Genomic DNA, 72,089 nt, shown 5'->3' with positions numbered 1-72,089 from the left:
ATCAGAAATTCAGCGTTATCAGCTTGTATAGTTTACCTGTGAACTGCTGCTGTTCTTCCGACAACCTGTATTCTCCCAAAAAAGGTCAAATTTCCAGGTCACGTACGCGAGGTCAAACCGTTATGTGATTTCAGGGCCACGGTAAGAAAAATAACTGACGCGAAAAATCACTTTTCAGATAAATGGCCAGTTATAATTTGGGAAATTTAGAACACGATTCAAGTTTAATATTAAATTCTGACAAAATGATAGCGTTAGGTTGGGCAATTTAAATTAGATTTCAAGGCAATTGAATGTTGTCAATATTTGGGCTTACCTCAAAAACGAGGTTGTCAACCTTTTTGCGTCAGAGCGGATAAAAGTATTGCGATTTGTATACTATAACTACTCTAAAATACACTTTGAATGCAGCGAATCCACTGTTTGTGTTACTATCTCTACTATGGTGTATAATTAAGGCTATGAACCCGAGCAAGGACAAAGGGAAAGCCGGGTATTTCTCTTTACTTCGCCTTGCCTTGACTGAGTAAACGTACGGACTTATATTTGCCTGCTAGCAAAATGTTGCAACTCAAAATCGTCCTTTAGGAGTTTAAAAATGGACTTTTAGAGCAGTAAAGTAAGTAAGTGCACGCGTGCGTGTTAATGTGTCAATGGCCGCTTGCCTACAAGGAGACCAAGACCGCGGAAGCGGAATAGAATCTGGAATACATTTACTATAGATAGATTGAAGGACCTGCCTGGGAAAGAAATGGCGGCCAGAGGCTCAAATCAACCTTCTATATATTCTCGCTCGCACTGTCAATAAGCACAATGTACAAACGGCAAAATTACGTAATACTACTACACTGGTTATGTAATATTACTACGTGCGACCATTAGATTACGTAACATTAGTGCATGCTGTATGCTGTACATATGCTCATTGCCAATAGCAACAAGGTCATGAATCATTGCTTAATTATGTGCAAGTTCTGTGCAACTAAAGCGGCCTTGGTTATATTAGGTGGCAGCTGTGCTTAAGCGTATTACGTAAGATTGGCTGAAATATGAGTCACAATCAACTAAATTATGTAATTGTATATGCCAATCGGTCATTAAATTGTACGATAATGTCTTTGCTATTTGCCTGACATCGGCCACATGCGCTGCAAACTTAAACATGAGGCCTAATTTTCCTGAACAAATTATTTTTTTCACGCTTCCATTGCTTCACGTGTATTTACCATATGGAAAGGAGGAGGGATTTTTTAAATATCGGACCAAGTTAACATCCTCTTCCTCAGAGCCGTTTGAGTGGGGGGGGGAGGGTGGTGGCAGGATGTTAATTTGCTTATAAGTGGGGAATTTTCAGCCAATCAATCGAGCATTGTACATGTAGACGTTGGGGTGGATGATCTTAACTTGGTCTATTCTTGGGGGGGGGGGGGGGGGGGATAATGTTAACTTGATCCGGATCTACATAACAATCGCCCTCCCTTTGGTATCTACTTAAGAATTACCACCCCTATTAATAAAAGAATAAAAGCAGTAAATTAGCGCTAGAGCTTTGTATTGATAATCTAATTTTGCTGCAATCTGATTGATCGACAATGCGTTATTTTAATCTACTTGACAATTGCCCACCTTTCTTAAAAGGGGGGGGGGGGCAATTGTTAAGTAGATCCCTTGATCCTAAATATCCTGTACTTACAGTTGGATATCAATTTGACATTCGAATATCATCCCTGCACTTTCCCTCCCTTCCCGAAATAAGCATATGGAGATTCGGGGCGATAAATGTCATGTATTCAAATATCCCCGATTAAAAATTGGGGAAAAATGAAAATAAAATGCTCGAATCTAATTGGTTGAAATTAACACGTTGACAAAACATAGTTTGAAATGCGTTATTCTTGTTGGAGTGCGGTCAAAAAGTAGACAACCTGGATCAAGTTCTCCGCAATGAGGTTCCATGGATAATAATGGTATGTCTCCATAAAATTCCACAAAAATCGATTATAATGGATTAATAAGCGATTATAGAGAAAATAAAGTACAAATCAATTTAATCCATTATAATCGATTATAATGGATTATAATGAATTATAATCGATTTTAATAATGGTAAAAATAATGGTTTAGAATGGATTATAATCGATTGCTTGGTCTCAAAGTGTAATTATAAACTATTATCATGCCAACTTTTTTCGATTATAATCGATTATTATCGATGAAACCTCACTGCGGGTAAGAGCATCCACCATGGAGTGAGGTGTGTATTTTAACGACTGCGTATTTATACTCGTCAGTAAGCAGACAAATGCTATACCCGTACCGGAGTTCCATGGATAATAATCTATTATAATGGAAAATTGCTGTCTAAAATTTTGTCATTATAATCCATTATTGTTGCAAATTTAGACCACGAAATCGATTATATTGTCATTATAATCGATTACTTTCGTAAAAACACAATCCATTAAAATCCATTATAATCTAAAAAAAACGGATCATACTCTATACATTTTTTTTTGCAAAATCATTTGCAAAACTTGCAACATTTCTGTGTTACTCACGGCCTACTCGCAATCTAAACCTACTCCAAACAATCCCCCCCCCCACTTTGCCCCCCATCCGTCCGCATTTTCCCAAACCCCCTCCCCCAGTTAAACTAAGATGTGGGGTAAATTAAGGAGGGGTAAACTGTGGGAACGGGGGGATAAACAGGGGGTGTAAATACGGAGGAAAACTGGGGGGTAAATAACGGGGCGGGGGGTGTAAACAGGGAGGAAAACCGGTGGTAAGGGGGGATAAACAGGGAGGGGATACACCGGATATATAAGACAAAAATTATAAAAAATGAAAAGATAAATGTAACATTTTATGAAACCTAATACGTAGCAACTGCACTAAACAGGAAATGCGATAACTTCATGACTAACCTCTCGAAAAAATCCATTATAATTGATGATAACCAATTATAAGGGATTATATTGGCATAAAAAATATAAGAAATATAATCCATTTTTAATGGATTATAATCGATTATAATCGATTACAATGGATTATATTGATATAAAAAAAATAATGGGTTATAACCCATTTTTGATGGATTATTATCCATTATTTTTGTAATTTTATAGATTCTGACTACAAAATGACAATATAATTAATTATTATCCATGGAGTTCCAGTGCGGGTATTAATCAATCAGAATCGATATGAGAAAGCAAATTTACGAAATTAATTATTATAATTTATTAATTTCTTCCTTGTCTCGATTCTGATTGCTTAATATAGTGTTTGTCTGTTTACTGACGAGTATGAATACGCGGTCGTCTAAATGTTGCTACGGGGGCAGTACAACAGTGCCGAAGTACAACAGTGCCGAAAATTAAAATATTGTTGAACATTGGCGAAAATAATTTTTACTTTTGTTTTTACTCATCCTTAATCTCTGACATGAAATTCAATTCAAATAGAGGGAAGTCAAAAAGACACAATTAGCCATTTTGATTGCTGCCGGTTGTTAAACAAACAGAAGTTCCCCTGCTAGGTGTCATAACTTTTTCTGAACAAACAATTAACTCAGCAAATTGTCAAATTTTTTTCTCGGTTTCAAGCCAAAACAAAACAGCATTCACGCAAAATTGCCTAAAATTCTAAATCAGAACTCACAATTTTAAAATATCATCAGTTTTCGGCACTGCTAAACGCCAGTCTTGTACTTTGGTACTGTTGAACGCCCCCACTGCTACGTAACACTCCAGCATTTAATTCGTATTAAATCTGCTACGCTGCATGCACAATGCTCAATCTTGATTGTCTGAAAACTTCCAACTGAAAAATACTGTTTTCCTGAGCTTAATTTTAAAATGATTTTTCTCTTGAGATTACTTTTCCAAAAATTGTGAGGGTTTGAAAATTGTCAATTCGACGAATTTGAGATAATTGAAGCCCGATATATTTCGTTCGTATAACACGCGTAAGCGGCGGATTAATTCGTTTCAAATGGAATTGAGGTAGATGTTCGCATTATAAGGATATAAGACGCTAAATATACATCCCTTTGTAGTTTACGTTAGCGTTTGGGACGATATGTGAAAAGAAAATTATTTTTGAAAACTATTTAATCAAAAAACTTTTAAATTGGCCTTGAAGGGCAGTCGGAACATTCAATGTTTCACCCTGGTATAAAAGCAGTCTTGTTGCTTGCCTTTTGTTTGTGTGGTAGTAAACAAAACTTACAGAATAATATGAATTTTGGCACTTTTTCGCAAGCATTTTTCTGCATACTCTCATTGGCAAACAGGCTCTTCTTGACATCTCAGGAGTTATCGAAAACTCAATTTGGTCTACCTAAAAAACTTCATAAAATAAAATTTTAAAATATAAATCTGTCTACCTCCATAGCATTGTTAACCGAACCATTGACTGTCCATTTTGACGGAAGTTTTCTATGCCATCAAAAAAGAATTAATCACTTGAGCTGAAGTGATCATTTTGTGATTATTTTTTTGAAGTTATGGGTGTTTGAAGGATGCCAGTTTGGGAAAAACAAATTCATTCAAACTTTTTACCAATGTTAGTTCCGATTTTCGGAAAAGTTAAGTATGAATATGCTTGATGTTATTTTATTCTCTGCAATTTCATTCTCTGCTTTTTTATATTTCAATATGGATAGCGAATTCCTGAGCTCATGTTTAAAAATTGGTTTTTTCATTTAAAAATGGTTTCAAACAATTTGTTTTGTGATTAAATCATCGTTTGTATTTTCTGGGATGAGAAAACTGCCAATTTTGCCATGTTTTGGACTATTTTATGAGCTTTTTTAAGTGTAGCAATAAACTACGGTTAGCAACAAACTAAGCCTGCTCCGAAATCATTCCAAACTAAAGCTAACTGTTTTGTCTAATTACTTTTTTCATACTTTCAAAGTGAGCTACTTTGAAAGTATGAAAAAAATTGTCGAAAACGGTTTGTTCAAAACCGAAATTTGGTTGAGCTAGAAAATCATCCCAAATTTAAGTTTCCAGCAGTCGTCAATTGGTGAAGTCGGCAAACTAACGAGTCTTTTTGGCGACGCATAAAGTAATAAAGTATTTATTGATCTGTAACAAGCAGCCAGCTAATTTTTCATATGATTAAGTTTTTAGCCCTATTTGATGTGGTCAATTTTTTTAACGCCAAGTTATTGGCTAGATCCAGATACTGAGTTTTTTCAAAATTCTTTCCAAAGCTATATTTTAATTATGAAACTCACAGTTTTCTATTTTTCTATTCTTATTTTTCTATTTCTTATCGCACAGTTTTCTATTTTTTTTGCCAAAAATTTTTGCTAAGCTTACTTCATTAGTTATGAAGGTTTAAAATTTTGACAGTTTTCATATTATAAGCAGTATTAGATGCTTTTTATTATTTGTAACGAGCTGATACGGAAAAAAAAACTTTTGTCAGACTCATTTTTGTAAGTTTTTGGGCCGTAAAATATACTAATTTAGCCAATTTAGAATACTTAACGCGCAATATCTTGCGTCCTTAAGACAATAGTTTAAAAGTTAATCAGGAGAGCTACACATAACCGATTCATTTAGGATTTTTTATCCCTGTGCATTAAAAAAAATATTGGAAAACAGCAAAGCTTATTTTAATAGACAGTAGTAAAAGCGTTTATCAGCAAACCATATATTATCAATTTGCTTAGATTTTTTCTATCTCGGCACGTGAAAAAACCATATTCAAAAATGATTTTACCTGAAAACCCGATAATGAAATATACATAATCAATCCTCGAAACGACGGATCCTCTTAGGATACATTTCGTGCATGTGTTTGTTATGCATTATTTCCACAAAAGTCCATTGCGCGTCATTGTGCAAATTTAGAGTGAAAATTTGCCTGAATGGTTTTTAACTTGCTGTCTCATTTCAGTTGGTTTATAAAAGCAAACAAAACAATTTGCACTTGATGATCTAAGAAAAAATCCAATCTGTATTCCATCGCTTCTATGCTTTGGATTTGTCTATAAAAAATTTTTAAAAAAATCTTTCGGTCTGCCGGACAAAAAAAAACAGAAACCAGAATTTGATTGAAATTGGATCAAATAGAAAATTTTTTCAACGCAAAACCCAAAATTTTTTAAAAAAATCATTATTGTCACTGAGCTCCTGGGGAAAAAAACGCTGAACGAATAATGACACCTTGAACTAATTAGTATCGATGAACATTGATGAACATTTGTTCCACAATATTTGTTCAATAACATGAAAGAAGCGTCAAAACAAGGATAAATATGAACATTTTGACATTTTGATCAATTTTATGTTGATATTGCGATTAAAAATGGTGTTGCAATCGGGGACCAGGATTTTCCCAGTATATCAATTTGTTCACAAATGACTGAAATTTTTTCATCTCCAAGTCGCTACTTTTTGAGCATGTCTGCATTTTAAAAGACCGTTTTAATCGAAATTTGTTTTTGAGTTGGTTGTTTGTTTAACCACCTTCAGCTTCAATGTAGAGTTTTTTTGGTCTTTTTTCTCTTTGTTCCGGTCAAAAAACTTACACTAAATGGACTAACTTGTGTCATTTTGAAAAAAGCAAAAAGCAAAACATGTTTTGATTTAAGTTTTTTGAGAAGGGGTTTGAAACTTTTTGTTGTTAAAATAAAAAAGAAGTCATTTCATAGAAACCTTTTTGTTCCAGATCAACGAAGGTCTGCTCAAAAAATGTCGGCTATGTAACAGTTTGTAAGATTTGTATCGACGCTATTTTTAGAATTAATTGTTTTAATTGCTCATTTTCTGAATGATCTTTTGTACTAGACAAAAATGTTTATGGCAGTTTCTTGCATTTTTTTCAAATATTTATATTCATTTTTGTGAACTCAGTCTCTATTTCTGTATTTCGAGTATTTTGCAATGCATTAATTGTGTTGTATCGCAAGATGTACGTCGCCTCTTTCTTTCAAGTGCTCTTGATTGATTCCTGTTGTTTGTAAATATACTAGCCCCTGATTTTCTGCGATTTTCGTTTTGTTTTAGCTCAAAAGCTTCGTTCAATCTTTAGGGTTTTGGCTTCTCTTTTATCGGCTGCGTCACCTAATTTTGAGCCGTGTGTAAGTAAAAACAGCTTTTTTGTTCTCACGGAAGAGAGCGCAAGGGTTTAGAGTGTCCGAACTTCAAAGCTCAAAGTTTTGATGGCAAAAACTTTGTCTTCAAATCAATTAGCGTTTGCCCTGTTTGCTTTTTGGTAAATTGCCACTCAATATAAGGTTTTCAATATAATTTAAAAGCCGGCGTTTCTGATATTCATTGTGTTTTCTTCGAATAGATAATTCGCCAGCAAACATTTGAAATCTTTTCGATGCTTTTCAAAACAAAATTCGACTTCGTGGCTTCGCTTTTGCTTTGTGTCTGCTAGCTTACAGTTCTAATTTTGCGTCGCGTCGAAGAAATTTTGCATCAAAATGACGGGAACTTCTTCTTCGTCTCTATAAAAACTGACTTTCGGGTTTGTTTCAGATGTTTTTTTTTTCATTTTCAAGTAACGCTATTTAAGTCTAACAATAGAAATCAAATAGTGCAAAACAACATACAAATTTTTCAAAAATCTCCAATTCTGTTTTTTCGCCATTTTGTTTTTTCATTAGCAGACAAATTTTGAGCATCCCTGCGTTTTAAATCCGGTTGTATGTGAAATTTGCTTGTTTTTATTTTAAATTTACGAGTTTTGGTTTCAGTATATCGTTTTTTTTCTATATCGGCTTAGCAACCACAATTTAAGAAAACTTTTTTTGAAACTTTTTTCGTCTCTACGTGTGTCTGCTCAGTTTCTGTCGGCTATGATACCGCTTTGAAAATTTCTCTTGTTTTTCAGTTAGCATTCAATTGTCTTACATGGTATGTTTTTCAAAGAATGAAATTAATTGAAGACCGAATCCAAACAAAGATGAAAAAATTTGGCAGAACAATGATTTATCGATATTTTCCAGTATTTCGTTTTTGTTTGGTTTTTGTTTCGTTTTCTGTCAGTTAGTTTCCCGTGCTGTGCTTTTGTGGTATTGCGAGTGATGCTCCTTAATTCTCTCATTTTAGTAAAAATTGCAGTGAATCATAATGCTAACAGTGTTTTCAAGTAACTCTCCAACATCAACAGATCAACCATTTAGAACGTGACCGAGAATTTTTATCTTTAGATTTTAGGCTATTGCTGACAATTATTGATTTGGCATTGATGAAATGCCATTAAAAAAAGTTCACAACTGAAATTTCCTGGCCTTCAGATGCAAAATTGCTCTCCAATAACAAAAATGCATTGGATGCTGCGAAACGTGATTGAATGTTTGTTTCATAAGAAGATTTAGTCTCCAGCATTTTCCAGCAAAAAAAAACAACCTTGTTATCCAGTTTTCTCAATAAGAATAATTGTATGAAAAAAAGGCTAGTCTTTAAATATGTTTAAAATTCAAAGATTTTCAAGCTCAAGTGTTCTTGTTTCAACTTTCGAATAAAAAGCGAAATACTTATGCTCAAGTTTGATTTTGCAATTCAATTTTGACTTTTTAACACAGAATTGTTGACAAATTTTTCTCAACGCACAATAAAGATATTGTTAAACATTTTTGTTTAAAAAATTTTAGGAAAAAAAATTGTTCACTCACAAAAGTTCTGTTTTTGCGGATTGACTTTCAAATTAATGTAAATTTTAGTTCATCTCTATGGAGAAAATGAAGGCAAACTCAACTATCGAAAAACGTGATCAAAGGTCACGAAAAACGTGAGCGACATCTGGTTTCGAAATAGGATTTTAGTTTTCAGTTTTCCCTGCCGAACAAAAATTTATTGATTCAGTTTTTTAAAATAGACTTAACTTTATCAAAAATTATCAATCATAAAAGGTTATTAAAATTCAAAAAAAACATCATTGCCCTATGTTTTTGACTTTGAAGTTTGAAACTTAATAAATCATAATAATTTCTTTTACGAATCAGGCACATTACAGAAAATATTTATTACAAATGCACAATTTTGGTAGCGCCGATTCGAATGGTCACTATAAGGCTGCAAGCCTGTTTGCAGGTGCCAATTCTGGCACATCTCAGGGAACACGAAGATTTCTAAATGGTTGGCCAAATAATGGATACATCATAATTTTTTTTGCTGTATTGTTTGTGGAATTGTCGTTGAATTGCTAAACAACTGGTTTATCAACATCAACAGCTACAAACTGCTACAACTGCTATAAAGGCATCTGCTCTGTCCGTACTGCCATAATACCTAGAAATAGTCATTTTCTTTTAAATATCAAAAAATAAAATATGATAAGGTTTGTGTAATGTCTTCTGGCTGAACTGTTCGACCGAACTAAATTATTCAATACTGGATCAGATTGGATGAACAATTTGACTGGACAAATTGAATTGACGCCACAGAAGTGAATGTTGAAAATGTTAAGCTTTTTTAGAATAATTTTGAATGTAGAACAATGGAAGGCTACGAAGAATTGAAAAATGATGTTCTCGCACTCGCTGACCTTTTTGAAAATATCATAAGAGTTTTTATTAAAATGTATTTAATTTCTGGATTCTTTTTCAGTATTATCAAGACTCTAACATTTCTAAGGAGGCATTGCATAGGATAACGAGAATTGAGGTTAAACTTTTGTCTGATATAGATATGCTTCTTTTCTTGAAAAAGCCATTCGGAGAGAGCACAACGGTGTCAAAATGAGAAATACCAAGTAATTTAAACAATGTTTTCCAAATTGTTTCTAGATGTATTCAATCTTTACGCTGTTACAATGATTCTTCGGCTCTTCAATTGTGTTGAAAAGACACTTCAGAAAAATTAGGGCACATGAAATGATGCCTTTCAGTTTTTTTTAATCGGGTCGAAAGACATTTCAAGAAAATTTGAATACATCAGATTAGATGGATGAGGTGTTTTTTTTGTAATGGTTCACTTAGCATATCCAAATTCAATTACATTACGACTTTCCTTTAGTCGCTGAAAAATTCATGTTAAGGCCGACGTGCTTGCAAGTTATCAAAAAAGATTTATGCAAACAGATACAAAAACAATCAAGCTCATGGAAACTGTTATATAGATAAGGGTGTAAAAGTATTATTGTTTGATCATTTAACCTCTATACTGATCGTGACCTTTACGTTGTTAATTCATACGGTGTTAATTTATATACACCTGCCAAAAGCGCAACGGCTTTTGGTAGACTTGGAATTTGCGCACTAGCTGTTATGATATGCAACAAATTAACCGAAACAAATTCAATCTTTTAAACATCTCTTACTTTAGTTAGCATCACCGTCTTTTATTTAGTCTTAAATAAAGGCCTACAATTATCGTAGGAATCTTAACCAATCTTAGTCTTAATCTAGTCTTAGTTTAAGTTGCACTCTTAATCATCAACGAGTGTTATCCTAACTTTTTAACATGGCGCAGTCTAACGAATCGAACCTACGAGGACTAGAGTTTTTTTGGAACAACTCATCAAACGAAAATCAACACGACTGGGAAAGGTGGTCGGAAAAGTTTCAATTGACAATTATTGCGAAAGATTCCGTAGAAATCGAAGATGTAATTAACCCACCGATAAGAAACGAACTAACTTACCCTACGGCAGAACCACCGGAACCGTCCGATGACCAAGCCCGTCGGGCCAAAAAAGAAGAACACCACAGAATAGCAGTACAAAATTATAACGAAGAAGTGAGAAGGAGAAGGGCGGAAGATAACGCAAAATTTAACGGACTCCAAATCGGAGATATTGACAAGAAGCTAAAATCACAGTTATACCTAGCACTCGGAAAAGAAGGACAGAAATGCTTCTCTCATAAAAACCCTGGCAAAAGAATTCTGGATATCAATTTCGCAGAATTTTGGGAACTACTAAAAACTACCTTCACGATCACTACAAACTTAACATACGAAAGATTTAAATTTTTTGGCCGAAGACAGAAAGAACATGAGTCCTTAGAAAAATTCCACGAAATACTGTCTGAACTAGCAAAAAATTGTAAACTGGGGGAACTCGAGTCAGAATTAGTAAGAGACATTTTCATCACAAACATGAGAAATGTCGAGATCCAAAAGAAACTATGCATAGAAAACTTGACCCCAGAAAACGAACTATCTTACGTATTAGTTCACGAAAAAGGTACTAAAATCCATCAACAGTACTTAAAATTCCCAACTTATAATGCAGTACCAAGACCACAATACGTAAAGAATGAACCAACCCTAAACATCGTTGAAAATAACAAATGCCGCAACTGTGGTCAGCAATTCAAAAAAGGACATTTAACCACATGCCCTGCCAGAGATAGAAACTGCAATACGTGCGGACGCAAAGGACATTTTGCTAAACATTGTAGGAGTTCAGCAAGAACACAAACGAACATCGTCGAACAAAATCGAGTACCCCAAGAAAACGAAAACACCCGGGCCAACCCGCAGGAAAATCCCGAGTTTGAGGTCAACTTAGACGATTTCTTAGTTCTAGCTGTAGACACAGATAGCCAAATAAATGCTGTAGAAGACAAAATAGAGCGCGGAGTGAGAACAGTATTCAACCATGAAGGACTAGAATTGAAAAAGACACTAAAGGTATCTCTGGGAAATTTCAGTCCTTACTATACCGAAATTCAAATCGACTCAGCAAGTCCAGTTTCTTTCATGAAAAAAGATCTACTACACGAATTGAAGATACGAGATAGATTTTTAAAACTAGAATCTGTGGACGAAATAACAAAGAAAGCGTACCAGGGCTTCGGGAGTACAATCAACATTATTGGAAGAGTTCGAGTGAAAATCCGATCGAAGGGATGGGAGGCTAACGACCAAAAACTTTTCATCACCGAAGGGGCTGAAAGAAATCTACTGGGAAACGACATTTTACCGAATCTGGGAATCGTAGTATTTCAGAAACAAATCCCACCCAGTGGGCCAAAGTCATGGAAAGATCAGAAAGCATCACCCATTGGGACAAACGTCAACCAAATAAAATTCGCATCGGATAACAAACAGGATCAAAGCCAAGAGACATCATCTCAAAGTGAGTTTAAAACATACATATCAAAACACTTTTCAGACCTCATAAAAAGAACGGGTAGATCAAAGAACTACGTAGTTAATACTTATTTTAACGAACCGTTAAAACCGATACAGGTGAAAGGGAAACGTATCCCGATCCATCTTCTCCCTAAAGTCAAAATATGTATTGATCAATTACTAAGAGACGGACACATCGAAAAATTATCTACATGCTCTGAAGATTGTTTTATCTCCCCCATCGTGATTACAGCAAAAAGGGACGGATCAATCAAACTTGCATTGAACTCAAAACTACTAAATAAACAGATATTTCGTATTAGATATCAAATGCCGAACCTATTTGAACTAATTGACAACGTAGCAGTTACGATTAGCGGCCACGACGAAAGAAACATCTGGTTTTCATCGATTGATCTAAAATACGCCTACAGTCAAATACTGCTTTCTAAAAAGGCAAGTAATCAGTGTAATTTTAACATCGTGGGGGGAGAAGTAACGGGCTCCTACCGTTTTAAAACCGGATTTTACGGACTAGGCGATATGCCTAATGAATTTCAACGCATAATGGACCGTTTGACGGAAAAATTACCAAATACCCATTGTTACCTCGACAACATCCTAATCGCCACCGTGGGTAGCGAGGAGGAACATAAAAAGCTAGTCATTAACGTGTTAAAAACACTAGATGACGAGGTACTAGCCATAAAATGGGAAAAATGCACGTCTTAACTCACAACATAGCATGGTTGGGATTTAAAATCGACGCAAAAGGGACGACACCACTAATACATAAGTCTGACGCAATCAGAAACCTGAAGGAACCAAACTGTATCAAAGATATCAGATCATTAATGGGATCGATTAATCAATTTATTAAGTTCATACCAAACTTAGCCCTATCTACACCGTTCAGAGAACTTATGCAAAAAAATAAACCATTTAAGTGGTCTACAGTACACACGGAAGCGTTCGAAAAAATCAAGAAAGAAATTTGTAATACGGTGACGAACCATCATTTCGATGTAAAACTGGACACTCGAGTAAAATGCGATGCCTCACACTTAGGATTGGGCGCGTCCATCGAACAGGACCATCGGGGGAACTGGAAGACCGTAGCGTTCGCTAGCAGATTTTTGAATATTGCCGAACCAAAATACAGCACTAATGAACTCGAGCTACTGGGATTAGTGTGGGCACTAGACCATTTCAAAAATTACCTATTGGGCAAACAATTCTCAATTTTAACAGACCACAAAGCCTTAATAGGAGCACTGAAAGACGATAAATATACTAAAACGGCCCAATCACGTCTCACCCGTTGGGCGGACAAACTACTACCGTTCGACTTTACCGTCGAACATTTACCCGGTAAAGACCTGGACGACGAAAACTTTGTTATCGCTTCAGTAAATCAGATTAGTACGCTTCTAGGTTTTGATCAACTAATGCCGAGAAACTCGCGGTCGCAAATAAGAAATAAATTCTCTCAACATTTCTTAGCACATGACGTCACTTCCTGCAACACGATTGGCCAGTCAACAGATCATATGACCAGTCAAGAAATAGAACGTGAGAACCGAATTGCTAATGCCGCTGAAACGTTCCAAGCGATAGCTAACTATTCCAATATTTCAGTGTGTCAAAATTCTCACTCGCGGACAGAACAGTGTGACTCATCTTGCAAAATAAACGACTTTTTTACGAATTTTAACATCCTGAAAGAAATGGCAGAACAAAATGAATTTAACCAACAGAAAGAACTTATTGCTAATGAAAACATGGACTCTTTAACACCAAGCACTAGTAACCCGTCGGATAATCCCGTGAAAAGATCACCTAGTAAAAAGAAAACAATCAGTATATTCCCTTTTTCTTGGCCAGAAATATTTGATTCAAAATTTATGTCCCTCTTATCAAAACAAGATCTAGTTATGAAAAAGATAATTAAAGCAATTGAAGAAGACCGCAAACAAGATATTCTACAACTGGGAAACTATTATAAATCGTACTTAAATAATTTACATGTCAGCGGAGGATGTCTTTATCTGGACAGTCGGTTAGTTATCCCAGCATGCCTAAGATCGACAATGCTCAACCGACTACACGAAGCTCACCCTGGCTAGTTCGCAATGAAAAGTCTGGCAACTCAATACATCTGGTGGCCGAAAATTTACCGCGAAATCCAAGTCCACGGCGAAAACTGTATTGAGTGCGTGAAAGCAGGTAAAAACTTAAAACCTCTTATAAAACACAATACCCTAGGGAAACTCCCAACGGTCGAAGAGCCAAACCAAAAAATGGAATTAGATTTCGCCGGTCCGCTACCTTTAGTATGGGGAACAAAAAAATACATATTAGTGTGCGTGGACAGATTTTCAAAATTCCCATCAGCTCAAATAACATCCAGCACATCGGCAAAATCTATCATAAACTTCCTTAGTAAATACATTGCTTTACACGGGATACCTAGAACCATTAGAACAGATCAAGGATCTGGTTTTATCTCCAAGGAAGTCAGAGAATTCTGCCACAATCGCAATATAAAAGTGATATTTAGCCCAGTGGGTGATCATAGAGCTACCGGACTAGTGGAACGCCTAATCAGAACCATTAAGGAAAGACTCTTGGTTATGGCACAAGAACGTCCAAAACCTTCGCTAGAATCTGGACTTTTGAAGATCATAAAATGTTTAAGAACGGTAACTCAACAGTCGCTTAACTGCTCCCCCTTTGAAGCACATTTTGGTAGATCCCCAAACACCATCTGGCATAATTTGGTCAAATCACCCTCTTCGAACAACCTTGATTGGAATAAAACTTTGTTATGCATAGATAAAGGCAAAAAACTAATGAGCCGAGAGCGAAGACACGACTGGGACGCCCCCGATGATATAGAAGATGGAGATGTTGATGAAAACTCATCGTCCTCGGAGGATATCTCAAATGCAGTGCTGGATCTCCAGTAAAAGTGCTTTCTCGGGCAGAAAAGAGAGATGCCTTGGGCATAAAGGACTCAATACTGAATAACCTGCCGGGTAAGACCATTATTTATCGAAAAGTCCAAGATATAACGAAAAGTGAACCATTCTATAGAGTACTCAAGGATGAAATTGTAAGGGAGTCAGACCACACAGTTACCTTAAAAAATGGTAAAATAATACGTAAATCTGATTTAGCCATTAAAAGACATTGTACCCAGAAGAAACCCAGCCCGAGAAAACGAGATCAACTAGTTAGATTCTATGCGACTAAAGGACTGAGGAAAACTTCAAAACCGCCGAGAAATGTCGGATTTAAAAGCTTAAAATCGACGCAAAAGAAAAGAAATCTCCAGTGGAAATTCGAAGAGCTTGATATTGCGAGGCGAAACGCGGCCGTGAACAGCTCTAGAGAAACTCTTCTCAGAGAGGAAGAAGAACAAAGGAAGAGATTGAGAACCCCAATAGTCCTTGAAAGTGACCAAGAATCAAGCCCGTCGGGTAAACTCGACCTTCGAAAAAGTTGCGTAAATGAACCTGGATTGATGACCAAACCACATGAAGAGATTTCGGACGATAATGCTAGCGACCTAATTTCGCTAAAAGATCTCAAGGATAAAACATTACTCGAAGCCACAAAATCGGATGAAAACCCATCCTCCGACCGAACAGATCGTAAGCCAGAAATACCGGACCATGTCGAACAGAAGGTCGAGTCGTATAAGACTCCCCTGATCGACCTGGATTCTGGTGACAATGAAAGGGACCTACATGTGACCCCACAGTTGGTTCTCTTGGACACTATGGAGGAGACCAATCAACCCAATCAAGAAAAGCCGCGTTTTCCGGAGAATCCTGGACGGGAATCTACTGAGATTAGTGTAGAACCAAGCACCATGGCGGAGGCGGAATCTAAGCAACCATACTCTGACCTTGCCACTAAAAAACCGAAACTGTCCGGTACCGCGAAGAGGAAAGCGTCATCTCCAACGAAATCACCACCTTCAAAAAAATTGTCAGAAATCTTTACACGGCAGAACACCAGACCTATGCGAACTAGACAGCCTCCCAAGATGCTAGGCGAGAGAGTGTTTACCAGTGTAGTCGATTTAACAAATGAAGATCAAGACGGCCTATCATGTAATTCATCTAGTCCTGCCCCAGCTTACACAACGATAGAAGCAACTACCGTAGAAATGGAAAGCCACCAAGTCGACTTAGTAGACCTGACAACCTTAACACCACCCTCATCTTCGCGTCCCACGATAATTCATTTGCGGGAAGAAAGCCCTGCCTACACAAGTACTCCTCGAAAGAAGGTCAAATTTAGTCCAGAGGTCTGTACCACTCAATTTGACCCCTCGGGCCTACCATCCGAAACCCCATCTTCAACATCTGCTCATACTGTACCTGACCCAGACTGGCTGAACACTTCCTCTATCATTTCGGCGATAGAACTCCTAGGTCGGCCAATGACGCTGGAGGAGTTAAGGAGATGGACAATCAACAAAGCGGCAAATCGGGAAACGATTGAGAAGTAGGAGTTTCAGTCTAGACGCTATCATAATATTTCATAAACTATTAAAAACTCTTAGTACTCTAGTATCCTGTCTAGTGTTGAATGTTACTTAACATCCCATCGCCTTTAGAGTCTTATAAACTTCCAGTGCTCGCATAATACGCCAAAAACTTAGATTTCTTTGATTATATTAAAGCGTTATTTGAGCTTCATAACCTAGCTTGAATGTCGCTAAAGTTCTTTTTCACCCATTGCGTGTTACCACTGCATAACCATTAGATCTACCCAACTTAGTACCGCCTCTTATTTTGGCCTGCCTTCAGGGACCCTTCCCTGCTTACCTTACTGCCTCATTCACCCCAGTGCTATTCCAGTTCATTGCTCGTCCATAGTAACTGGCCTATATATAATTTTACCTGACGAAAACATGCTATTTGATATAAGGTGCTTTGTTTTTTTTTCTTTTGTGTTATTGACTAAAGAATACGTCTTCCGGCCCATCGGGCCTGTCATCACGGTCCTTCCCGAACCGTACACCCGTTCCTTCGACCTAGTAACCGTGTATTAAACTTTTTGTTAGTATGATATACGCTCTTTTGGCCCTCGGTGCTTTACCAAGATTATGTCTCTAGCAACTCAGATCCACTTTGGGGGTCTTGGCCAACGAGCCAATTTGTTCATTCACCCGAGCGCTTAATTACTTCCTTTCTTTTCTTGCGAGGCGAAAGTAATAGCTTTTACATAAATTTTCGCGGGGAATGTAAAAGTATTATTGTTTGATCATTTAACCTCTATACTGATCGTGACCTTTACGTTGTTAATTCATACGGTGTTAATTTATATACACCTGCCAAAAGCGCAACGGCTTTTGGTAGACTTGGAATTTGCGCACTAGCTGTTATGATATGCAACAAATTAACCGAAACAAATTCAATCTTTTAAACATCTCTTACTTTAGTTAGCATCACCGTCTTTTATTTAGTCTTAAATAAAAGCCTACAATTATCGTAGGAATCTTAACCAATCTTAGTCTTAATCTAGTCTTAGTTTAAGTTGCACTCTTAATCATCAACGAGTGTTATCCTAACTTTTTAACAAAGGGTTAGAGAAAATCTTCTCTCCGCAAAATACTTCAATTACGCCAATCCAATTTTTGAAAACCGAAAATGATCGGAACAACAAAAAAAGTCAAAATACTTGCAATTAAGAATTTAATGAGAATTTTATTCCGAATTGTTGATTAACCCTTGTTTTGATAAAACGAGGAAGATGAAGAGTTGTCGCAACAACTTATTTGTGATCACAAATTAATAAAAGTGAGCCAAATTTTAGTGTAACCACTTGAATTTTGATCAAATCAAAAAATCAAGGTTTTCAAAGAAGACATGATAATTTTTAGCTTGCTTTAAAAAATGCAATGGTATATACTTATGTACCTTGGTGCAGCAATTCTAATTACTTCAAATTACCTGTTGTACAACGTTCGCTTTTGTACAACTGAAGTTTTGAAGTATCTAGCACAGTTATGGAAAAATTGCTTAATTGATCTACAGGGACACCAAACGTCTATTTTACCAAATTCAAACAAAAGACAACCACAAAGGTTTTGAAGGATTTAATCATTCTTTAGACTTTAGTGCCTACCCAATAGATTATTGCTTTCTTAGTCGAAAAATCTCTGAAGCTGAAGAACGAACTAATAAAAATAGTGTGAGAAGCCGTTTTTCTGAAACCTAAATCTTTTTCCACTGTAAAAATAACTGTTAAAAATACCCTTCATCATGATAAAAATAAAGCAATGTTGTTGAAAAGTACCGCTATTCGAAAGTAGAAAAAAGAAATGTGAGTAACAAGCTTCTACTGTCTGTAGTTGAAGTGAACAAAATAGCTCGGTCTGCATTCGACATCAAACGTTCGATTCTTTTGTTGTTGGTTTCTCAAAACAGAAAAATCGGAAAAAGCTGTATCACTTCTTGTACACCAGAAAACTTCTCCATAGAACCAGCAAACGGGAAGACATGGAAAAATTGATTTTTTCCACAAATAAAAGAAACGAACGTTTGATATCGAATGCAGACCAAGCTATCTTGTTCACTTCAACTACAGACAGCAAAAGCTTGTTACTCACATTTCTTTTTTTACTTTCGAATAGCGGTACCTTTCAACAACATTGCTTTGTTTTTATCACGATGAAGGGTATTTTTAACAGTTAGGTTTACAGTGGAAAAAGATTTAGGTTTCAGAAAAACGGCTTCTCTCACTATTTTTATTAGTTCGTTCTTGAGCTTCAGAGATTCTAAGTCGATTGCGAACATTTTTTGGGACAAACAGTTCACTTACAACCTAGTTTAAATCCCATCTGATATAGAGGGTGAATCATATTTTCACCCCTAGATCCTTGCGTAGTGAGCATTGATTAAGATGACATCGGATATTGGGATAACCTGTTTTCAAAAATTGATTTCTCAAACTATCAATTCAGTCAGTTTGAGTTTTAAGCCCTGAATGTTCCGAGAGCCTTCTAAGGTCTATGGAGCAGAAATAAGATGGAAAATTTAAATGTAATAAAATAAAATTAATTTTTTTTTAAAAAGCCTTGAACGTTCCGACTGTCTTTCAAGCTCTATGAAGCAGTATTTGCTTTTAAGAAAATGATGAATATTTCAAAAAAAAAGAAAAAAAAATACCCAAATTTTTAGTTTTTCTTAAATCATCACCCCACTCGCCATATTAAGTACGAAGTGGCAAATTTAGCTCCTAGTAACGTAGAAAGTTTGACAAATTGCCTGTTTCAACCAATTTGGAACGATTTCTATAAGAGATTAAATCTCCGCTTACGCATTAATAGCGCGAAACATATCGCGCCTTAATTGTCTCATATTGGCTAAAATGGCAATCATTTAACCCTTGTAACTTTATGAAATATCTTTTAAATTTGAGCTCAAGACAACAATACCTTTGGGCTGATGTACAGAAATTCCGTCAAAAATGCTTAGTTAAAAAGTCAAAATTTGTGTGAAAAAAACCCACCCGAGCAGAAATAATTCGTCACTTTCGTTACGAAAGTTTGAACAATAAGGCAAGCTCACTTAAGAGCTAGGGGGAGAATGAAAGAAAGAGTGATCAGTCTGCGTTGGATAACGAAATTATTAACTACTGTATGAGTTTTAAGATTGTGTTTTTTGTGTGTTTGTGTGAAATTAATATAGCTGTAATTTCTTAACAAAATAAAAGGATTCATTTTTTGACCTTAAATTTGTTTTGACAGATGTTTGATAAAAAATCTATTCGATATCGCACTTAATCATAATAACTTTGTCCTATCGAAAACATGTACTGCGCCCGTTGCGGAGAAACTAAGCTTGATGATTTTATACAGAGTATTTCACCTTGACATTTCTTACAGTTTCAGCCAATCATAAAGAAGTAGTTTGCCCCTTCCACGCATAGTTTGACATCGGTATTTTTTCAGTTATTTACTGAGATAAAAAAAAAAGATGATGAAAATGTCTTCTATTCCAACCGCCTAGATAAGAAAACTCTTAATGAATCGGTTATTGGGGCTCTCCTGATATTTTTATACTACTATAGACACTAAAAAGCAGTTTCAACGTTCCAAGAAAGTGACTGATTGTTTGTAACCGGCAGTTTTTCCTTGAATATTTTAATATTTTTTTCGTTCGAAGCCATATTTTGAAGTGTCCAAAAAGTTCCTGACCATATCGAAAAAAATTTGGCGCCTGTTTTTTTATGACCAATCAAAAGTATAATGATTCGAACTTCGGCGACACTATGCGACAACTTAAATTTAAAAACTTTTGTGCAACATTGCGCTCTCATTAGGCATTACCCCACGCAAAAGTTATCAAATTTTATTTTCAATTTTTGGAGCATTTTTTTGGTCAGATAGTTTTTGAGAAACATTAAAGGGCAGTAAGAACGTTTAAAGCCACATCATGATATGAGCAGTCTTGCCGTTGTAAAATTTGAAAAAAAAATTGCCGTTGTAAAATTTGAAAACCGTTGTGTTTGTGGTTGGGTCGGCTTCTAGTTCAACCAAATTTTGGCAACTGAAATCATAAATTTTAATAAAAGTTTAAAAATTTGGTTCTGGGCTATTTTATTTGAAGATTTCAAATAATGATGTTGAAAAAGTGTTGCGAATTGTTCATAGGTGCCCAATTATCTGCAGGAAAAACAGTTCCAAATTGAATCCAGGCATTGTAATTGGTCGTTTGCAGTTCGTATCACTCAAATTTTAACGCTTGATGTCTGATGCTGACTGCAATTCACGGTTTTGGTTTTTACTTTGTTAAAAAATAAGAGCTATCAAATAGGGAGCAGTCGGGACGCTCAGGGCTTCATCTTGATAGACAAGAAGTCTTGTTTTTTCAAAAGGGTTTTTAAAAGTGCTTTTTAAATATTTTAAATACAAAAAATGAAAACTATTGACTCCAAATAATAAATTTGGAATATTTTTCGTTTTATCAAATTATTATCAACTATACTCAATGAAATTAGATTTATTGTTAATGGGGAGGAATTTTGTTATCAGGTATGTTTTAGTTTTGTTTTTTTGTTTTTCCACGCAACTTCGGTTGCCACAAATATTAATCAAAATGATTGTAAGGAATATCATATTAATATACTGGAAATTCTTCCTTGAAATACATTTTGAATTTGACGTAAAAAAAATCCATTGATCATAGAAGCAGTGTTAATTTTTTCATAAAGAGTTTTTTCGAGCAACTAAAACGAATATAATACTTAAAGTACGCTTATAAAAACATTTTAAAAGTAGTCCTTGAAATCAAGTTGAATCCTCGAAACTTTTCTTTAACCCAGTAACAAACTTTTTTAGTTTTCGCTAAGCACTTTTTTTGAACAAAAGTTTAAAAACGAAAAAAATTTTGCAAAAATTTTGAAATAATTTTAAGTTTCTATGAACTTTTTAAAGTTTTTCGTTTTGACTTGTTTTATTCTTTCTTATACCAGCATTGCTGTTATATGTACCTAAAAATATTGCTATTGAACTTTTAGACTCAATTTCAGATCCTGACAATGCACCACGAACAAAAAACGAACAAAAAAAGTTTTCGGAAATTTTCATGATTTTTTTGATTTTTCTTTAAAGTTGCTAATTGTTTTTTGAAAGAAATTAATGCAAAATGTACTTTAAAACCCATGGCTATCAAAATTACTTTAGAGCAGATCTTGTCATCACTTTAAAAGCAAAAATCATTTTCTTTCAATTTAGTTGTTTTTTAATTATGTTTTTTTCTTGTTTTTTGTTTTGCTTTTGGTTTTTTCTGTTTTTTTGTTGGTGTTTTAAAAAAATGTTTGAAACCAGTTGTTAATGTAATCATTATGACTTTTCATCAATAGGATGTTAAAATGTACCCTTTCGGAGGCAAGTTGGAGGAATCTAAGTTTGAAGGAAAAAATTGATTGTAGTGCTTGTTTAAGCTACAATTATGAGAATGAAAATAGTAAAAATTTTGATAGATTTTAATAAAATTGAGTCAAGGTCAGGGGCCGATCTAAAATTTTCTCAAGGAAGGAAAATTTTCAAAAATTTTCCTAACTTTTTGTTGTTATTTTCTAAGATTAAACTATTTGATTTACATGCTCAAACTTTTGAATCATTTTAAAAAACGCTTAATCTGAGGAATCATCATGAAAAGAAATCACATTATGCTGATATGGTAGTTTTTTTAATTCATATCGTATTCATCTATTTTTCTGCTTTTTGGTTTTTACTTGCCTTTTTCGTTTAATCTACTTGCCAATGCCTTGTTACAATTAGTCACTTTTTACGAACTGTTTCGTACTGTTGATTACCAAACTACTATTCCTAATTAATTTTTCATTGATTCCTTTTATTGAACAGATCAATATATTTTTCCCATAAAGTTAATTCTGAAAAATCCATGGATATCCCCCTAGACTGACATAGGAATTATACGATCGATCAATACTGTGTACACTAGTATTTGACAAGTTACAATATGTGACAATTGTAAATAAAAGCTTTCAAAAAAATGGTGCCTCTTAGGAATAGCTAAAGAATCACTTAATGCAAAAATATATATAAAAGTTTAGATCTTAAAAATATTTTTGGATTTGATCTTGCAGTGAAAATCAGTACTGTTGCAGTATAAAAACAAAAAAGCACTGCAGCAGTACTACATGTAAGCAAAACATCACAAAACTTAACTAATTCTTAATTTCAGAGGTTAAACTACCTAAGTTCGTCTGAACTCAGAGAAAACGGATTTTAAAATTCGAAAAAACTGTCAAATTTGTGAAAAAAGACAGCTGAATTTTTCCAAAGAATGTGTATAAGACTTTGAAATATAGGTTAGTTAACTCCACCTACACTCCAATTAAATAGTTTTTTTTGAAAAAGAAGTTGTTAAAATGTTTTTCAAGTTCGTAGATTCGAAAAAAAAAATTGTAAGCTAAACGTGGTATCGGAAAAATCAGTTCAACATTCCAATAATTTCTAAAAAAAAATCAAATGACATGTTAACAGGTTGGACATGAACTAGCCAACAAAACAAAACAAAAAATGCAAGGCAATATGTCTATCCAATTGGTTTCAAAACTTCAAAAAAGACCTTCTAGAAATTGAAAGTAAACACAAAAAAAGTTGTAATGTTCACCAGTAATGGTAAAATTTACAATTTTTTTTTTTTTTCACAGCCAGTAAGCGAACGTTCTGTTGCAGGGCTGTTTCAGTACTTAAACAGTACTGCAGATTTGAAAACTGTATTCTTACAGAAACAAAAAACCGAAAAAAGCAGAACATCAATCTAACGGCACTGTTGCAATTCAACAACAGTTCTACAGAGCTATTAACAGTGTTTTTACTCTGTAACTGTATAATAAAACAATTTTTTTTGGCAACCCAATACGGTTCCAATGAAAATTTAGGGTAAAAGCAGTAGCGATATGGGGGGATTGCGTTTGGCCCAAAAAACGGCAAAATGGCCAGCAAATGAAATATATTGGCCAAATAGGATGTTCATAGTGTTTATAGAGCTCAAAAATCAATTTGATCGATCTAAAAAATCGACAAAATTTCAGAAACGTTTCTGAAATATACTCTTACAAAAAAACTGCTTATTCTAAGTATCACTTTGTAGGCGGAAAATGTTTTTGATTTGTCTCAGTCTTTATTTGGTTTTATAGGCTACAAACACTAATGTTGTGTATCTGATAGATAGCATTCTCTCAATCATTTTAAAAAGTATAGGCAAAGGGCAAACCTATCATTTTTTTGAGAACCGATTTATCAAAAAAATGTTCAAATGTTAAAAATACTCTAAAGACAATATTTCGTCAAAATACCTTATTTTTGGGCCATAATTCTGGAAAATTCTGAGCAAAATATAGCTTTTTTGTTTTTATTATACCCTGCCCGTTCAAAATTAGTATATTTTGTCGTCGATTATTTTTGGGTCGAAAACCGATGTTGTAAAATAGTACCGAAGGATAATTTGTTTGGCAAGGAGTTCATCGACCGAATCATGCCAAAGGGCGTTATTCCCACGTTGCCCCTCTAAATAAGCTTGTGAGTAAAAAAAAAGAAAAGAAAAGGTTTTTATTCAAAGTTTTGTTTTGTCACAAAAATAGTATTTGCTGGTCCAGGGAAACGTTTGGAAGTAGCAAAAAATGAAATATCCTAAAATGAAATATATTTCCGTTGATAACTTGATTTTTTTTATTTTTCACGTTAAAGTCAGGTCTCTTTTTTCTTCTGATCAATGCTTTCAAGTGTTCCTTTCAAGTTCCCGTTTTTTTTATGCAACTACTTTTTTAATAACTTTTGAAGCCAATTTTGAAACCATCAGGTTGATTTTTTTAGAATGGAAAATCAGTAACATTTTATTACTCAAGGGAAACAATCGCCAGGAGTTAAACCTGACTGCGACAATTTACCTTAATTTTTTTAAGGAAATTTTCAAGATAAAAAACCATGAAATTTTTATGAATTGCAATAAAACAACGGCCGGAGTAAAACATAATGTTGAGACATTTTAAAAGAAAACAGTCTTTTGCTGTGGATGAAACTTCTTGTTGCATAATTTTTTTACTCCTCTTATTCATTCCGGCATCTAATAAATTTAATATTGAACCAGTCTCATAAAATTTTCATTTAATATATTTCTTTGCTAATCGGTTTTATCTCATTCATACCTAAAACTCCTAAATTTTCCCTTTCTTTGATGCAGTTAGTTTTAAACTTGAAAACTTTTAGAAAATCACTTTACTAGATTATATGTTTTCAACAATTTAAAGTACAATCTATTGACTCTAATTTAGCAGGCTCTTATTTTTCGATTGAATAGCTACAATTGAGAAATATTATCGAGCTTTTTTACATTGATCAAAATGATATCGAGATTTCCAAAGACACTGAAAAATTTGCTTGCTTAATTTTTCTGCCAAAAAATCAATTAATAAGTAAACATAATGCTAATTTGGGGCAGTTTTGAAAAGATAAATTTATTCTTATACTTTATACTTAACTTTTTCTAACTTGGAGTCAAATGAAACTTTATATTTAATTCTAGCATCAAACAATAAACGAGATCAATTAACTGCTGTGCAGGCATCTCCTAAGCTTACGAATACAGCTTACTAGTTAAAAAATGGGAAAAAAATCTTCGTAATATTTTTGTGAGATTGGTGGAGGAGAAAATCATTTAGAAAAACATCAACTATTCATCAAAAAGACTTTAAATTTTAACAAGATTAGCAACCGTTGCTATTTTTGGGTAAAAATCAATGATTTTTCTGGTTTATGAAGTTTTTTTTGTCCTTTTCGGAGAGGTATCACCAGTCGTATGGCAGAGAAAGAACAATGGAGATCTCAGTCTATGTGCCGACTACAAAGTTAACCTTGATGACAGTGATGGACAAAGATTACACAATACACGAAATGGAGACAATTTTCCATAAGTTGCATGGAGCCAAGTGCTTCGGAAAAGTTGACCTCTCAGACGCTTGTCATCAAATTGAATTTGATGAAGAATTGAAAAAAACTGTGTACAGTTTAAACCCAACAAAGGTTGGAGAACTGTTCTTCGATCTTTCAAAATTGCACTGAGAAAACAGTCAAACGCGTTTTTATCTTCCAAGACGACCTGGTGGTCTAGAGAGCATTACGCGAGCAATGCAGAAAGCTTTTAACGGCAATAAATGGTTAAATCAGAGAAAAAATTTCACCATAAATGAGACCAAGTCAAACTCAAATCCATTCACAAGTTTTTCATTTTTTGGCTGCTCAGTTTAATTTGATTGATGAAAACCTAAGGATAGGCTTGTTGAGAAGATTGGTAGCATCGAGATACCTGTGTACCACAAAGAAATTTAATCAAATTGTAGATTAGCAAAATTATACGGACAATTGATTTTGATGCTACCGTTAAGTGTTTTCAGTGTATTATACAAAAACTCTGCTCAAAATCATTCAACCAACCCTATTCCATTGACAAAGAGGTGAGTTTGACAACCGATGCTTCACAGCAGGCAGTGCCCTACGTTTCAAAGAAGCCATCATCAGCTAAGAACAACAACTCCAATGTAAACTCCAACGCAAATGGTTTTGGTGGTCGAACAACTGAAACAGGTCTTACTGCGGCGCAAGTTCTTTCTAGAAATATATCACAAACCCTTAGCAGTACCTCTTGGCTCCAGATGTAGATATACCAAAAACAGAATCCGCTAGAATACCCAGATGGGCTATTCCGATAATGTGATTCGAATAAAAGCTGAAGATTGGACCAGTAGAGCAGATCCCACATGCGGACAATGACGAGACATTAGAAGAAGAGAAAATCTTCTTCTTCCAGAATGACATCTTCTTTGCAGACAAACATGCAGTCAAGCTAAACAATATCAAAAGCGATCTCCAATTGAATTGATTATTTCAAGACGTGTTTAAAAGGATACAAAGCAGTGACTGGAGACAATGCTCAGAAGTTGAATCACAAATCGAAAAGGAAGCTGAAACACTGACAACACGAGAAGGCGTCATCTACGTTTGCGTTGTAACTTTTATACTGCCAAAATTCAGAAGACTTGGCATGTTACAAGATGTGAAAAGATTTGTCTCAAGATGCAAGGTCTGTCAAAAGAACAGACCAAGGCTTAGGAAAAAAAGTTTCCAAATGGGGAAGCAGACTCATGGGAAAAAAAACATGTGAACTGAGCACATATCAAAAAGCAAGGAAACATATTGATTGATGTTAACGCAGGAAGTGGCTGGACCGAAGCATTCCCGATCAATGGCAGAACTCCGATAAGTAACAAAATTGTCTTTTAGCAGTCTTTCCAAGATTTGTATTAAGCGATGATTTTAAAGCATGATGCAAGTGTCAGAGAATTCAAAAAATGCAATCACCGATCTACCAACCATTCAAACGCGATTCTATACTTATTACTGTCTCTTTGTTTTAAGTTGAATTTAACGAACTATCACAAGGGGTCAAATCTGATAGTGTCTCATGATAATAATCAATCCTATAAATGAATTCGATGCTTTTTGTTTCGTATGTATTTTTGGCAAAAAGTTACCAAAAATGAGAATACGTAAAGAAAAAAATGTTTCTCCCTAATAACATATCTTGTTCTTATCTATACTTTTTCCACTGATAGCAACCATGAAAACCACTTAAGTTTTGGTTAAATTCTCGTACACGTCGATTTCAAAAAAATCTTCATAACAAATTCTTGCTTTTCGCAACAGATAGTTAAACAAATCCATGTACACTACTCCATAGACCTTCCCAAGACTGTCGGAACAATCAAGGTTTTGCATTGATACAAAGCAGTGTGTTTTTTTTGCATCTAGTGCTAACTTACAAAAGCTAAACTCAATCAGATAAATGACACGTGGCTGCTACCTTGTGTATCAGAGCTCAGAAATTTGAGCAAAAAAATAGAATGAATGTTTCATATAAACAGAACATTCAAAAAATTTAGCATATAGTTTATTGGTGCGACAAAAACGCTGGTCACACAATATCTGCAGTGGTTTTTTTCTGCACAATTGTTCAAGTATAGAAGTTTTGCAAGCTTTTTTTATTTCCAACTAAAGAAACTTTTGAAATGATTTTCCTGTAAGTTTCAGCTTTTCTTCCAATCAGTTGTGAGTAGGATGAAATTTCGATAGAGGCCAAAATGTCAGCCACCTGAAAAGAAATATTTCAAATTAACATCCAATAAAGTCGAGTAGGAGTCAAATTAAAGATTAATGTTTAAACTCAAATATTCATTTAGATTGAATCTTTTCAAATTTTTTTTTGTCGTTTATATTAATTTCAAGGAAAGCTTCACAGTAAATCTTTATTAGGGGTCACATTTTACATAAGGTTTTTACAGGCTTATCCCATCGGAAACGGAAAACCCTTTTTTAGAATATTTGATTGTTTTTGACAAATAAGAAGATATTTACTTTTATAAAGAGGTAATAATGATCCTATTAGCCTCCTTGAGGCCATTTTGCTAATTTAAAACTGTGAAATTTCAGGTTTCAGTAAGAGCTGGTGTTCGTTTTTTCTTTTTATAAGCCATGGTCGAATTACAAAACTGATACAAAATGTTTTCCTCCAAAATTTCACATTTTTGATTTCATTTACTCGTACAGTTTCAATCTTCATCCGAAGCAATGAAAAAACGAAACTCCTATTTGCAAAGGAAAGAGACAAAAATTCTAATATTTTTCGATGGAATCAATTAATATTAGAAGGTCTTCCAAAATAACTTTCAAAATCTTTTTTTTGCAAAAAAGTAACAGTTAACTTAGAAGGGTAAAACTGAGCCCAAAACCCGCTAAAAATTAGTAGATATTGGGCCATTTGAAAAAAAATGCTTATGTTGATTTGCCAAAAGTGAGTGCCGTAAAGTGGTACGAAGGAAAGGCTCTTTACTTAGTCAGATGGTCAGTTTCTTAAGCAAAGAGGAGTTTAACTTTATTTTTTATATTTTTATATTTATAGACAGTGGCAGATTTAGGCGGGATGCTCCACCAAAGAGGTTCTCCCCCATGACCTACTGAAACGCCCCCTTTATTACTACTTTCTGCACACACTTTTAGTGACCAGGCTTTAAACGTTACCTAACTTTACTCAATATCAATGAACAATAAACTTGAGGTGAAAGCGCGCTAGAAAACGCATTTTCAAATTTATTCTTAAATTTTAAAAAATAATACTTAAACGTTGCTTAAATTTTAAAAAATAATAATTTCAAATATATTTTTACTCAGAAAATTTCAGCAAAACAGGGTATTCTCAGTGTTTTGGGATAGCTTGCCAAATCAACGTTGTCGACCTGAAAAATTAATTGAAATTCTTGAGATTTAAAAGATACAACCCATCGAGAAATTTTTCTATCCTCCCGTGCTCAGTACAACAAGAACTTTTATATAGAAAAAAAACTGTCAAAATTTGTTAGTTTAATCGCCAATTTTTGTATACACCTGTCATATAAAATTGTTGCTTTCTGTTCTTGATTGGAATTTGCGCGATGAGACTATTACAAGATCGGGAATTTTTCTCAAAAAAAGGTCTAAACTTGTGAAATAGGAGCTTTTTTATACATTTCTTTTACCAGAAAATCAGTTTTCCGCTGCTGCAGAGTACAATAACGGGGTCTCATCAACAAAACATAGCAATTCGCCAAGTGACCTACCACCGATGCGACAAAGAAATTTATTGAAAAAACTTTTACAATCATATATTTGAAAAATCAAATTTTTTAAAAACTGTTTTCCAACCGTAATCATAGAATAGAAAAAGTACTGAAAATATTTTGACGAATTTAAAAAAACTCTATTGAATTTTTGGAAAAAAAAATGGTAATATAAAAAACTCTTTTATGAAAATTGTAAAATAGTGGAAAATATCTACAAACTTCACGAGAAAGTCTAAGGACGGTGATTGTTTTGTAGGATGGATGTTCTATCCGATTTTATATTTTTTGCTGTAGTTTTTGGCGTAAAAATTTGGCAAAAGCAAAGTTTTCTTGATATTTGTTGGTAATTGATTTTTGATGTTCTTATGCAGTGCCATTTGAAGTTTTTGAAGAGCTGATTTGTGCTTGGGTTCATTTTGCTCGAACAAATTTAGACTTTTTAACAAGCTATTTTTGACGGTTTTTTCTATATCATCGCTAAGATATTTTGTCTTCAAAAATATAAGAATATTTTACCTATGATCTTTTTTAGAGATCATGAGGGTATGAAAATTGCCAGTTCGGACAGTTTATGTAAGATAGCGCGCAATATATTTCGTAACGCTAACGCCTAAGTTTCTATTTAACACGACTTAGTATTCGTTCTAGTTTGAGTTGAGGCATGCTAATTTTTCTATTCAGTTTTATTTTACATGTTAACTATATCTGTTTGTTTTTCAAGTAGATGGAGAATGGGAAATAATGGGGTATGGTGAATGTGAGTATCATACCCCACACATTAAACAATGGGGATAATTTTTGAAACTTCAACTGTTATTTAAACAAATGAACACCATTCCAAAGACGTTAAACGGCAGTCGGAACATTCAAAAAATCGCGCTGATATGAGCAGTTTTTTGTGACTTTCAATGCATGCTCGATGAGACAAAATGATGCACCGCATATAATCAACTGCATATGTTAAATAAATTGATGTACAAATCTGATTGGTTCCCTATTCAATCCAAATCCTCTTTAATAAAACAATGCCCCCATTGTGCTTTTTATAGCTTTTTAGTTGCATCGTGCTGTTAAAGCAAACCAGTTTCGAGCTTTTTCTGGTTTCGAGCTAATAAAGCCGTTACAGCAATTGTCATGGAGTCTTTTTCGGCCGTCATAACTGCCAAAAAAGTATTAAAAATAACTAATGCATCATGAATTTTTGTTTTTAATTGCACATTGCTTATTTCATGTTTAGTGATTGGATTGAGCCCTGAAAACTTTCGAATTATCTTCTTTCTCTTCAAAAAATTTGTTTTGGAGGCGAACAGCTATATCGTAAGTACAGTAAGGCCAAAAGTGACATGTTACTGACTATTTTTTTCAGTATTTTTAAAATCATGTTCGTAGAGTTATCATAAAATCAATAGTCGCTTATCAAACCAGCAAGACTGCTTGTATATCAGGGCAAAGCGCTGAATGTTCCGACTGACCCTTAATTCATATCGATTATTTTTTGGGAAAAGAAAATAATGAAAACTTATAAATTTTGGACAACATCAAAGCGTAAAGTCATAGCATTTTCAGTCATGGAAAGACCAATAAATAAAAGCTTACAAAACTTTTTCTCAGTGCTAAGTGTTGTTTTATAGGGTTTGCTTTTTGACAAGAAAGAGCCACTCTAAATATTATTCACTTGCCTCTGAAAATTCAAAGTGCCAATTTCCAAAAAAGTTTCAAAATACCAATTTCAAGACGGTTCAGCTTTGATTCGAAAGCAAGAAACTAGGAGTCTCTAGGAGTCACCAAAAACTTAAGTTTCAACTAGAATAACACTACGCTACTCTTTCATCAAATCGCTAAAAATTCTTATGCTCGATGTGGAAGCGCACTTTTATTATCACGCACAGCAAAATTGTTCCAAATATATTCGGTCGTTTTAATTTCGTACAACTCAAATTTGGTATTTGATATTGTCCAAAGCTTATAGATTTTCAATATTTTCTTTTCCCAAAAACTATTCGATATGAATTAAAAACAACCGGAACATTCAGGGCTTTGCCCTGATATACGAGCAGTCTTGTTATATTTTAAATTAAAAATTTCATTAATTAGCTTTTATTTTATAATCTCCTTTAGAGTGGCGGTGCACAATTTTTCAGTTCCTTTTCCTCTGCTAAGCCCCCCAGTTGCCTTATTAAGAAATCATCTGCCAATCGATTTCAACTCTATCCATCCAATTGAACCAGCTGTTTTGTTTTCCTCCCTTTATTCTGTTGATAACTTCATTTTCCAGATGTATTTGGTTCGTCCTTTTTTTCCATTTAATTCGACTTTTTGACGCTTCCATTTGTCAATGGCAGTTTGCTTTTTGCATCCGTCTGAAATCTTGCATATTGGATTTAAATTGGACACATTTTGGATACAATTTCCCCACTAAATTGACAGAAAGTTGAGAAGCCGTTTTCTTTGTAAAATCTGGATATTAGCTTAAAAAGAGAACAAAAATGGTACCGAAAGAAAGGAATAATTTGATTAGTATTTATTTCCCGCATAGTTTATCATCTTGCCTTTTGAAATTCTGAGCATTCATTTCCAGGTTTGCTGCAAATGGTATTTGACCTGTTAGCCCTATTTATTACCGAAACAAAATTGCCCAATTTTGATTCAATCAGTAAGCATTTGTTCCCCGTTTTTCCGACTTCCCGTCGGCTCATCAATCAATAAGTGGACCAGTTATTGAGACTCCCTCTGAGTGATCAAGGAAGGGTGGAGTTAGGGGGCTATTCTCATGACAAATATGACGAATTTTATGCCAATTTCTTTCCCTGAAACGATTTTGCAGCTCCCATTTGTTTCAAATTTTCAAATGGTGAATTCTGATTGGCTTACATAATTTTCGGCAGTCGGTCATTCTGTTCTGGCACGAGAGATCCCCCGTGGAATTACTCCTCAATTTAAGCGTGCGTTTCAACGCCGCCATTCACCGCTAATTTATTCAATCTTCATATATAATTGCACAACGGCACCGGAAGATTTTTGACTAAAGCTAACTAGTTTTCATACCATCTGCGGCAGAAGAAAAGACTTCGTTGTGATTGTTTGATCACTTGATTTTAATCATTCAGCCATATTCAAATAATTACTGCCCTTGTTCCAATTTCAAAGAAAAGAATGTCTAGCAAAATCTTTTCCAAAAATATTGCAGAAAGTTTCCAAGGAGCAGTTGTGAACCTCCCTTCAAAATTCTAAACTGAGATGTTTTTACGCTTTATCCATTCCCATTGGTATTTATGAGTAGAATTGGAACTTCTTAAGTTTCGGAAATCAAAACTTATTTTAGTTATCAATTACTAAAAAAGCAGCAATTACTAAAACAATATCAAACAACAAAACAGCTGACATTAGATGGAAAAAAGGGAGTCCTCGTCTGTTGCTGTTGATGGTAATGACGTTGGTGGCGTCTCATTAATGTCGAGACTGTCAGCAGCTGGACAACTGGATAGCGTCGTCGGAACTATGCATATAGTGTCAATAACACTCAACACCATCAGGTAAAGATGAGAAAAGTAATGGGGGAGAGGGGGGGGGGGGGGGGGGGGAGGAGGGTTGAGGGCGTACAGTTATTTGCCTCTCCGGCCAACAAAAGGGCATATTTTAATTTGTTTGGACATCAGTTTTTCAGTAAATCAATCCTACACAAAGAAGTTGTCGGAAAATGGCGTGAAGACATATTTTTCAAAAAATTTTAGCGCAGAAAAATTTTTGGAAAAAAGGATTTTTAGTATCACGTTCCAGATAGCATTAACAAAGTCAATTTGGTCCCTTCTGAGAAAATTTCAACAAAAAAATTTTACACCCGTTTCAAATCAGGTACACAATAGACAGTTCCACTACTCTTTTTTCAATTTACTTACTAAGAGATATTTCAATATAACTGAACTGAAACAAATTCGGTTTATTTTCGAAAAAATTTCATGAGGAGAGAGAAAAAAATGTCTGCATTTTTGCACGCAAATTTGTGACGCAACTCATTTCGCGAAATTTCAAACCAAAATAACACCTTTAAAAAGCATCAATTTCTTTGAATTTCAAAATTATTGAGGAAGAAAGCCCTTTCGTAATTAGTCTTACATCATTTTACCAGGTTCCTTTACTAAAATTTGAATCAACATATTTCACATTTTTCATTGATGTTATTATTGTTCAAAATTTTTTTTGCAAAATAAGTTGCTTCTTAAAATGGTTGCGCCATAAAATGTGGGTTGCACCAGAAAACAATGTTTCTGAGCATCAGTTTTTAAGCAAAATTCGAGAAGAACGAGTTTGAAAACTTTTTTAAACCGATTCGAGAGGAACGAATTTGAAAACTTTTTTTTCGTTCAGTTTATGCAATTAATTTGAAACTACTCTTCTTCACAACATGGAGTGCAAATTCGAAATACTGCAAAAATATGCGTAAAAATAACATTACAACCTCAAGACATATAATATCAGAAAGTGGGTGTTTTTCGCTGGCTATTTCTAAAAATAGCTTAAAAAACAAATCAATAGTGAAAAGAGAGAATACTTAAAAAATTTTTCAAAAATAACCTTCTTGTTATTTTTTTCTCTGACCACGACACGGGCAGTGTATTTGTATTCGAATGATAATTTTAAAAAATTTTTCTCGATTTTTTTTGCGCAAAACTAGGTACCACAGGAACTAGGTACCACAGGAAATAAATCATATCAAAGCGCATCTAAGTTTGATTTTTAATTAGGTCGGCAAAACTAGATTTCCGTTGATCCACTTTTTGGCGCGCAACTACTCTAAATTTCAGTATATTTTGCTGTTTTCTTGACAATTAACATACAACAGAAAAATTTCAGTGTCGATCGGAGGAAAATAAATGTCGTAAAAAAGCACCAAATGGGAGACCTTTTAGATGATGCGCGCCCATCCCCATGAAACCGCCACTGTCATAACATTTTCAGTCGTGGAAAGATCAATTAATAAAGGCTTACAAAAATTTTTCTCGGTGTCAAGAAAAAGTGTTGTTTTATAGGATTTGCTTTTTCACCAATTAAAAAAGAGAGACACTCTAAATATTAATCACTTGCCTGTAGAAATTCAAAGTACCAATATCCAAAAAAATCTCCAAAATACCAATTTTAAGACGGTTCAGCTTGGATTCGAAAGCAAGTGTCTTTGTTTAGAAAACCAGGTTTTATATTTTGGTTTTTCAGACAAATGTAGATCGAAGAAACTCTCATCTCTAGGAGTCATTATAAACTTTAATTTTAACATGATTAACACTCCGCTACTCTTTCAACAGTTCGCTAAAACGTCGCTAACTATCCTGACAAGTTAATGGGCACGAAAAAATTTGCATTAGGATGTTTTTTGTCAAAAACTTTTTCATGCTTTTTCACTCAAAGCTAAGCATGGGACGTACAAAATATCAAAATTTTGAGGCGGATTTAAGATTTTTTTGTGACAGGAGGGAGAAGATATTCGAGAACTTTTCCGAAATTTTGACTTATTTTTTTTCTAAGTCGACGAAACTGGTCTTCCGAGCTCTTTCAAAACCCAATAAAGACTTTTTGGACAAAATGTGCTGCACTTCCGGTTTCTATGAAATGGCGCGAAGGCCGCTGTTCGAAAATTTCTTGTGTCGGTCAGCCGATATGCACGTCGTAAAATAGTATCAAGGGGGGTTTTTGGCTACTGAACGGGTTGAATCCATGGGGGAAGTTTAACAGCCAGTGAAACTTATTTTTTACGTATGAAGATCAGGTTTTGAATTTTTCTTCATCTTGAAGTTTTCCTCATTTTCTTCATTTTGAAGCTTTCTTCATTTTGAGTTTTCTTAATTATTGGTTTATGAAAACCTAAGTTATTTTTCACTGAATTAGCTAGACCTTCACTCTAAAAATCAGAAAAATGAACAGAAATAATTTTTTTTTCTTTTAACGTTGGCAAATTATTATGTTGGAACTTTCTGTTCGACTTGCATAGCAACTGGTTATGGTTACCTCCAGAAAAAACCAATCTTTCTTCATTCTCCCCATTAGTTCAGACTAACTATATTTTTTCGTAGGTCTCGGCCTTTTCAATGTTAGCCCGCCAGCGAAGAGTGGAAGAGCTCCACGTGTTTTTCATACGAAATCTATCAGCCCAAAAAAGCCCTTAAATAACTTTTTCAAGACGGTTCAGATTTGATTCGAGTTGTGAAAAAAAATACATAAAAATTGTCTTTGGCATGATGGCTAAGTCATTGTTTTTATATTTTGCATTTGCCAGGTATTAGTTTTAGTTCTAGCTATTATTTGTTCACGCATCAACATAGTTCAGTGTAATACACAAAAATTGCGGAATCTAATTAGGTTTTGTGGAATCAGTTTACATTTGAAGAATCTGGAACAACTATCTATATTCGCTGGTTATTTTTTTGCTCAAAACTATGAACCACAGGAAGTTATTATCCGCAACAAAACTAATGTGACGACAAAACTCAGGTTGCTCGTTTTTGTACGCGAAATTTACGGAAATGTTTTAAGTGGAATCCATTTTCATTTTGAAACATCATCATCATCATCATCATCACATATGTTATTTCGACACCAATTTCTTGAATTCAAAGGTGTTTGAGTTTAATTAAAAACCAGTTTTGTCGTATAAATAATCAGTCGCTCTGCTAAAGATGAGTTCGTTTCTGTCGATAGCCGTACCCACTCTAAAATGAGCTGGGATTTAAACAGAAAATGTTCTTTGAAGATGGTTAAAAATCGGACCCGCTCTAAAATGAGCTGGGCGTTTCATCGTCGTCGCCTTCTTTGCCTTCGTTTCACAGCCATTGGATTTTCTATGCTTCTGAAGGCGTCATAAAAGTCCTTAGCAAGTTCGCGCACGCCATTTGCTGTGGGGTGAAGTCCATCTGCGCAAACATGCCTCCGATAGCTGAACTTTACAGTTTTAAAGAGCGGGATTTTATACCATGCCGTTAGATTTCTGTAGCATTTATTCACTCTCCTGATAAGAGAGCGTTCACCTTCCCGGCTAATAAGTGACATGACGCCAACTTCGAAATTGCAGTCAAGGAGTCTAAAAATAGCACTCTCCATCTCCTCGGCTACTTCAGTCGCTCCCAATGACTGGCGCCCTGAACGGTCAAACAGGTTGTTTGTTCCTCCCATTATGAGCACTGTTTGTACATCCAAGTTTTTCATATCATTGAGAACCTGATCGCTACAAAGGGTTGAGAGAGTTCCACCAGGGCACGAAACTGTCACTGAATCTGGCAGAAAAATCCCATAAACTAGCGATGATCCCAAAACAGCATATGTCACTCTCTTGATCTTATCAGAGCTCAATATTATCCGTCTTTTGGGGAGAAACCTGGTTTCAACATGAACATTTCTTAGACGCAAGGTTTCGTTTAGCTTTTGAATTCCAACCTTTCTAGTTTCAGTCATTTTAGCAACCTTTAACTGAAACAAGTCTCATAGTAATACTGGTTAAACAAATACGTTTTCAACTGTTTACGAAATTCAGTTTCATTTGGTAGTTTAAGGTTACATGGTAAACTATTCCAATGGTGTGCGGCAGCAAATCTAAACGTCCTTTTTCCATAGTTCGTGTTAACCAGTGGTTTCTTAATGACCATTGTCTCCAGTGCTCAGTTTAGCCTCGTAATGGCTCGGTTTGCATTTTCGGATTTTCAAACTAATTTAGAAAGAAGAATCACTCTTCGCTAAAAATCACCAAAAGTCATTTGTCATTACCTTACAGGTATTAGTAATTAAGTTAATGTTGCAGGAAGACATTAGCAGGGAGCGGGAAAAAGTAAAAACTTTTTGCTTGACTTGTTTTTTATTTACAATTGAGCAAAAAAAGTGAGCAAAAAAAAGTTTGACGTTTATTACCCCTAAAAACTGCAAAAATTCTGGTATAAGAACCATAAATTGAAATTTGTGATAAACAATTTTGCCAAATTAGTTCATGTTCGGATAAAATGCTGAAAAATTATAACAGTTTTCGGTATTTTGAAGCAAACCCCCCCCCCCCCCCCCAGGGATTCGACCCACTGCCGACCCAAAGGGCCCCCCTTTGTACTGTATTGAGATATCAACTTTTGGTAACAGATCTAAAATTTTTGCAAATATATACTAATTTTGAGGGGGAGCGCGCCTAAATATATAAAATATATACTAAATTTTCCAAAAAGTGCTAAAAAAAAATAAAAGTGCCAAAACAGGGTCTTTGTAGTGCTTTGGGAGAAATTGTTTTTTTTAAAATCCGCCCCCCTCCCCCCCCCCCCCCCCCCCCCTAGATCGAGAAAATCCGAGATCATCCCCTGAACCAGTCACGTGCAAGAATCTTACAAGACAGCTTAGCCTCGTCACCTGTGGTTCATTTCTCAAAAAATGACAAGAACTTGTAAATATATATAGATAGATAGCCGTGAGAAATGTTTTAGAAAACTTTTGTCAAAAATACCGTGGTCAGATCATTCTACGAGCACACAAACCGACTATTTGTGTGTTTAGTTTGTTGTTGCTGCCGCGAGTGAGTAGAGTGACCAGCAGTGAGATCGTCATCCTGATGGGCACCCTCCTGTTCCTCTGTGTGGGGGGAGACATACTTCTTGTGTTGCACTCCTTCTCTCTGCTAAGTGGCACTGAGAGTAGTAACTTCGTGGCCATGAGTTGTCTCCATGTCCCCATCTTCTACAACCTCTTCCTACCAGCCATACTTGGTAAGAAACGCCCATCCTATTCTATCAATCAATCAATCAATCAATCAATCAATCAATCAATCAATCAATCAATCAATCAATCAATCAATGAGGGCACTGAAACGCACATATCTGCTGTTCCTGGAAAATTTTTACTGGGTTTTAGACATAATTTATGTCTTAAGGTCACCTGAAATGTCAGGTTTGCATTCACAGTTTATTCAAATTGGCTGTGTTTAATTAATTCAGACCTTTCTAACTTTTTGCTTTTCATTGAAAATAAGCAACTATCAATCAGCTTGAGGTCTGTTTATGAGGACTGCTTGAGTCCAGATTTTTTGTTATTGTTTCTATTGATTGGCTGTCACAGTCTGCGTTTAATTGAACAACTTGTACTGTTTCCAATTAACTCACCTGTTTATTTCAGCCCAAACTTCACAAATGAACCAAAAAGCCACATTTGATCTAAGCCAGTTCAAAATTACCTGAAAAGTATGTCGCGCAAGCACTTGTTTATGTCGGCCTTGCTGCTTTTGATTAAGTTTAAGACCATTTTTCACAAGGAAAAGGATTAATATACGAACTGTTTGGACTGTAAGCTTTTAACGCCGCAGTCCTCTCTGGCTTCTATGATTAAAGATACATGCAATCTTTCTGGGCTGGTAAAATGTTGCCTCACCCTAACGCAGGGACCATGGCGTGGATCGAACCTTGGACCTTTCGCCTGAGAGATGGACACTTAACCATTGCTCGTCTTTTTTCTTAAATCATTGGCTTAAATCATTGGCTCTTTTTCCATCCAACACCAGTTTTTAATTTCAAAAAACTAACTTAACGGAATCATAATTCTATGAAAATTTGCGCAAAACTAATTTGGCGGCATCATATTTTAATGCAATTAGTGTTAGCACGTTTGTTAATAACATCTTATGGTGAAAACTAAGGCCCTTAGCCATAAGAGCAAGCAACTTTACTGAAAATAATATATTTGCAACGTTGCAACGTGCGGGGGGATAGGTTTACTTAAACGTCTGCGCTGCGCTGCACCCAATGAACTGAAAATTTGGTGCATATACAGATGCAAAAAATGGAACACAATTGAAAATAATTGAATATGGTTGAGAAACTACTCTTATCTGGTAAGCAGGGGCAGATCTAGGATTTTCTCGAGGGGGGCGGATTTTCAAAAAAAAATCGAAAATTTTGTCGACCTTATTTTCCGAGCTCTCCCAAAGCACCACAGAGATCCCGTGTTGGCTAAAACTTCTGCGGCGACAAGCTAAAATAACAACTTTTCGTGGTGATAACTGAAGCTTGCAGATAAAACAATTTCCACTTAATTTTAATGAGTAATGTCTGTCAAACCAGTTTTTAGAAATGCGCAAAACATTTTGAAACCTTAATTTGTTCTAACGAAACCAATCGGTGATAATTTTGGAGTTCTTTTCAAATAGTTTTTCAAATAGCTTGACAATTAAAAAGTCCTTTTACGCCCCTGCTGAAAATGTTGATGCTATCAGTTCGAAATAGGAACTTATTTGAGCTGCGATCATTTATGTAAAAACATAAAGAATCTATTTAATAATCCAGGGGCGGATCTAGGAATTTCTCGACGGGGGGGGGGCGGATTTTCAAAAATTTCAAAATTTTTTGCGACCTTTTTTTAGGTCGACCAAATTGTTTTTGAGCACTTTTTGGAAAGTGTTGACCACAAAATCGCGTTTTTTCGGCGCGCGCTACCCCTCAAATTTAAAATATATTGGCGCCCAAGGCGCCTTTAGAAAAACTTTAGGATCCGTCACCAAAAATGGATTTCTCAAAATAGTGCAATCTTTGGGTCGGCCGAGGGTCAAATCCCTGAGGGAGAAGCGTCAGCCATCCCCCCACCCCCCGTTAATCCGCTGGTGCTCGTAAGTCATGAGCAACTTGTCAAACCTCGTTTTTTCTGTGTTAGTCGATATAGTCGCCAGTATATATTTTGAATTGCTTAATCGTGGCTTGCTGAATCATTAAAACAATAGTTAAAAATGCAGCGTTGAAGTTTCAAACCATCGTTTTTTTCGAGAATAGATCAATGAGAAACGAATGCTCAAACTTCTGACATTTTTGCCTAAACTATTTTTCATTAATAGTTATTTGACCGAGCCAGAATAAAGTCCGTATATTTTCCAGCTAATCAAAACTAACAGTACAGAAAAAATAGAAGTTGCCATCATATAGTTGTTATCGCGTACCGTTAGTAATCAATTGTCTGGCAGTTTTTTGTTCGTGAAAGAACGTGACCTACTTAAAACCAATTATCAGAAAAAGTAATGTTCGAAGAAAAAAACATTAGATTACATGATCTAAAAAGTCCATTGAAGACATTTTACTTTTTTTTCTCTTTATAATACAAGGAAAACTTTTTTTTTTCTCTTTAAAAGCCAAGAAAATTTTTTTCCAGGTATTCGCATGAAAATTAAAAATTAGGAAAATATTATGAAAAGATTATAATTGTAAAAGAATATCTAACATAATATCAATGGCTAACACAATCATAATTTTTTGTGAGATAGCTACAGAGTTGCTATTTATAGAAAATAAGCTACCAAAATTTTTTTTTCATTGCATTTTATGGTGTTTTAAAAGTTTCATTATTCGATATAGTCCTGAAAAACTCTTTGGACGTAATATAATTTACACATGCGGAATGTAGTGTCTTAATACGAAGTACACTTTTTTTCTAACCCAAGTCGCAAATGTGGTACAACTTTTGGTGGCAAGATTGTTTTCAAAAAACGCTTTAAAAGACCGATAGACAGACTGTCTACTCCCCTGTGTGCCGTATATTTTGCTAGTTTCTTTTTACCGAATCACGTGGCATTCGAAACTTGCAGTGGGTGAATTTCTTGGCACAGATTTGATTATCATTTTGTCAATAATTATCCCATCAAATCTGAAATCGTCAAAGACTTCAAGCAGATAAAAATATTATTGGAATATCACCTGAACAAGCTGCTACGCCTTGTTTTTGTAGAAAATAATTATGGCCTTAGAAGACGCTCAAGTTTTGAACCATTGATCGTTTCTTCAAAAAAGTTTTTTTTCTCGAAACCTACCGTGCCAAGAAACATCTGAGACAAAACTTTCAATTGAATGAAACGGTATTAGGACTACTGCATGCATAAGCAAAAGCACTAGGCTTTTTGTGGAAATAAGTTATGAACATTACAATTTCAATTTTCTAATTTTGAACTTGTGACCCCTTTTGAAAACTTTTCATTTTACTCTAAAACTATACTGCCAAGTTTGAGATATAGGGTTCGATGGAAAAAAGTAGCAGCGTTTCTGTCGGTAACAGCAGCTACGCACTTACTATTTGTAGAGAATTAGTTTTGATTTAGAGAAAGTCTACGTTTTCAAATTTTGACCGTTTTTTTTAAATTTTTGGTTGAAAAATGCCTGGCCAAGTTCGTGAGTACGGGTTGATTTGAAAAGTTTAGGTGCGTGAATTTTTTTTCTTATCCTATTTTTTCTACGCCTGTTATTTTGTAGAAAATCAATTTGGTTCTAGAAAAATAAAATTTTTGGACTGTTTGTTAGATTTTTTGTTTTTCTGGAGAACTACGGTGCCAAATTTGAGATTAAGGGAGAAACCGAAAAAAAGTGTGGACACATGCGTTGACTTAAGTTTTGACGAACATTTTTTGCACAAAAAAATTTAGATTTTTTGAAGATCTGCTAGATTTTTTTTCGAAACCTGGGCGTGTTTTCTCTGCACAAGACGTTGTGCTTTAATTTTTGAACGAAAAATGTTTATGGCTTCTGAAAATGCAAAAGTTTTTGCCTGTTTTTTTTTGAAAACCTTTAGATTGTTCTCAAAAGTTAACCTGACAATCTGAGATTTGGAGTTCAATCAAAGGAACGTGTCTTTTCCTGTTGTCTTTTTTGTTGATAGAGAATGCCGTAGTTCTGGTACCACTGTCGCGCTAAAGAGAGATTCTTTCGATTTTAAAATTTCCGTCAAACATCTTGTTTTTACTGTTGCCGCGCTTTATTACCTCCTATTTTTTAGTGAGCTTTCTTGGCTGATATCTTTAGAGATTTTCAACACTGTATGTTCTGATTTGCTATCAGATTCAAAGAAACTGATCGACTCCTTTTTTCATCTTGTTATACAATTTTTCCTAGCCTTACTTTCGAGTAATTTTTCCGGCAAAATGTCCACGCTTGCTACATTAATTACAGTGTACATTTGGTGCTCCGCATTTTTATGGCCATGAGTAAATCTATTTCTGCAGAGCTAGCCTGGTAATGTCTGGCTTTTCTTGCTTAATTTATTATTCTGCAAATTCTTAAAGGAGGTTTTCACTGTTTAACGCTCTATCTTCCAATTTTGTACCTTATTCTTCGACTGTATTGACACAACGGGCTCTTGCTTTATCGTGAACTGGATCAGGTGCCGGTAAAAGAAAGTTATGGCATCACAGACTTTTTTCGGCGATATCATCGACAAGAATTGGCCTATCCACGTTTCCCAAAAGATGTGGAGGTTCTGCTGAATAAGCTCCTACAAACTATGTTTGATCATCAGATCGAAAAAGTGCTAATTGAGCCATGAAATAATCCCTGAAATTCGAAACTAAGCTTATTTTAAACTATATTCAATACTGTAAATTGTAAGTATGATCAGATCATCATCAGCAGCATTGTTATCGAGTAAAAAAAACAATATAGATTAACTGTAATCTTTCAACATTGGCAGGTCTATTAACAGCTATAGCTTAGGATTTACAATTAGACGAACTAAATGACCTTGAAGATATAGCTAGCAGTCGATCTCTATGAGCTAGCGCTAAGGTTAGTTGTTCTGTTTGCAGCCAAGGGTGCATCCCTATTAGGCGGAAGAAGCAAGGCCAGTCTGTGTCTATGTGACTGCTCTTATACTCTACTATCTCTCGGCTGTCTGGTACACGTCGTTATGCTACTCAGGTCAGTCTTAAGTTGAACCAACCACAAGGCAGATATTCAATTGGTCGAATCATAGTTTGACGAAGCATTTTTTGACGAATGTGGGAGTAATGTCAGCCTTTATGTAAAATTTTAACAGCCTTTATTTAAAATTTTTGAGCTCTACCGACTCTAGAAGGGACCCCTAGACTGTCTGCATATAAAAAATTTTTCGGCACTTTTTGGACGAAAAAATTTTCTGAGCAATTTTTGGAAGCTGTGGACCGAGTATCGCTCACTTTCTTTCACCGCGTTCTCCCCCATCCTTATTTAGTACCCACAGATTTGTTCGTCTTACCACACAAAGAGTCGTCCCCGTTTAGTACTTTTGTACGACATCGTTTTTTAGGTGATCGACTCAAAACTTTCCAAAAAGCGCCTTAAAACGCGGTGCATAAAAAGTTCCGGAACTAGGATGTTTTCAGTGTTTTGGGAGAGCTCAGAACACCAAGTTTGTTCGACGTTTGTTCAACTCAGAACACCAAGTTTGTTCGACGTTTGTTCACCAAGTTTGTTCAACTTCATTTAATAGTGAACGAATACTTTTTGGTCTTTTTTTCCGAGTGGGGTTATTTAAAGAAAGTCGGCAAAAATGTCGAAAATGTTTTGAAAGTTGGTCCCTCTCGAGAAAATACTAAAGAAGTCAACTGATTTTTTTCAATTTGATTTTTTTTTGGAATTTTGCAAATGGCAAACACAGTAGCTTGTCTTTTTTCTTGTTTACAGTCCGATGAAGGCGTTCGACTACCACCGGTTCGAGTCCCGCACCATTGTGCAGTCACCCTCTGCTGACGGGAGAATGAGTCATAGTGTGTCTCTACCCCACCTGAGACTGGTCGGCTCCATCCCCCAGACAATCTCCATCCTGCTATCCTCAAAGTTAGTCAACAGATTAAAATATTAATAAGATCAACTCAACACCGCCTTATAAACCCAACAGGCAGGAGAATTTAAACTTTGGTTCTAAATAGGAACTTTCAGCCCATCAATAACAAAAGGTCTACACACAGTGCTAAAAAGTGTTAAGCAACTTCATTTAATAGTGAACGAATACTTTTTGGTCTTTTTTTCCGAGTGGGGGTATTTAAGATTTATCATCCTCTAACCTTATACCGCACTGCACTGAAAGGTCAAAAGGTTTTTTCATTTTTCATATTTAAAAAGTTCATCAAATTAAATTGGCATTTAATCCAAGTGGTTGATGGCTTCGTATATAATATAAATGTTTATAATAATAAGTTTGAGATCGCACCCTAAAATTTTTTTTTGAAACTTCTTAGTCGCTCAATGAGTTTCCAGGGTTCACTACGCCAAGTAAAAGGGAGCTAACGTGTCAAAACATGTCATAAAAACTTGTTTTCATAATATTCCCTCAATTTTTTGTAGCAAAATTTCAAATCATGGTAAATTGAATGAGTCTGTTTATTTACATGTTCAATTTTTTTCATAAACAAAATCTGGCTCAGATGCAATCTACAACCTTATGAGGAAATTGTGCCTCTAAGCGCTCAAATAATTCCCAAATGTTTATCTAGACAACCATCTCATAAAATCTTGATGCCTTTGGACTGATATGGTACACTGATAGCAGCAAGCAATAAAAACAGATCAAATATCGTACAAATCAATCAATCAAACATAAATTGGACATTCAATTACAAGGTTTATGTCGGTTCATCTCCGAGAAACTTCGAAAAAAGATCAGCGAATTATGAAAAAAGAGTTGGATTAAGTTTCCTTGTTTTTGCCTGTGATCAATTTTTGTAAATCGTTCGATATTTGAATATTGCAAATTTTGCCAATGTGGGATAAATAAATCGAGGCAAACAATCAGTTTGTTTTAACGCGAAAGTGACACTTCTATTCGGCTCAAAAATCATCCAAATTGAATTAGGGCAAACCAATTGGTTCAAATTGTACGCTAAGTTTAAGTCTTTGTTTTGTACATCAAATGTGGATATGAATTTATAACTTTTTCTCATTGTTTTGGCTTACGAAAAAAAGTTATCTTAAGGGTTGTCGAAAACTTCAGCAAAACGGTTTTGATTAACAAACCAAAACTAACTACAACTGTGTTGTGATTGTGTGTTTTAACGTTTGTGTGTTTTAGCGTTAGTAACCTTGACCTCTAGCAATTAATTAGTTACCGGTGCTTTATACGAAATCCATTAGACTTCGAGTTACTTTTGTTCTATTTAGACAACAGTCAGTTTTAATTTAACACAATAACTTTCATTCTTTTAACTTAGCTTAGTTGGTGTTAGTATACTAGTGGTATTTGAATACTTTTTATTACGGCGCAATCAAGTGATTCAAATCTGCGGGGAAATCCCGCCTTTTAGCCAAACTATACTGTAGAACCAACCACCCTATGGACGAATTGGACTGACCAGTTCCACTTGGCCATCATCGTCAAAGAGAACTTGGACATAGATAATCTGAAAGAAACAATTGAGTCAGAAACGATAATCCCTATTTTAGAAGGCCCCCAGGAGTCAGAAACTGATACGCAGAGAAAAGCCAGAGAGGCCAGAAAAAAGGAAGTAACGCGAGTCTACGAAAATTTGGAGAACAAAAGAATTCCAGAGGAGAAAAGAAAATTCGGGGGGATGAGGAGAAACGAAGCAGACAAGAAAGTAAGATCCATCCTTTCCTTGGCTTCAGGAGACAAGGGGAAATGAGTGTTTTCTTATAAACACCCAAGGGTAAAGTCCTATTTTTTTCTTCGAAGAATTGTTCGACCTTCTGAACGCAGCATTTGTTAAAACAGCGAACGTTACCTTTGAACGATACAAGTTATTGAGCCGAAAACAGTTTGATAGAGAGTCCTACGAATAATTTTAGGGATCACTATCGGATTCAGCTAGATCGTGCGAATTTTGAATTAACGCAAAACCGGAGTGGATAACAGATGTAATCGTATTCAATATGAGAAATTGCCATCTTCAATGACGACTCCTATTGAAAACGCTAAACTCAGTGGATGCACTTAACCAAGCAACTATCGATGAGAAAATACTATAGTCATCTCAAATTAAAGAACATGAGGAGGGCCAATACCAACAATAGCGGCAGGTGTACAATATTTTTAAAACTGTAAGAAAAGAACAAAGTCTGCATATAGAAAAATCTTATTCTTGTAAGAAATGTGGAAATAATTTTACCAAAGGACAATTGAACGTTTGCCCAGCAAAAGAAATAATATGTAACCATTGTAAAAACAAAGGACAGTTTGGAAGACTCTGTAATTTAGAAGGAAGAAGGCCAGTTCTACATAATGTAGAAGATAATATATATAATCAGAATTGTTTATATTCTCCAGTGGATCTACAAGTGAATCAGTAGGAAAACTTTTGTGGAGTGATAAAGGCCTGGACAGAATAGGGATAAGCGACAATAATGATTACTCGGTTTTAAACATACGAATATCGAAACAATAAGACTTGTAAATATCGGATTAGGCGAGGAAGCAATTGTAAATATGAACATTCCAGTGAATTCAGCTAGTCGAGTAAGTTTCCTGCAACAAAACGTGCTCCATGAGCAAAAATTGAGAAACCCACAGCTCAAAATTTTAACCATGGGCAAGAAAATCGTGGAATTTTACTGCGGCTTCACTAACGATACAATAAACATGATCGGAAAAATTGTAGTCAGAATAAAATCTAACGGATGGATGAAAAAGCTCCATTTTTTATCACCACTGGACACCAGAAGAATATTTTGGGAATTGAAAATTACCCCAAATCGGAATAGAAATCCTGCAGAAACAACCGCTACAAAAGCTCGAATTAAAAAAACCGAATAGAATAGTCCGAATTGAAGAGACTGGAAAAAGAGGGGCACATCGTGAGATTAGATAAATGTGACGAAGACTGTTTCATAAGCCCACTTGTAACTACAATAAAAAAATGGCAACAATTAGCCCTACATTCTAAACTCTTACATAACCAGATAATTGAAAATAAATATCAAATGCCGAATATTCACGAATATTTTGTCAACATCGTTCTCCAACTCTCAAATAAGACTTCAGTTTTTTAGTAGCTTGGATTTGAAAAACACCTATAGCCAGCTACAACTATGCAACAATTCAGTTTTAGCATAGAAGGGGGCAAAAACATCGAAACCTATCGATGTTAAACGGGATTCTGTGGGTTGGGAGATATGCCAAATGAATTCCAAAGGGTAATGGATTCTTCATTGAAAGATATTCAGTTTACCAACTGCTACATTGATGATATTTTAATTGCCTCAAAAGGTTCTATAGAAGAACATAAAGCTATCCTCTGGAAAATTTCAAATATCCTAGAAAGCAAAAACATGGCAGTTAAAAGGAAAAAATGATATTGAATGGTTGCAATTCAAGATTGGCCACACAGGAGTGAAACCATTGGTGTGAAAATCGAGTTTTTTTTTATAAAATCAAAAAAATCTTCCGCGTCCGATGAACAACTCAGAGTTAAGATCATTCTTCGGTTCAATAAACCACTACATGAAATTTGCCGCTAACCTTTAAAAACTGAATTCACCACACCGTCCCCTATTAATAAAAAAAATCGGTATACCATTGGGATGATTCACACACGAAAGCTTTTGAAGAACTAAAAGACCAAATTGTGAATTTAACGGCAAATAATCAGTTTGATATAAGAAAAGAATCAAGACTGAAAACAGACGCTTCGCATAACGGCTTAGGAGCTACATTGGAACAATGGGACCGTGGAACTTTGGATAACAATTGAGCTCGCTTCTCAATTTTTGAACACCCACGAAATAAAATACTCAACAAATGAGTTACAATTTTTGGGAGTGGTTTGGGCAACCGAACATTTCAAGAACTACTTATATGGCACAGAGTTTGAAATCGCTGCGGGTCATAGAGCACTTTCATCTGCGTTCAACGCAAACCAGAGTAAGAAAACGATGCATAGTAGACTGACCCGTCAGGTAAACTGACTCTTGCCTTTTAATTTCAAAATCAAACATATCCCAGGAAACGAAATGGGATTTACCAATTTACTGCCGAGGTTACCCTCAAGAAAAACCCTCCCAACCTCACATTATGACAATGAATTTGTAGTGACGATGTCTTAAAAGATTTTTGACATTTTAATTGTAAGTAGTGACTGTAAAAAGAAGAATTGAAAAAAAAACGATTTGTTGATTGATAATCAAGTGGATGTATTCAGTGTAAATAGAATTACAATGGTCGTAGGATTGTAAAATCAAATGGTCGGAAAGAACGAATAGCTGCAACACATCCAACGGTCGTTATTCGCGAATGTTCTTAATTACGTCACAGACACATGGCAAATTTGAAATTCTTATCATTTGCGTTCAGAGTCTTGTACGAGCAGCTGCCTTCCTTTAAAACTTTTTAAATTTAGTTTCAAACATTTTTTCTTTCAGACAAATCGTATATTTTTTTTTCAATACCTTCAATATTATCACTTTCTCAACTTTAAAGCAAGAAGATAAATCCAATAATATATCTTTTCAAGCCTCATTACAATTGTTAAAACTATCACTTCGCGTAGAAAATCATGGAACTTCAGTAAATTTTAAGAACAACATTATGTCCGAAACACCTAAGAAAAAACTCACAAAGTGTAAGGCAGACCTATAATTACCCTCAGCTCCATTAGTGTTTACGGACCATTACTCAAACAAGTTTATCAGGATGATGCCCGATTAAGACAAAATCCTAAAAGAGGTGAAGAAGGCGGTTGAAGAAGGAAGATCATTGGACATTGGATAAGTTTGAGGCTTCTTTGAAGACCTTCGAACGGGAACTTCATGTGAAGGAAGACTTATTAATTAACGATAACAAACTGATCGTCCCATACGCCCTTAGATCCTTGTTCATGATGCTTTTACATGAGACCCATCCAACACAGTTCGGTATGAAAGCACTGGCGGATAACCTTTGGTGGCTGCACTTATACCGGGAAATTTACCATCATGGGAAAATTAGTGCTCAGTATATAAAAGCTGGTAAGCACCTTAAGATAATTTGTGCTCGGCGAATACGCAGAAGATACAAATTTTCTAAGAAACTAACGAAGAATTAAATTAGTATTTTGCAGGACCATTGGAAAAAAACTGGAGCACATCAAATTTTTTGCTGTTATGCGTAGATAGGTTCACAAAATTATCTTCTCCTGAGGTTGTAAATAGTACTTCAGCGTCTTCTATACTCACATTTCTGACGGATTACTGCAACCTACATGGATATCCGAAATCAATCAGAAGAGACCACGGGTCGTGTTTTTTTCCAATTAAATCAAAAACTTCTGCGAGAAGAAAGATATTAGACTAATTTTATCTACGTTGGGAGATCATACATCAAACGGAGTTGTAGAACGACCAATCTACACAGTCAAAGCGAAATTTGTGACAATGTTGTTCAACGAAAGGAAGTCGATCAGGTCAAAACAGAGAGCCTAGGACTGGGGGCAAACAACAGCACAGAATACCTGGAGGATGACGGATACCTGGAGGAGACTATACCCGACAACAGAGGATATTAGAGCGATCCAGCGGACAAAACAGAACAAATAGCACCGAGAGCCCCATTGTCGAACCCCTTCACCCAAGGAGGTAATTGGTATTACAAGACAGTGAACAAAAGGGAAGGCCAACCGTACTTTAAGCCCCTTGGCGAACACAAAACATACGGTAGCCTCAGACAACGGCCACGTACTAAGAAAATCAGTCCTCGCTTTCAACAAAAGCAACCATTGGCTCCTAATAAGTTTACAACCGTTCCGAATAGATTAGTTAATAATAGTGAATTAGCAGGGAAGAGAATGAGAAATTCACTAACTAAAAGGAAAGATTTTAACGAAGCAGGACCCACACTGTCAAGCAGATCATCGGGCTCAACATTGACGAAGAGGCGAAGAACAAATGTCCCCAGTACCAAATGTTTCTGTTTCGTAAACTCAGACTTAACTTCGTCATTAGAATTAAACCGTTGGGACAACGTCTTGGACGACTTTTTGAGCACTGACTATGGGGTTAATTCCATTTCTCAGTCTTTCATATGTGAACGTTCTTTAGATCATTAAAGACGAACCATCTCTGGCGACCAACCAATCTTGGACTTCAAATCACTAACTCCGGGTACGAGCGAGAACCGAATTGCTATAGAGAGTTCTCCCGAGAAGCTAACAAACCCAGTACCAGAAAACCCCTAATTCAGTTCGTCCCGTCCGAGAAGGAACCCGGGTCCCCAAAGTTCTATTGAGAGAGGCGCTTCATCCAGCAAGTGTTACCATTAGTTGCGGCAATAGACGTTGTGGACTCAGCAGAGGACCCGTTGATTGCATTCACCTCAAACAATAAGTGCCAAACCACCTAAACTTTCGAGTTCCTTTAGCATTCTTGACACCTTTGGCGGACATTTAAACAGGACCAACTTTAGTGAACGAGAAGACTCAAGGATCCCACTCAACCACATCTTCATTTAACCCGAATCTTGTGGTGCTATGTTCACCTGCTGAAGAACTCCCAATGGAGGATAAAGAAATTGGAGGGAGCAATATTTCTTAAAATATTAGATACTTAACAAGAACAGAAGGAGATAATTTCCATCAAAAAATTATTTCAGCGAATTTAACTCTTAAAACTTATTCAGAATGAACATTTACCGTTTTATTTACCCTTGGCTTATCCAGAGCAGTTCGTTAAATTCATAATACGTTCACTTAGTAATTCTTAGCAGACATATTAGTTGATCTCTTTTGACCAATTTTTACAGCAACTGTTAATTTTAGTTTGCTCTATGCTGTTTTATTTAATTATATTATAGATGAACCCAATTGTACATATCAATTTTTTTCTCTTCAGTTTTTAATTGTTGTATATACCTGTACCGAATTGTATGTAGCCTGTAAAGTGTATCTCATATTCATCTCCGTGTACATTTGTATATTCTCTTGTTATTTCCATTGGTGCTGTAAGTTGATTCTTTTTGTCCCATGGGATAAAGGTAGATCCCGTGGGTTAAAGGGAGAATGGAGTTTATGTGTGATTTTGGGCTACTTAGTGCAAATGCAGATAAAAAAATTTTCGGGCATTGGAGAATATTGTGATTGTGTGTTTTAACTTCAGTAACCTTGACCTCCAGCAACTAGTCAGTTACCAGTCAGTTGTGCTTTATACGAAGTCCATTGGACTTCGCGTCACTTTTGTTCTATTCAGACAAGAGTCAGTTTTAATTTAACATTTTAAAAAAAAATTTTTTTTAACCTAGCTTGTTAGCGTTAGTATACTAGTGGTTTTTGAATACTTCTTATTAAACTGTCAGAAATTAAACAAGACTGCTTGTATCAGGGTAAAGCCCAGAATGTTCCGAATGTCCATAAGCTGGTCTCGAATAGTTTTTGACTAATGAAAAATTGACCAACTATCAATTTTAAGCTGAACATTAACTATTAAAATAAGACCGATTAGCCTGCCTCAATTGAAATTGGAACGATTTAGTGATTCGGGATAATTCGCCACGCACAAACATTGCGCGTTGAGCTTTTCAGCATCGAAGTATCACAGCGCCCTTTCATTCACGTTAGTCTATTAGTGAGAGTTCCACAGCAAGCTTTCAGTCAGGCATATCTAGTGGTGATTTCGCCCCTTCTGGGTCCGCGAAGATCCATGGAGTGATTCTCTGTGGGAAATAGGTAAATATCTTTGAGAATTGGTCTGAATAAAAAACCACCCCGAGCATATATATTTCTTACTTTCTTCAAGCCCGTCTCAACTGTAGAGGTCTCTTTAAAAAACAGTTTTTGGGTCGTTCATTTTTGTTGCTTTATCAGTCGTTCTTATCCATCTAAAATATTACAAAATTATAACAAAAAAGCGGAAAATAAAATTCCCTCTGAGGTAAGTCAAAAGCTTTTGGATTTCAAAATTTTTTTAAAAAAAGATCTTGAAAAAAAGTTCAAAAAAGGTTCAAAAACAATCAGAAAATGTTCTTAATATATAACTTTTTTTCAAAATGGTCATTTTTATGCAATTTTTATGTGATTTATGTGATTTTTTAAAGTTTTTATACCTTACGCTATCTATGATACATTTTGCGTGTGGTAACAATTAAGTAAGGTCAAGCTGTTTTAACACTGCATTGACTTAGTGCAGTAAGAGCAAGCTGCTTGCACCAGGTCAATTTGGAATGGTTTAATTAACCGTATAAGTTATAATAGGACGAAACACTTTTTTTGGAAAATGATCGCAGGTTAACTATATATATTTTTTATTAGTTTTAAATACCGGGCTTTAGTTATTTTCAGACAATATAAAAATTGTCAAAAACTGCTAGTCAAAACGTCTAAACTTGTCTGTAAAAAGACCAACCCGAGCTCAAGTACTCCGTTTTTTCTTCAAAAGTCGGAATACAACTCACTAAACACAAACTTTATTTGATAAAATATGTTAGTTTTTCCCCCATTCGTTATTGGGGTAAATTAAAAGGAATATCCTTGAGAGAAAGTGAAACTTTACAAAAAAAGTTCGAGTACTGCTGCAAGATTTCAAATGGGTCGGTATTATTATGCCATCAAATGTCAAAGCCTTCCGGATTTGATTAAATTTAGTGAAAAGAATTATAATACTGAGTTACTTAAGTTTGTAATTCGAAAATTTTTTCAAATAAAATTTCTGATGCTGGCAAATGAGCTTACTTAAACGCAGTCTAATTTTTTAAATTGAGTTTCTGATGATTACTACAATCATTTTTGTTACTCCAGCTATCGGTATTTCTTTTCAACTACGCAGGCATTGTTTTTATTAACAAAGCAAAAACAGCATTGAAATCAAGCGCTTTCTTCAATTTCAATGCGTTCATGCTGGTTGTTCCGACATGCTATTAGATGCAACTCAGATGAATAAAGAAAAACGTGAGGCAGATGCAGTTGTAAACTTTTTGCATTGCGACACAAATTCAGCTACTAATTGTTCCGACTTTCGATACGAAAGTAACGGAATATTTGTGCTCGGGGTGGGTTTTTTTTTCTTCAGACAAATTTCGACTTTTTAACTAGCCATTTTTGACGGAATTTTTTTATATCATTCGAAAGGTATTGTTGTCCTGAGCTCAAATTTGAAAAGATATTTTACCTGTGATCATTTTTCGTAAAGTTACGGGGGTTTAAAGATTGCCATTTTGGCCAATTTAAGACAATTAACGCGCGATATATTTCGCGCTATTAACGCGTAAGCGGAGAGTTAATCCGTCTTAGAAATCGTTCCAAATTGGTTTAAGGAAGCTTATTTGCCATAATTGATTTGTTACAAAAAGCGAAATATATCCTTTTGTACTTAATATGGCGTGTGGGGGATGATTTTTATTAAAAAAAATTCAAATTTTTGAAAAAAAATTTTCATTTTGGTTTATTACTTTAATTTTTTAATGATATTATTGCTCCATAAACTTTAATGGGCAGTCGGAACATTCAGGCCTTCGCCCTGATACGAGCAGTCTTGTTTGTATTTAGAGAAACAAAAGTGCAGAAGAAATGAGTAGAAAAGTTCCTATAAGTTTATTTGTATTCTATAAGTTTACTCTGGGTATTTTTTTCACTCTGTAGCAAACTTTCAATTTAAAAAGATCACCTGGCCAGTAATTTACTCGGACAACCTGAAAACGTGAAAACCTAAGTTCAATATTTTTAAAAAAGTTTTGCTGTTTTTCATTTTTTTTGTTTCGAACTTCTCCCGCAATTCTTTGCAAATATTTTTGGAAAATAGCAGCAAAGTTTATTTCATTCAAACTGAGTTTAAATTTTTTTGTTCGAAAAAATGTTGATAAAAAGCAGGAATATTAAGTGCAATTTGAAAATTCTCCAAGTATTTATACCCAAGTCCATCAATCTTAGATTTCTTTGAAAAATCTTGAAGAATCTTGGTTAAATCTTAAAGAAAATCTTGACTGTCGTGGCAAGTTCTTGCCAAAGAATCTTGGAAGATATCAAAGATTTTTCAAGAAAATTCAAAGAATCTTGAAGAAAAAACAAAGAGAGCAAAGATTTTTTAAAAGGCTTTTGACAATTTGCGAGGAAGATTGGCGATTTTAGATTCAGGATTTTCCAAGATTTCAACAAATTTTTCGGCCGTCTTATTGAAGATAAATCTAAAATTTTCTGAAAAAAAAAATTAGAAATTCTCCAGAGCTCTCGATTTGAAAACTCAATTGTAGAACACTTAAATTTAGACCATTATGATTATAAAAAAGTCAAATGAAATTATACAATGATATTCTAAACAATCAATGAAATTTTGCGCATAACTAATTATCATCAGAATAAAAAAAATTCAAATCAAAGTAAAAAAAATTTCAAAATTTTCGGATGATTATCAGCCTTAAAGCAATTTTAGGCAAAAAGATACAGATAAAGTAATTTATGTCACCAAATTAAGCGCCTAAGAACCAAAGAAATGAACTAAAAATCATCAGTTTTTTGGTCTATAAAATATTGCAAATTTCAAACAGAAACAAAACAAGTGACCAAACAAATTTCAACTGAAAATATAAGTAGCCTCTAAACTTTTTGAAAACCAAACAGAAACCCTGAGTTTCTATTTAGATCAAAATCAACGAAGTTGCAAATTGTTAATGAGATTTGGAGTTTTTCTAGATTTTTTCTGAGTTTACCTTCAAAAAGTTACAAGTTTCAAATTAATAAAAATGATCTGCAAAAATCTACAAAAACCATGAAATTAATTTTAAAAATTTCTCTGAAAGTTACTTTGTTTTGGTATTTTATTGTAGTCTCGGAGCAGCTTGACTAAGTGTTTGCTTATTAATTTGCTATGAGTTTTTTTCGAAAAAAAATAAGGAATTTTTCTTTGATATCTTTAAAAATCTTGAAGATCTTTTCAAGGTTGCACGAAAAATCAATTTCCTCTGTTGAGCTGCCGGAGCTATCGTACATGTTTTTGAGGCGGTATTCATGTAGTTTAGACGCTTAGTTACCTTGGAAAAAGCCGGAATTATTTTAACTTTTCTTTGCTATCTTTGATAAATCTTCAAGAATCTTCAACATTTTGGCAAGGTTGTCAAGATGACTGGACCTGGGTATTTACAATCTTCCGTACCTCTTGAAATTGGATTCAATCACTGTTGAAAGTTCGAGCAGAGTCAATTGCTAAAAAATGAATAATTTTTAACGCCTTTGTGTTTGCCACTCCTCTATTTGACGCCTGATGTGCATCCTTTTAAAATACACCTGTCTTCAACTGCATTGCTTATCTGATTGTTCTTCTCAGCTCACAATCTAACTGAAGAAAAGAAGAGATTACAAGTCAATGATGGCATCCGATTCAATACTATTCATGGTGCTAGGCAAATAAGACGACAGGTCAGTAAGACGAGATGATATCGAGACGACAAACCATAAAGACGACTAAAAAAAATTTGCAGCCCTCTGATTGGTTATTCGTTTCTCAATTAAAATACGCTCGAACCTTAAAACTTAAATGAGGGAAGTTATTGCTCTGTTTTCTCTTTGTTCTGATTGAATTGTCATCTTTAAATCCCCATTGAAATACTAGTCTAGTCGTCTTAATAATTGTCGTGTTATTAGCCGGACACCACTATTGATTTTGGTTTCACTATGTCGTGGAAGCGAGAAGCAGTTGACGGCAGACTTAACTGTTCTCTTTCTCCTTTTTTAGTCTTGGTACCTGGTGCTAGATTAAGCTGTTCGTGACATCATTCAAAAATTAATACGTTATTTTAAGCATTAACGCGTAAAATACAAAAGTAAGGGTAAAAATTGCGCGATGGTTCTATGAATTTAGGAAAACCAAGTAATTTTTTTTTGTTTCTAAGATCCATACAAATATTTTGAAAAATCAACTTTTCTTCCAATTTTCTAAGTTTTGATAAATGGCATTTTTTTGGATCTTTGACAAAACAGAAACACAAGCAAGGAAAATTCAAAAAAGAGCTTTAAGCGGGCTAAATAAATTAAAATTAGAAAAAAAATTTAAAAAGACACCCTGAAAAAAAATTTGAAGATCAATTTGGAGAGATCAGAAGTATCACGTTCTAACATCTCTTCCACGACCAATTGTAATTTTACTAACACTAGCCACCAATAAAGCAGCAAACATTCGAGCAAAAAAAACTATTTAAATGTTCCGACCTGATGTTTAAGAGTTTCACTCACGTCCTCGAATCTGCGCTACGGTTATTGGAAAGTGAACTAGTGGCCCAGCCAAAGCTGGATGTACCTGTTATAAAATTTTTAATCATAATTTGTACTGATACGGAAATGCCTAATTTTCTCAATTTCAGAATAGACTTTACGCAAAACCCTAGTAATTTATCTGCTAAAGTAGGAGATTAGCTGCTTATCTAAAAGAAAAGCGATTTCACGCGTTTTCAATTGAAGTCTTTATTTTATATTTGACCGGGTAGTTCTCGAAAAAAAAGAAAAGAAATACCAAAAAACGGTTTAAATAATCAAAAGTTTTTATTTTTTCTAAATCCATTAAATTTTCTCCACTAAAGCTTGAAAATAGCCTATTATGCAAGGAAAGTTTTCGCAACCTGGTTTCTGAATTGGACGTTTAATTTCAAATATAGCCAGTAGTTTTCAAGAACAGTGATGAAACTTAAGAAAAACGGCGAAGAAAAAAATATCAATGAATGGATTTTACTCAAGTCCGTATTATGTTTTCCGCAAAAATGTGAAACAGATTACCTTTATAAAAAATAAGTACCAGGCTATTTTGATTTAACTATCAAACTTCGAATCAGCAGGTTAGAATTTGAAGCAATAAAAGGACGTTTTCAAAAAATTGGACAAATTTTCAAATAATGGACTTTTTCTAAGGCCATGTATATTTTTTTCAAAACGCAAGCCGCTTGGGCCAAAAAGTAGAAAAAAAACTGTTTTTTTTTTTTCGATAAATTCCTTAATCTCTGATTTGGCGCGGTAGTTTTTGTGAAGTTTCAGAATTAAACCAAAAGGTCGAAAATTGAGCTTGTTTGAGGCCGTTACTTTTTTGTACCGAATTTAGAGAATAACCGCTTCAGAAGGGGAAATCTCCATAATTTGTTCTTTTGATTGAAAGCTTCATCTTAGATTTGTGCGTTTAAGTTCATCTATAATTTTTGTATCTAGTACGTGGGGTAAATTGAAAAGAGTCTAGCAAAATGTGGGGTCACATAGAAGAGCAGCCGGTTTGTCCATTGCTACCATTTTTTGAAAAACGAGACCGTACTTTTTGAGAAAAATTGAAACTTCAACAAAAATTGCAAAAATTTACCAAAGCGTCGCAAAAAGAACCAACAAAACACATTCATTCTCATAGTACCTGTTTTTTTTTTCAAATAGGATCTAGCACTAGCCAAAAATACTGCAGCATTATATGCTTTTCAATTGTTGATGCTGAAATAGGCTTAAAAATGATCCCCTAAAAAAATTTCGTTCAAAACCGATTATCAGGAAATTTTCTGAACGCTTTGAAATCTTTTCATTAGGCGCATAAATTTTCAATTTAATTCTATTAAAATTACGTTCAATTAAAGCAAAATGTCATGTTGCACCCATGCTATCGGATTGCATCGTTGTGAACTTTAGATGAGGGTAGTTTTTAAAATTTTCTGGATGTGCTACCTCAATTTCAAGACTGCTTCGCAGATATCTAGTCACAGGACAAACTGATGATTTAAGACAACCAGGAACACCAGAAGTGCTAATTTTGAGATGGCTCAAATAACTATTTGACAACTCAGTGCTCACTGTATTTCAATTTAGAACAAAGCCATATATTTTATTTGTTAACTCTACTCAACCATTTATTAGGTTCTCCAAAACACATGCGGTTTATTGTACTTTTAATCTGAATTTTTCTCGAATAAAACCGGAAAAGTTTTTACTTCTAATCTATCAAAAACAGTTCATATTAAAGGTAGTTAACGGTTAAATGAGGACTGTTATAGACGCGCCAACGTTCAGATGCGTATCACGTAAATTGGTTTTTTGAAGATAAGAGACTAGTTATCTTCAGAAACCAATTTACGTGACAAGCATCTGCCAGTCTTTGCAGCCACATTCAAATCGAATCCCTACCCACCAGTATATCGGGTATTTTAAATTATATCCTTATGAGGAGGCCAAACTGTGTATTTTGTGAATTTGTAAGCGGATTACACAACAAGAACGCTCTCTTTGTTCTTGAGTTCTTTCATTTCTTTGATCGTGCCGACTAATTTTTAACAAGCTTAAAGACTTGTCTCTCAGAGATCTAGTGACACAAATTGTGCGCATATCCAGTGCAAAGTTTGGGCTCGTAATGATGAGATATCTTGGCTGGTGATATTCTGCCGGTGGGTACGACACTGTGGATGGGGATAAAGTGGTTTAGTTTTTTGTTCCAAGTTTTTAAAAATGCGGAATTCTTATTCTTGGTGGTGATTTTCAGAAGTTTTCTCGGGATTTTTCTATTTTTTTCAATCCCTGGACCTTTTCACGGGCATGTAGAGTTGCAACACCTCTATATTAACCTGACAATAATCTTGCTAAACTACTTATTTTTTGTTCCGACTTTCTTGGGGGGGGGGGGGTTGGTTTTTTACTTAGACCAAATTCACAAAACTCTTTGCTTCCTCGGAAAATGGATCCTTTGATCTACTTGGGACCAGCCGGATGTGCACTCAACTAGATTTTCCGGCCAGGAGTATGTCTAAACTTTTCGTTTTATAAATTGCGTGGCAAAATATCCCTCATCTTATTAAGCCCATACGGCGCAGTTCAACAGTACCGAAGTACAACAGTGGCGAAAAAGAACTAGTTCTACAGTGCCGAAAATGAAAATTTTGTTCAACAGTGCCGAAAATATGAACAAATTTCAACATATTAAGTGCGGTAATCAAAAATTAAACGGCGAACGTTTACAATCTTAAGTGACACTTTAAAGATTTTGAGAGAGAAAATTTGCAACTTAGACGTTTTGGCGCCAAAATTGGAGTGGTATTCTTTGATAATTAGCGCCAGTAATTTCCCGCTCTTTAGAAAATGCGTGTAAAACATCTGAAATTTTCCCGCCTTTTTCGGCACTGTTGTACTTCGGCACTGTTGAACGCCCATTTCATACACAATTCAGGTAAACCCCCTATAAAGGAAAAAATTTGGCACTTCAACTTTCGAGTTGAAATTGAAAGCACGAAAGCGAGTGAAACAAACAATTAAATACCACTCGCGTGCAATTACGAGCTGCTCGAATAGGAAACAAAAGTATATGTCAAAATTAATACTAGGTTTCCTAATCGAGCTGCTGCTTATTGCACGCGAGTGTTATTTAATTTCAATCGCTTTCGCGCTTTCATTTTCAACTCGAAATTTGAATTGCCAATTTAATTAATCTAGGGGGGTATAACCGAAAAGACCCCGCAGTTCAATTTTTTTTATCACTTAAGATTTATTATTATCAGCCAAAACTTCATTATTTTGGCAATATTTAATTTAACAAAAATGATTTGAGACCAACTAAAGGGTAGTCGGTTCATTCAGGGCTTCGCCCTGTTACAAGCGCACGGGTATAGTTTGATGCTGGAAGCGAGGGCGTGGCATTTTTTAAGCATGCGAACTATATATCCTGCACTACAAAAAATGTTTCATATTGATTTGAGGCAAGCTCATTGGTCTTACTAATTCTAAACACGACTCAAATTTTAACACTTAAATCTCAACTTTTAAAATTTAAAATTTGATTTTATCAGCTTAAAATGCATAGTTTGTCAGTCTTTCAAACTTAGCCCATGCTTTTCTGTTTGATCACTCCTTTCGTCGGAACATGTCGAGCCTTTTTAAGCTCTTGGAGCAAAGTATGCCTGAAAAAAAAAACCGGACAAAATCCTGAATGTTCTGATGGGTCCTTTCCGATGCGTTTTTTTGAACTTCTCATTTGGGGGTCCCCATATTACCCGTATTTTTCCATCCTTTCAAAAAATTTCCATGCTTCTAAAACTTATAGAATTTTTAATGCTAACTGCAGCACACCCTATCAACAGCGTATCACAAGCAATATGCACGTAACGACAAATTGTGGTGTTTCAGAATTTTGAGTGAAGTCGGCAAATTCCGAAAGGTACTTCTTGGGAAATCAGGAGACTCCAGCATCCTCCCGAACCCAGTTAAGTCCCCTCAGTCGCAATCAGACAACTCGAGAACAAACTCCTCCTCCCCCTCTCAGTCCCAGACTGCATTCAGTGATGGTGGGAGGCGCTACATGGCCAACTACTTGTACAGGTAATATTGTGCTGCATGGGAAAAATGATGAAGAATCAACCCAGTTCATTCCGGTCTCCGAAACTTATAGTCGGTCACAATGAGAAAATACACGGTCCGTTCTAGTATTTTTTCGACAAGGAGAGGGCTGAAATTTCTGAAACGTTTTCCAAAATTTCGAACAAAAACCTTGAGCTGTTTAGGTGGGGTATAGTGTCTCTGCTCTTAGTTATTCCCTCCTGTCTAATCAGCCAATTTGCTTTTGTGTCCTCCCAATACGGAAAAGGAGGAGACAAAGACAACAACAGCCAGAAGGTCCCACCCTCTCTCCTGTACATACAAGGAGTCGTCGACTCTCTTCTCTTTCTGACACAACCCCTCTGTCTGTTGATCACGTGGTTCTCAATAGACACCAAGGCCATGAAAGGCCATACATCAGCGTCATCTTCGCAAATCAATAGACCACATCTAGTCAATGTGGCTGTCATGGACCATAATCAACAGGTGAACACCAGTCTGTTTGGGTTACACTGCGCGTACTATACAATGTATCTTCCTTTCACTTTTCTTTTCAAAAATGTTTATATGCTCGCTTCGCTTACTTTAATGATGTTCTCTTAACTATCTATTTTTGTAGGTAAAAAGTTTCAATTTACACTGGTATACCAATTTACACTTTTTTTATTTTTGTAAGTAATTCTCTCATTACGCAGACCAGAAATACCAATTTATACTGAACGGAAAGGGTAGTTGTCATACTAAAGCATTTTTTCACTCATAAATGTTTAGGTTAATTTTGACCGGGTTTTTTTTGGCAATTTTTATATTGCTACTATTTTCATTAGTGTGTAGGAGGAGTTTTGATAAGAGTTGAATTTATTAGATTTCTGATTGTCAGAGTAGGAAATTTGACAGGAAAAAAATTTTCTCCTACAATACCCATTTTCCAGTTCACCCATCCTGAAAATGGTATTGAGAATAGACTGAGAGATTTCGTCATTCGGAGTTTCAATTTAAGAGTTCAAATTGATCGCTACGTAACAAAAAGTAGGCATGTCAAAAAGTAGACACATCATAAAGTAGGCAACTACTATATTAACCAATCAGAATCGAGAACAGGAAGCAAACTTAGGAAATAAATAATTATTAATTATTTATTTCCTAAGTTTGCTTTCTGTTTTCGATTCTGATTAATTAATATAGTATTTGTCTACTTTTTGACCGGTATGAAATAAAGGTTGTCTTGTTTTTGGTCTGCACGCCCAAATTGATGTACAAAAATAGCACGAGATACCACAGCATTTAATGGTTCACCTGTAATTATTTGACTTTTTGTTCGACCACTTAAATTTGAAAGGAACATTGGATTCCATTCAAAACCATGTAAGACTTGAAATATCAGGCGGTTTCAAGTAGGATTTCATATCAAAACTTTTTCAGTTCTTATTCGAGCTACCGTAGAAAATGCCAAAAAAGGCTTTGAAACTTTCGATCTGAAATCTATTTACAATTATAACTATAGCTGGTTACTGTGCAAGTAGCACAGAATGTTTTGATCATAGTCTTGAAAAAGTACGATTTTTGTTCAATTTGGTGTCGTTTTTTTTCTGGATGGTGTGATTGTAAGATCTGAATAAAAAAAGAAACTAGGTATATTCAACAGTCGCAGTCAAATAGGCGAAACAGTTTCTGTAGAAAAATGACTAGAATAACAAAAAAAAGTTCATTGAAATTTTTTCTAGAAATTTCAAAAAACTAACTTTACTCGAGTAAAACTAAGTTTTCACAGCTTAAATTAAGCTCAAGTAAGCTATTGTAAGCCTGCAAACTTTATTTTGACAAACCTCATTTTCTCAAAAATAAACCAAAAATTGAAATTTTCAAACCAGTTTTTTCGTCTCTGAGGAAATTTTTTTACAGACTTTAATAAAAATCCTCAAAAAAATAAAAAAATAAATTAAATTAAAGGAAAACAAAAAAATAAAAAACTAAAAACACTCGATTTCAAAGTTCCGCTATATATTTCAAATGGCCGTAACAAAAATTGTTAATTAAACTGAACAAGACTGCTCGTATCAGGGCGAAGCCCTGAATGTTCCGACTGCCCTTTAAGGTTTATGGAGCAGTAATAACATTTAAAATTTCAATGAAATAAAACAAAATGAAAAAAAAATTTCTAAAATGTAAAATTTTTTATGAAAATCATCCCCCCACACGCCATATAAAGTACAAAAGGATAGATTTCGCTCCTTGTAACAAACCAATTATGGCAAACAAGCTTAATTTGTAACGATTTCTATGACGGATTAACTCTCCGCTTACGCGTTAATAGCGCGAAATATATCGCGCGTTAATTGTCCCAAATTGACCAAAATGGCAATCTTTAAACCCCCGTATGATCAGTCTTGTCAAAATAAATTCATAAGTTCAGAGCGAAAGCTTTTTGAACAAAATACAACTCTATTTTTATCCTATATTTTTTTGCGAAGACGATTATGGTCAAAGCCCCTCAGTCTAATTTGCTTGGCAACCGGGTATTCTAGAATGAAAAAGTTTCTTTTTATCAGCCATTGATGAACTCGTGTGTGCAGCAACAACATCAAAACGGCACTGTGGTTCATATTCCCCTCATCGCCCGCCGCTCGACCCTCTCCCTGCCCCCGCTCAACCAATTGACCTCCTCGTACCCCCTTCTCTCGTCCCCTCCCAATTCCTCCCCCGGCAGCTCCATACTAGAGACCACTTCCCCGCCCATTACAGTTCCGAATGCAAACGGCGTGAACAGTATCAGTGGGATATCAGCAGAGCGCTTTCAGAGCCAAGTTTGAAAAAAGAAGCAAGAGAGCGGACTGAGATGCTGAGATGCATTGAAAAAGGAAAAGAAATTGTCTGAACAGAAATTGTTTCCAAGAAATAGAATGTCTGACACGCTTAAAAAAAAACAGTTGACGGTCCGAGCAGCTAGTACAAATAGACAGACAAAAAACACAAAATGATTAGAGAAAAGCAATCTGGAGAGACTCACAAACTCTTTTTTATGTTGTGATATGATGGCTTTTTGCTATGTAGCTTGAAAATGTATCATAAATTAGTTCAATGTCGCCTTGTCACATTAGCATGCTGCGATTCATTTCGAGTTAAACTCAATAAAGTTTCCGAATTTTTCGTTTCTGTTCGAATAGCGAAAAAAAGTACGAAGAATTGATGCCGGCTATGTTTTTCTGCAGATCAATGATGATGCCCGAAATAGAATTTATGTACAAAATTTACTAATAACAGCGTATGGGGCAGATCTAACTTTCTTGCGAGCACTGGGGGTGGGGGGGGGGGTTATTATTTGGAAAAGATTGCACATTTCGTCGACCCATTTTCCAGGTAGACATTTGATTTACCAATTTCTCCTAAAAAAACTTGAAGAACAACCAAAAATACCAATCAAAGGTTTTCAGATTACTGTCATTTTTTCGATTTATCCCACGAACGAGTATTTAATGACATCTAAGTTTGGTTGAAAAACTTAAGCACAATTACTGGTGTGAGAAAAAATATAAATGTCAAAACAAAACAACCCGCACCGAAGTTTCATGGGTAATAATCGATTATAATGGATTTTCGTTGACTAAAATGTTGTCGATATAATCGATTATCATGTCAAATTTAGACCACGTTATCGATTTTTAATTGATTATAATCGATTACTTTGGAAAAATTTAAATCCATTATAATCCATTATAATCGATTATAATCCATTTTTGTTTTCAAAATAATGAATTATTTTTTGTACATAAAATCCTTGAAAATTGATTAAATTTTGTAAATCATGACTCTAATATTTGCAACTTTATGCAAAACTTGAACGAACACGTTCATCTAGGGGCGGCCAATATGTAGTAATTTTCCAAAAAGTGCCCAAAAACAGCATTTTTGACCAGCTCCTCACGTCAACCCCCACCCCCCGCCCCAACGTACCCCCATCCCCCAACGTCCCCCCCCCCCCCAACGTATATACCCCCCCCCCCTCCCCAACGTATCCACCCTCCCTCCCCAACGTACCCCCCCCATACGTACCCCCCACACAACCCACGACGTACCCCTCTGACATACCCCCATCCCCCCACGTAGCCCCCATCACGTACCCCCATCCCCCATCCCCCTCACTTACCGCCATCCCCCATCCCCCAACCACGACGTACCCCCCCCCCCTCTCTCTCTAGTTAGGGGACATCTAAATCTAACTGGCAGTACGGGTAAGCGTGGGGTAAATTTTTGTAATTTTTCATAACTCGATTGAAAATAGGAAAAAATGAAATTAAGCGAGAGAACAAAATAACTAACTTAAGTTTAGCAAAATTCTGAAAAAATGAAAACAAAAAGATTTGAATAAACAGATTATAATCTATTACAATCGGTTAAAATGGATTATTTTTCTTTTGATAATTTTTTTTGAAAATAATCGATTATAATCGATTATAATCGATTATATTGGGATTTTATTGCTTAAAAAAATGTTATCATTATAATACATTTTCAATCGATTATAATCGATTATTATTATTATTTTGTAGAGACTGACATTGAAAATCCAATATAATTGATTATTATCCATGAAACTTCAGTGCGGGAAGCGATAACAAAAAACTTAAAAGCAGTTTTGTAGAGCCGAAAATAATCCATGGATCATAATCGATTGTAATCGATTTTGGTGCGCAAAATTGTTGCGATTATAATTGTTCACAATTAAACTTCGGTACCACGCAATCGATCCTAATTCATTATAACCCTTCTATTTTTAGAGAAACCCCGTAAGTTTGATGGCGTAAAGATCTGTAGAGGGTTAAAATTTAGTGTGACTTAAGTGTAGGGGTCTCTTAGTGTGTAGGGGGCACGCGTTTACGGTATTTTTCACGTAAATTTTCGGCTAATGTAAGTAAAGGGTAAGCGGTGTTGGAAGGGAGATGGTCTAAAAAAAGGGAAGATAACACGATAGGAGTTAGTGTACGTGGCTAGGGGGAGGGCGGCACAATTAGAAAAAAATGTCAAGTAGAAAACAATGCAGCGTTTTGCTGTAGCTAAATGTAAAACACAATTTAGCGATTGCAACGTTCAGATTCTGAATTTTTACTTTCAAAATTTTGAAAAATTTAGGCTCCTACTCATCAAAGTGTTTTCTTTAAGGTATTATAATCCGTTATTTTCCATTATAATCCATTATAATTTTATGTAAAGGACCAGATTAATTTCCACTGTATTTGTTTTACAATCCATTATTAATCAATTATAATCGATTATTTTAAAATTTTATGGAGACAGACCATGCCATGAGAATCAATTAAAATCAATTAATATCAATAAAACCTCCTTGCGGGCAAGTAAACTCAACCTGGGTTGAAATTTTGCGGGGTTTTATCCATAGAAAAGCCTGAAAAAACAGCATTTTCTATTTTTCTGTAGTTTTCAATTGTAAAACAATGAGAATTTTTGAAAATTAGCTCATTCTTTACAAGTTTCCTTGAAAAAATGAGCAAAGCTTTTGTAAAGTTTTCAATTCCTCAAAGTTTCCACGTTTTTATGTCAAACAAAACTGTTTCACTCGGACATCGATTTTGAACTCGTAATTTTCAGCGGGACATCAGTAAAGTGCATGGAAAGATAATCATGAGAAAAATAGTAAAGAACACACAATACATCATACAACTCGTGCATTTTTGTTGGAATTAAGGCTCAAGCAGAAGCGGAAGTAGGGATGGGATTTGAGATATCCACTTTTCGCTGACTAACCCTAAAGTTTTTCTGAAGGCGCCTTTGAAGGGAGAGTGCGCGCCAAAAAAGCTCGATTTTTGGTCAAAAATTTTTTGTAAAATTTTCCTGCGGCGTAAAAAATTTGGTCAAAATAGGGTCTTTAGAGTGATTTGGGAGAGCTCAGAAAATCAATTTAGTCGACCTAAAAAAAGGAAAAGGTCGACTAAGTGTTCAAATTTTTTTCTGAAAATCCGCCCCCTGGATAAAATCTTAGATCAGCCTTTGGCTTCAAGAATAGAATAAGGTTATCAATGAGGTCGTATTTAAATGGCAAAGTATGATTCTTCCAGGGCCAAATTTATGCTTAATTGTTGGTGGAAGAATTTTTTCAGAGTGTGAAACGTCGAAAGACAGTTTAAAACAAGAATTAATTCTCCTTGTTATTTTATCATATAGATAATGTAGATAGATTAGTATTTAAATAATGTCATGACAATAGAAGTAAATACAACTCAAATCTTTCATAAGTTGACAGAGAGTGAATAGAGCGCATGCTATTAAAGTTCAAGTGGATTGGCAGGTCGGTAACGACCTTGACCGATAATGGAGTTTAGCACGAAATAGCTAGCACACTGATGACGTCATGTTTAAGATTAAACAACGACGCACCACATTTCCCCCTCTCGGGAAAAAAATTCAAACCGTGTTTGAATTTCTTTACTCTTAAGTACAAATTAATAACTGCGCTTTTACATATGCAACCGTGAAGGTAGGCAAAAGATTTATGGAAATGACTATCATAGATGAATGTTTGATATGAATTTAAAGATTATGGCGAGAACAAGATACAAAAGTTTGTATAATTTCCGGACCAAATGCTGAATTGATAAATGCGAAAGTTTTAATTACGATAGTTTGTATGATTTCTGGACCAAATGCTGAATCCGGTAAATGCAAAAGTTTCATTTGACTGACCGACATGAAGTTTTACAAATAGAAATTTGGTATAAAGTTTAAAGTTTTAACAAATACAGGGTACAACAGTTTGTATAGGTTCTGGACCAAATGCCGAATTCGATAAATACAAAAGTTTTATCTATCTGACCGACGCGAAGGAAAGTCGGAAGTGCTCGTTTTAGGAAAACGAATAAATTTCCTATGTTTTGGGGAATCCTCGGGTATATCAGCCCGAGACTGGCTTACTTGATTAGTACGATCAGAACTGGACACGACAAAACGGACTTTCTTATCCGGAGAGGCAGGAGTTGACGGAGGCGTAGTTGCTGACTGCAACTGAATGACATTAACTGAGTGTCTAATAGGGCTACCGTAGAATGTAGTTTGCTTTTTTCGTCGTGAAGAAGATCGTGACGAATTTGACGAAGAAGACATATTCCCATCCTGTTCCGAAAGTATGCCGTGACTATCTTGGTTGTTAGAACCCGATGCTACCAATTTTGATGAAGTTCCTACTTGTGACTTCAAGATTGACGATTCATCGTCTGAAGAGATAGGAATAAGATCTGAGCCTACTGGGGTCATTATTGGAATTGGCGCCTTTGGCTTGATGCTAATAGGAATTTCCGTTCCTGAATTGCCAGACTTAGAGGAAGAGACAATAACTGTGGATTTCGGTTTGACATTAATACACCTTGGCTTGACGCTAATAGGAGCCTCTGTTCCTGGATTACCCGACGTAGAGGAAGAGACTGTCAAGTCTACCATCGGAGTAGAATGCTGTGGATACGGGATGTTCTGTATACCCGGAGCCTCCGAAGTTGCATCTTCCCTTAATTTTAACGCCACCATTTGACCGCGAGGTGGAGTATGTGAAACTGGCATAGAAGGAAATTTCGAATGAGCAGGCACGTACACTGTTTTCGCTGAAATACGTTGCCTGGAACCCGCTCGTTTGAGAGGCCTATTATCTTCCGATGATGATGTTGAAGATGGCACGTTTGGGCGTTTCTTCCCTTTCTTCACCGGAGTTAATTGTTTTCCTGAAAAACTTAGAGGGGTTGATTTAAGACGCACTGCCAAGTGATTCCTTCTAATAACTTTCCCTTTATCAGAAATATATGTGGAATCAGTGATCCGCACGATTTTGCCCTTATAAGGTTTGAAAAGTTCTTTGCCAGACTTCCTATTTAGAAATTTCCGAAAAATTTCGACCTTATTTGGTTCGTTCAATACTAAATAATCCAAATTACGTTTTGGCAACGAAGGGCGAATTTGTTCCGTTGGCATTTGGTTCCGGAATCTGAGGGTACCAGCAGACAAATTCGAACGAAGAGTGGCTGCGAGGATTTGATTTCTCTCCGTCAGAGTCTTCAGGGCTTTGACCCCCTCCTGATGTGTTAGAGACTTTTTCAATGACAACCACTGGTTTGCAGATTGTGCCAAGCTCTCCAGTGCACGGTAGTGGGGTGTATCCGCTATTGAATCTGTGGTTCCACCAAAATGTGGAGACACCGTCGGGCTTGATTGTCCTTTCTTGACGACTTTGATTCTAGGGCGACTATCGCACTGCTCCCGTCGTTGCTCTGGTGTGAGCAGGTCCCGTTCCAAACGTTGGTTGTCTAAATGAATTCCCGACGTTAACCGATCAGCCGCTATAGATAGCTCCGTATTCGGAGGACGACCAAAATGAAGTTCAAACGGGGAGACCCCGGTAACTGAATTTTTTGTAACCCGGATATCTTCAATAATATTCCTAAGGGTATCCTGAACATTAGAGAAATCCGAACTTAACCGAGAGGCCCCCAAGCGACGCTTAATTGTTTGTATCGACCGTTCGACTAAACCACAGCCACGATGGTCCCCCACCGGACAAAAATATTGTACAATATTTTTCTCTAGACAAAAATTTTGCACTAATTTATTTTTGAAACCGGAGTACTGGTCTGTTTTAATGGATCTGGGAATACTGTGCTGTTGAATGTATGACTTAAGAAATTTAATGATCTTCCGTCCTCCCGTGGAACGTGTAATCATAGCCGACGGATATTTTGAATAACGGTCGATTGCGACCAAGATATAAATACTGTTACCCAATGAGTCAAGTAGAGGGCCTGCGTAATCAAGTTGCAGCTCTTCATTAGGACCCGATAAAAGGGGTAACGGCTTGGATGAATTAAATGATACGTTCGCTTTCAAATTCTTACCAAACTTTGTGCACTGAGGACAATCTTTGCAGTTGTATAATGTCCCGATGCATTCGGGGCCACCAGATGTATTGTGCCGCGTCAACCATTGCTAACTGACCCGCATGTGATCTATGAAGTCGAGATAACAAAGGTTTGCGAAGACACATGGGAATACCGATCCTATTATCCACCACAACACAGCCATCAACTACCGCTGCACAATGCCAAAATGATTTAATATAGGAGTCGATACGGCAAAATCCTTCGTAATCCCGGTTGATAATTGCTCGTTTCATGAGGCTTAAACTGGCATCTTCATCCGTTAGCTCCGATAATACATCTGAGTCCAGAATTCCCACCAGTCCAGTTAATGATTTCTGGTCCGCAGCGACCACTGGTGACTTTAAAATCTCGAGGCTGTTGACTGACTGAGATAGTAGTTTGGGCATCCTGCCCCGTTTGGACCTGAAATTCGCGAGAATACGGGCGTATTGACTCCTCAATTCTACTCCTCGTTGAACTGTTGTGGATCTTCTGGGTCGAACAGCCCCCGCGCGAAACCGCGGCCTGGCTCTATCTGAGGAGAGCCAATGTTTAGTGACCGGCAGATACTGATTTAACAACTGCTCGAAACTGTCGTTTGTGTTGTTGGTACTTGTGTTGGGATTCATTGCAGTCTGAAAGTGAAAAACACTCAAAATAATTTCTATCCAACCAATCCGATATGTTGAAATCAAGACAAAAAAATTGACTATTAATGCCAACAGATGACAACTGCTCACTGCCAAAGTAACAATCCACAATAAAATTAGAAATGGCAGATAAGTTATGATCCATGCTGAGAAAGTGGCAAAATTCGGCATGTTAATACTTGACGCTGATTGGCTAGAATATGAGCCAACACTTTGGACGCCCTCTAGCGGAGGAGAAATTGGCGGATTAGAGGAGTTATTTTGACAAATGGCGAACATTTTGTCGCCCTCTAGCGGATATAAACTTTCCGAAGTAGATTGAATGTCTTGAAATAAGACGCCCTCTACCGTTCTATTTCCACACTTGTTCGTTGCAACAAGTGAACTATTGATATCGGGACAATTGATCCGAGATTGACAATTTCCCAATAATTCAACTAGGTTAATTTGAACAGGTACAACATAATCCTGACCTATTTCCACGGTATTTGATAACTCCTCAGATGAAGTATGATGCTTGGCCCAACCGTCCAAGAATTCGCATGCCTCAAAGAATCGACTAATGCATTTGACGACATATTGTTCATCAAAACTACTCGGTGGTGGAGCTTCGAATGTTGGAAACCGAGATAAGTAATCCACGATTCCTAGCTTACAGCCGGAGATATGGAAAATATCGAAGTCGAAAGGTAATAACCTATCAGCCCATCGAGTTAAACGTGACTGATACGTTTTGTTTCCACGGTTCGTCTTTAATGCAGATATGATTGCTTTATGATCAGTTAGAATCACAAAATGATTCCCTAACAAATACGTTCGGAAATGCTCACACGACCATACAATTGCTAGGAGTTCTAATTCATTGGTACTATATTTCTTCTCCTGATCGTTTAGAAAACGTGATGCAAAAGCAATTGGCACCCAAACATCCTCCTCTATCTCCTGTTCTAATGCTGCACCCAGACCACTATGACTAGCGTCACATTTAACTCGCGAGTTCCGGCTTTGGTCATAGTGATACATTTTTGTTATGTTCGCGATCAGCTGTAAGATGTTGCGAAATGCCATTTGCTGACATTCCCCCCACTCAAATTTGCTTTTATTCCCTGCCGTTAGTGACGGGCGTAATTGGTCGGAATGGACCTGAAGATTCGGTAAAAACCGTTGTAGATGGTTGAGTATGCCCATGAATGAACGGAGTTGTTTGAGTGTCCTTGGTGGTTCCAGAGCGAGAACTGCCTCTATCTTAGAACGTTTCGGTCTATATCCTTCTGAATCAATATCGTATCCTAACCAAGATAATTGATTTAAGGAAAACTCGCATTTCGAAAGTTTCAGAGCAAAACCTTCTTTATCCAGACGACTTATCACCTTGTCTACAAGAATATTATGAACCTCGACTGAGCCCTTCGAGACAATCAGAATATCATCAAGGAAACAAAATACTCCTGACAGACCCTGGAGAGTGTTGTCCATCGCTTTTTGGAATTCCTTAGGCATGTCTGTAAGACCATAAAACCCCGTCTTGAACCGATACGTACCAGTTTGTTCTCCGCAGACGATATTAAAATTGCAATGTCGGCTAATTTCCTCACTGAGCGGAATCTGGCTGAAGGCATATTTTAAATCTAAGGACGTAAACCAAACATCTCCTGAAATTTCCGATGTAATTATCTGGGCGGCTGAGTCCAATAGTTCTAACAAATTTGGCATTTGGTAATGATTCTTATGAATTTGTTCATTCATAGGTTTAGCATCCATAGCTAATTTCACAGAACCATCTTTCTTCGCCGTAATTACTATCGGAGAGATGAAATATTCACTGGTACATTTATTCAATTTAACCACGTGCCCTTCATGAATGAGTTTTTGAATTTCCTTACCAACTTTATCCTGAATATGCACCGGCACTCTCCTACCCTTTTCTTGGATTGGGACAAGTGGAGACTTGAACGTAGAGAATACTTTGTGGTTTTTGGCTTTGCCGATTCTATTGAACACCCGATGGAACTTCTGGTGAAAGTGAGATACATCCACTGCCTCTATCTTAGAACGTTTCGGTCTATATCCTTCTGAATCAATATCGTATCCTAACCAAGATAATTGATTTAAGGAAAACTCGCATTTCGAAAGTTTCAGAGCAAAACCTTCTTTATCCAGACGACTTATCACCTTGTCTACAAGAATATTATGAACCTCGACTGAGCCCTTCGAGACAATCAGAATATCATCAAGGAAACAAAATACTCCTGACAGACCCTGGAGAGTGTTGTCCATCGCTTTTTGGAATTCCTTAGGCATGTCCGTAAGACCATAAAACCCCGTC

The 72,089-nt window shown here is 35.6% G+C and overlaps 1 protein-coding gene across 2 annotated transcripts; it reads left to right on the top strand.

Moving 5' to 3' along the window:
* Nucleotides 1-24,685: 24,685 nt before the first annotated feature.
* LOC134839294 (uncharacterized) lies at nucleotides 24,686-63,306 on the top strand. 2 transcript variants are annotated; one of them, XM_063854795.1, is made up of 8 exons: nucleotides 24,686-24,786; nucleotides 31,834-32,788; nucleotides 37,767-37,975; nucleotides 42,814-42,925; nucleotides 43,670-43,822; nucleotides 60,016-60,207; nucleotides 60,390-60,690; nucleotides 62,754-63,306. In XM_063854795.1, the coding sequence occupies exons 2-8, from the start codon at nucleotides 32,643-32,645 to the stop codon at nucleotides 63,012-63,014; spliced, it is 1,374 nt and encodes a 457-aa protein (XP_063710865.1). In that variant the 5' UTR covers nucleotides 24,686-24,786; nucleotides 31,834-32,642; the 3' UTR covers nucleotides 63,015-63,306. The 2 variants fall into 2 exon arrangements, with proteins under 2 accessions (XP_063710865.1, XP_063710864.1); XM_063854794.1 differs by having other exon boundaries at nucleotides 24,735-24,786; nucleotides 31,374-32,788.
* The last annotated feature ends 8,783 nt before the right edge of the window (nucleotides 63,307-72,089 follow it).

The sequence above is a fragment of the Symsagittifera roscoffensis genome, chromosome 2 (assembly GCF_963678635.1).
Source record: "Symsagittifera roscoffensis chromosome 2, txSymRosc1.1, whole genome shotgun sequence".
Lineage (NCBI taxonomy): Eukaryota > Metazoa > Xenacoelomorpha > Acoela > Convolutidae > Symsagittifera > Symsagittifera roscoffensis.
Note: the sequence above shows the minus strand (reverse complement) of the source record. Positions and strands in the feature narration are given on the sequence as shown.

Excerpts from the sequence above, each read along its gene's own strand:
- LOC134839294 (XM_063854795.1), top strand. The coding sequence starts at position 32,643 with ATGGAAAAAAGGGAGTCCTCGTCTGTTGCTGTTGATGGTAATGACGTT. Across the intron at positions 32,789-37,766 it reads ATAACACTCAACACCATCAG|TTTGTTGTTGCTGCCGCGAG; the intron begins GTAAAGATGAGA and ends TTGTGTGTTTAG. Across the intron at positions 37,976-42,813 it reads CTTCCTACCAGCCATACTTG|CCAAGGGTGCATCCCTATTA; the intron begins GTAAGAAACGCC and ends TTCTGTTTGCAG.